The 59,520-nt window shown below is 43.4% G+C and overlaps 1 protein-coding gene across 1 annotated transcript; it reads right to left on the bottom strand.

The window, feature by feature from the left end:
• Nucleotides 1-40,593: 40,593 nt before the first annotated feature.
• On the bottom strand, nt 40,594-56,618 carry LACTBL1 (lactamase beta like 1; the record flags this gene model as incomplete). The annotated part of the gene is given in 8 exon segments (XM_082009375.1): nt 40,594-41,572; nt 44,436-44,541; nt 47,399-47,646; nt 49,282-49,435; nt 52,177-52,290; nt 53,266-53,410; nt 56,574-56,600; nt 56,604-56,618. Coding segments are annotated over 8 exon segments (1,788 nt in total).
• Between the last annotated feature and the right edge of the window lie 2,902 nt (nt 56,619-59,520).

The raw sequence follows: 59,520 nt of genomic DNA on the forward strand, positions 1-59,520 counted from the left end.
TTTTCAGATTCTCATTCTCTGCCAGTGAGGAGGTGCACAAGAAGCTGAGAGGGGGCACGGTCGGGACAGCTGACCCAGAGTGGCCAAAGAGATATTCCCTACCATACGACATCATGACCAGTACATAAACTGGAGTTAGCTGGGGGGTGGAAATCGCTGCTCGGGGACGGGCTATCGATCGCCGGGTGGTGAGCACTTGCTGTACTGGGCATCACTTGTTCTTACACATTCCTTTGTTGGTATTATTATTGTTGTTATCATTGTTTACTTCTCTCTTGCTGTCCTATTAAACTGTTTTTGTCTCAACCCACAATTTTTTCCCAAGTCTCTCCCCCATCCCACTGGGGGATGGAGGGAGTAAGTGAGTGGCTGCGTGGTGCTTAATTGCGGGCTGGGGCTAAATAACAACAGCATCTTAAAATTTTTAGACCTATTCCACATCTTAATTTCTAATATTTTCTTCTGCTGCTTCATAACATGAAGCTTTTTGTTAGGGTTATTGTGATGCACACCTTTGCAACTAATTTCAATACTCTGACTAAATATCCTTTTTTTGCTGGCTTGTGAGGCTAATGGATCTGTGGATTTTTTGTTGGAATGTACCTCAAAGGAATTCTGTAAGCTTTCAGTGTATGCAGTGTAAACGTAACCTGGTATTTGGATCTGTTAGACTAAGACCCAAGAATTATGAACAATTGTGGCAATATAGATATATTGACCTACTTTGTCATATACTATTGCATTGCTAGAGTCTGGAACATAGTCTTTCCTTGGACACACACAAAAAAGTCAGTAAGAATGATGTTTAATTAGACAAAATTTTAAAAAATAAACAGGGTGAAAATCAGATCTTGTTAGATTTGAAATAAACTGTTGCATGAATAAGTGAATGTCGTAATCTCTGTGTAACTGGAGATGTTGACCTTTGTGTGTATTTTCACAAATTCTGTGGGGAAGATGTTTTGAAGATGAGTGGATTTTTGGCAAAAACATGCAAGAAAAATCCTTAAAAAGATTTAAGCATAAAATTACCACATTTTTCTCAAAAAAATCACTAAACTGCACATTGTAGAAATCCTGTAGGCTCAGCTGGAAACATGACATTCCTTGAGCATGCCTTATATGCTGTTCTTTTTCAGCTATTGCTACTCTCTGTCCTTTTTGATATAGGAATCATAAGAATGGCTCTTCTGGGCTACATTGGATAATCAGCAGGAATAGAAGGCTCGTCCAATTTCTCATTTTTCTCTGGGTGCAGGCTGTGGGACACCAGAGGACATGCCTTGCTGCTGACCTTGCATCTTCCTGCCAATGGCTGGAAGGAGGAGGCCATCACCAGCACCCATCCTTCATGTCACCATCTAATTAAACCATGTAGGGTAGGGGGTTATACCCACTGGGTGGGGCATGCTAGCAAACCTATTGAGGGCAACAATACAGGGTCGTTGGAGGATAGACTACAGGAGACTGCGTAGAGCAATGGAAAGGGGTATTCGCATAAGAGGATATTCTCTCCCTCTCAGGCCAGCCTTTCTTGCTTTTCCCTGTGTGTAGTTGCCTTGAAACCTCTCTGCTGAACACCTGCACAGATATCTGTAACCAGATTGGGTACTTGGGTAAGGTACAAACTGAGCAAACCTAAACACAAGCATCTCCCTCCTCCTCTGGGATGGCAGTTCTCCTCCACATGTATTGCTAGACCTGTAGCTGCCTCCTGACAGGTCCAAGAGGTAGACCTAGCTGCAGTGATGCAAAAAACTCTGGAGACAAATGCCAGTAACTGAAAAATATGAGTCCACTAGCCCTGCTGCTGAGTGGTGGAACTGGATCTACTCCAGACATCTCTTGATATCCTCAGTGGCCGAGTGGCCTCCTTCTCTTCTGAGGGGTAAGAAGTCACAGAAATGGTGGCAGCTCACCTACTGCACTGCCATGTCCGTGTGGTGAGATTACTGTTAACCTCATGGTCTGAGCGGCTGCAGCAGGAAACATCTGCCTTCCTTGGTGTTATACCTCCTCATGGGCACCTAGTTCCGGATGGGGTTTTTAATTTCACCTTATTGGGGTGGATCAGGACAGAGAGGTATCAGGCTTTAACAGGTGCGTTCAGGTAGATCACAAACCATGTAGCAGATTTGGCAGTTCACAGCTATGCAATACCACCTCTTTCACTTGTATCTGGGTGGGAAATGGCATATCAAACTAGTGTTCTTGAACCCATGTTTAATGTTTTAACATCATGCAGGTCTGACATAGGCTGACCTCTTCCACAAGCTGATGCTTCATATTCACAGCTTTTTCTTTTACATTTCAGTGTTTGGGATCAGCCTTGGCAGTCTAACAAAAACTTGACAGAGGATGTGAGCCTTCTAATTGTCTCATATAGTCCTGGCTTCCTTGGAAGAAGGAGAGACACACCCTTACCTCAACCTCAGCAGTAGTGGGACCTTTGCTGCAACCCCCTAGGGCACATCTTATACTTTTACTCTCAGAGGATTTGAGCTACTAGCACTGATACTGTCGTTGTCTTCTTTCAGCTTTTACATTGGCATCTCCCTTCTTCCTGGGCAAGGGTGTTTTCTCCAGACATGTTCTGGAGTCTTCTTTCAGCCTTTCCAGTGCAGTGGTCCACTCTTCATCAAGATTCTTGATGTGCTGCACAGTCAGAAACTTTGAGGCTCCCCATGCTATGGACAGCCATTGTCATCCAGTCAATTATCTGATGATAGAAAAAGAGTGGTCAGCAGAGGGTGAGTGTTGTGGTTTAACCCAGCAGGTAGCTAAAACAGCCACACAGATATTTGCCTCCCCTCTCCTCCACCCCTGTGGTAGGATGTGGGAGAGAATTGGGAAAAAAAAAAGTAGAACTCACGGGTTGAGATAAAGACAGTTTAATAGAATGGGGAAGAAAATTTAAAAAGAAAAGATTACCATAATAATAACAATAAAAGAATATAAAAAACAGGTGTTGCATAGCACAATTGCTCACCACCCGCTGACTGATGCCCCATTAGTTCCCCAGCCATGGCACCTCCCCAGCCAACTCCCCCAGTTTATATACTAAGCATGGTGTCATATGGTATGGAATATCCCTTTCCAGCTTGGGTCAGCTGTTTCCTGTGCACCCCCAGCCTTCCCGCTGGCCAGCCAGAGCATGAGAAGCTGAACAGTCCTTGACTGCTCCGCAACAACTGAAAACATCCGTACATTATCAACATTACTTTCATCCCAAATCAGAACAGTGAGGTCCTTACTACCTTAGGGATGAAGGATGGCGGGAGAGAGCAAGTCCATGGCTGTAGTAGGCAAAGAACAACTTTAGCAGTGCAAGTGGAGGAGCCGTGCCTGGAGAGATGTCTCCCGAGACAGGCAACACTGCTGGGAATCTGGTAAACAAAAGCCGATGGCTGGGCTGGGACTGTGGGGCGGGCCTTGGAGGACAGTCTTTGTGCCCTCCCTGGGCACGGAGGGCATTGCTCAGCAGCAAGGCAGGGCACTCCGGCCTGAGCCTGACAGCATTTCCTTCTCTGGGCTGCTATTGTGGCTCGGGAGAGACATACACCTTCTGTTGTTTTTACCTTAACACCAGCCATTCTAAACAACAGAAGGGTGTTTAGGATTTCATAAACAATTAAAATATCTGCTTATCTGGGCCCAGGTTAAAGATTTTTCAGGACAATACAAAAGAGTGACAAACAGCCATTGAAATGTTATTCTAGCCCCTTTTCAACAACATTACCAGAGACAGAATTGCAGACATGCCAGAATGGGGTGCTGCGACCTCATTCAAAACATTGCCTCCAGCCACAGATGCTGCCTTGAACTTTGGATGAATTATTTCCCTTTTTTCCCCTAGACTAGATTTCTGGTTCTTTTCAATGAGACTGTAGCAAAAGCGGTTGCTCACACCAGACCCTACCAGTATCTGTTCAGTCCCCTCCGCTCCCCATCTCAGCTGGCCCAGGATTCTTTCTGAGAGCTCCTGGCATTTGATAATACTTAGCAATATATCATATAGAAGGTGTTTTATGATTAATGGTATTTGGAAAAATATCATATACCCTGAGAAGTTTTACACCTGTCTATTCACATGCCAGCAAGTGAAGATTTGCAGAGTGAGGTAATGTCTCTTATTAAACCAACAGAAACAACTGGAAAAAAGAGAAATGCTTTGGAGCATTCAACATAGTCTTCAAGTCTTAACCAGAAACTGCAAATTTCAAGCTAAGTTCTAGCTGAGAATAGCTGTGCTGAGTTTCACTTAATTTTTTTAATCAGTTCGAACTCCTTTTGGATGGTTGGTGAAAATGTGAGGTGTGATTTCTATTGTGGGGTAAAAAGTATTGCTAGAGCAAGGAGCAAGTAGCTAGTGGGAATCCAGAGTTCGTCTCTGAATTAGCTCCATGAAGACCTTGTGGACCGATAGCCTATCTGTCCTTTCACTTTCATCCCAAGTGAATTTTCCATGCTTTGAAATTGCAATGCAAGCCAGTCTCCCAAGGGAGGACAATCAGGAGACTTGCATTAAAAAAATGTGTTCTTGATTTGAACTAAAAGTAGATGCTACTGATGAAACCAGCTTTTCCTCCAAAATCTCTGAAAGGTCCAAGAGTTCTGATGAATTGGTTTTCCCCAGAAGGTGAACAAAAGTGCTAAGCCTTCATGCTCTCCTTCGACCACAGATCCAAATGAAGACAGCTGTTGCAGAATAGCAGATTTTTTTAGGGGACAATCCTTTTAAACTGAAGGTTGACCTAGAAAGAAAAGGCTGGCAGTGAAGAAACCTTAGTGTGGATCATCCAGCCAAGCTTCATCTACCACCAGCAAGGGTTGGATGCAAATTCTAGGAGCTGTGAATGCTGAGTTCGTCTGCCACCTGCACATCTGAATAAGGGAGATTAAACAACACATTTTTTTCTTCAGTGAACTTGTTTTCCCGAAGTCAGATTTGGACTCTGTCACTGAGCCTGCTGGAAAGAAGCTCCCATCCAAATGCTGGCTGACAGCATGTGATGGCATGCTCACCACATGCTCTTGAGGACCCCTCCAGCTACTAGCTCCTTCTGTGTTTTGCTACATCAAGACTGCAAATGGCACAGAGGTTTATGCATGGTCATTGTAGCTCAGAGAAGGCCTCTGAAACAGACTTTCCTAAGTCCTTAAAAAAAAAAAATCTGACTTTTGTCTAAGGTTATGATCTATTGTCCTACTCTGAAGTGGCTAATTGCCCAAGGCTGATTCCCTTCAAAAAGAAGAGCTCTGAATAAGAAGACCTGAAGAACTTCTCTGTCATTAAAACATGCTATTTTAACAGTCATGTCTCCACACACGATATGAGAAAATGAATGGAAACTAAAACCATTTTAGGCCTTTCCCAGTCTCTCGGAGACACAACTCCCTTCTACCTGATGCACATGGGATAGTTCTCTCCAGAGGGAAGTAGAGGCACGTCCTCTCCCTGGACTTCAGCTAAGCCAAGAGTTGATGAATGATTCTGTACTTTTCAGAGGAGCAAGCCTCAAAGATACTGTAAACTGGCGAGGAATAGAAAGGTGAAGATGTTTTGCCTTGGCCTATTGATATCTCTTCTGAAGGTCCCAGCTGGTGGATGCAGGCCCATGTTGAAAGGGAAAGCTGCTTGCCATGACTGCAGGTCACATTATGGGGTCAGGGCTCAAGACTCAGGACTGAGATGAGCCGTTTTATACTGCAGCGGTGTATCGTCAGTGTATAGTGCACAGAGCTTAACTGCGCTGGCTCTATGAGCAGACAGAAACTGAAGGTACGCTGACTTGGCCACCATTTGAAGAAGTTTCCTGGTACAAAGAGGGCAAGAAATGGGAGCTAACAGGGCAAGTTAAGGCACATTTCCTTTCTCTGGTAAGTCTGTGCCCTGGCTTACAGAGTCTGCACTTTATGGTCCTGCCTGCTTGTGACCTGCCTCAATCTTTCAGAAGAGGTTGCTCTTCAGGGAAGCAATGAGCTAGAGATCCTAGCAGCTGAGAGCTGGGCAGTCAAGGCATTCCCAGTCAGTGGGTAATGGGGCTTGAACATTTATACCAGGCCCTTTGAAAGAACTGGGAATCCCTGACACCAAGCTTCAGAGCTTCTGTGTCTTGGGGGCTGAGGCTGTTAAGCAACAAACAAAGCCTTGGAGCTAGTGCACTTCCAGACTCACACCTCTGCCAAACAGCTTGTGTGTCCTGAGATTTTCAGCTAGAGGGACTAGCAAATTAAAGCTACACCAAAGCCTGTGTTTCCCAGCAAAAATAACATTTAAAGAAAAGATTTGAACTTGAATACTGAAAAGTGACTGAGCACGGGCTGTGTAAAGTTCATAAAATGAGTGAGAACCACCATTAGGATGCAGCTGTGAGAAAGGAAAGTGAGATCCCATGTCAGATCTACCTTGTCTTTTGAAGCATAAGGGCTCTCCTTTCAGAAATGTCCTCTGTTGGGAGTGGTCTGTCCATTTCTGAAGACAAAGGCAGAACAAAAGTCAATGTTTTGAAGCTTTGGAAGCTTCAAAGTTGTTGTGGATTGCATTTTACCAAAGAATGCAAGTTGGTGATAGATAACTAAAAATCAGGTGAAGTCTGTCTCTGTCTTTGGAAAGGAAGATCAAACTGAAAGGGAAGTGTGGTCCCTTTGCATTACAGGCAACAATGAGATAAGTATAGACAGAAGCTACCACACACTGCAGGCCACAAAATACTGACCAGCGTCTCAGACTAAATATTTCCTGTGCAAAAGCCCAACAGTTTCAAAATGTAGTGTGTGAAGAGAAGGATCGTTGATATTTCAGTGTCATGTGTACATGCCATAGGCAGGTATGCACAATTCCCAAATGGCTTCAGATGTCTCTGAACCATGTCTCATTCTGCAGGAAAGACAGACCATCCCTGACAGCCCTTGACAAATTGGTGAGAGAGAATGCCTTCCCGAGGCTCCTGGAGTAATCAGTGTAATCATTAACACTAGACCAGGATACAGAGATGTGGCATCCTGGAGGCATCAGTGCTCCTGGCAGCCCTGCTGCACCCATTCTGGGCTCCAGAAGACTTCCTGGAGCTCACAGGAGCTCTGGGCTTGCTAGGAGATGCTTTATTGCTTATGAATCAAAGAACTAACTCCCTTTCCACACATTAGATGTTTTGTTGTACAAAGTCTAAGGAAAGACAGAGGAAGATGGGAAGACATAGTTAGACATTCTAATGACATTCTAATTCCCATCCATGCCTGATGGGAAGGGGGTTAAATGTTGAATTCTGTAACGCTTCAAAAAAATCTTGATAAGTACTGACTGGGGTGGTTCGAAGTAGCCATGTTAACCGTGAAACTGTCCAGTCCCTGCTTGAAAGTTTGAATTTAGCAGGGTTGTAAAATCTCAGAGCAATGAACTCAAGTTGGTAGTCTGCAGGTGACTGAAACCACCTCTGTGTAATTATATTTCATGACTAGGCATGTTTATAGCTATGTAATGCAAGGCATGCACGCACAGATCACAGTAATTCCAGACTGATATGCAAGTACAGATGGACAGTGTATGAACTAGTCAAATTAATAAAGCAAATACAATTTACAACTGTTAAAAATTAACAGTGTTGTCCTGTGCTTGGGATGTCCTGTGCATTCCTACTATCTCAGGATATTAGGAATATTTGCACCTCTATTTGCTTATGACACTGTCTAAAGTTTGTGGACTGGGTGGGATGGAGTTTTCTTTTGGGAGTTTTCTTTGCCATGGTAACTTGTGAGAACTCACAAACTCACAGTCTGGAGTATCATAGATCATAGCTCTTCATCTTAAACAAGGTCAACTTATATTAGTCTTTCTGTTTCCCATACACATTCACTCTTATATACACTTTTTATTATAAACACTTCTGTTAAATATATCTGGCCTGTATTGGACTACTGACACCATTGAACAGCTCAGTTGCTCAAATCACAAAATTTGAGTGCAACAGTGAGAAGTTTGGTGGATTCTCTTCCAACATGTCTGGATCTCACTTAAAGAAGTGGAGGTGATGGTGAAGGCTCAGCTGGTTTCTGGATAGTACTAGAAAAATATATCCCAAAAATCTGTCCCTTAGTGTGCAAGTACTGCCCTGCCATGATCACCAAACATCTGTGCTGGCCCCAGGACCTCCCCCATCTCCCTGTGGACTGGTCCTGTCTATAGCCTAGGTTCTGTATTAGGGCATCGTGCCCAGTGTGTTTGTGGCATGGTGAGTGCACATGGTGATAAAAAAGGACTGTTCTTTTATGTGGGATGCTGTATTGTTTCATCTGTTCAGCAAATCTGAAGGTTACTCCCCTTGAACTTTATAGATCCTGGAGCTCTGTCTGCATCAGAGGGCAGGGAAACTCACTTGGTCACATGTGATGAATGAGCTGAGACATCCCAGAAACTCAACTTTTCCGTTGGGTCTTGCTTCTGTTTATGATGAAGATGTCTCTCTGAGGCCAGTCTTCATCCAACCTGATTGCTCACAGAGTGAAATCCTGTTCAAAAGGAAAGGCAAGGCAAGGGGCTGGAAATTCAGAAAACAAGCCTTAGGTGACATCTATCATTGAAAGCTGCACTGAGTGGAGGGACTGAGGTTTCACTTTATTGGGAACTCACTACAAATATCTAATAATTTTAGACACAGGGAAGACTCTGAGGACAGAGAAAGCATTCAAATTTTTAACTTATGCACTGTAGATAGAATTAGGATCTATCTCCCACGTATGCACTCTCCATCCTGCAGCTGATCAGCAGCATGTTCATAGTGGATCAACAGTTATGCTTGCCCATCCTCTTGTATTACTGATCTTTGCATACGTAGCTTGCACACTAATGGATTGACCAGAAAGACAGAGGCAAGAAAAGATTTCAGCAGAGGGTCCCACACAGGGACGGGAAAGAGAGGAAGGGGCTACTTCGACAGTAGGTATTACTGGCTTCATCTAAGCTCATTCTGAGCTGGGTAGGAATTTAGTATGCTTTACTTAGGGAAATTCCATTTTGTAACTAGTGTAATAGAAAAGTTTTAGAAGATTATCCAAATTTTATCTTCTGTTCCTAGGTAGGCTAAAATTTAGGTATATGAAAAATATTTATGTTTTCCTACCATTGCAAAGACATAGGCGGGTAGACCATGAGTTACATCACAAGCGTAAATGTCCATCTCAGTGACAAATTTATTAAGGTGCCTGTCAGTATTGCTTGAGAAAGAACTAGAGGAACTGGCTAGAAACAAGCACTCATACTTATGTTCTTTTTAATAGCTTTTCAAACCTTTCTTCTGCATTAGAGTAGGCTAAGAGATGCCAGGCTGAGAACTAGGAGATGAGAACCCGAATAACTAGTATTAAATGGTTTGTCAGAAGTTCACTCATTTTCTTAAAAATATCCTAGTAGTCATTATATATGGTAATGGGCATGCTGATATCACAGGGTTGGGGTTAAAGAGGAAAATATACCACTTTCAATATTTACAGTATATTTTACTTACTTGTCTTCTTGAATCAGTGCCTCATTTGGACTAGTCTTCATGCATGGATGAGCATTATTTTTGGTTGAAAAGTTTGTCTATAGCCATAGCTTACCTGTTAATAGTCTAACAATTATGTTAAGCCCAAGAAGCACAAATAAATTGTTTATTAGAACCCTTTCGAATAAAGACTGAGGAGAACTTTCCCTGTTTCTTTGTTGTTGTTGGTTCTTTGCTTTGTTTTTGTATGACAAGGGAAGAAATGAACATTCAAATTTCCTTCTGTAACTTTGGATTTACTAATGCATCCTTCTATAAAGATCTGTCTTGAGGGTGTTTGCACCTCTCTTCCAGGAGATGGCAGAAGAGCCCTGATGATGGCAAATAAGTCATCACAAGCTGTAATTTTGCTGGGTGACTGATGTTTAAGCAGTGGGAAAAATCAGGGAGCTGCTGAGGTACAATATAAATGATCAAAACCTTAACAGATTTACAGCCAAGGCTCTTCATGCTGTCTCTGAATTTATGTCCTTATTATATGCATATAGTGATGTGTTATGGCTTGATTTCATGTCATATGTCCCTCTGGCTGAAGAAAAGTGAAGTCTGTTATTCATCAGCTGGGAGCAAAGGAGGTTGTAAAGGGCTAGGCTGTCTGTCAGGAAGATCTTGGGTCAGGCGTGATGGCATGACAGTGTCAGTTTTTACGTTAGAACTCAGACTGCAGGACTGAATTCCTCAAACTGAGATCACAATAATCACATTTTACAAATCTGTGGGTGGGAGATGGCAGAAACTGGGAGCCACAGTGCCACACAGTTCAGACAAAGCTCCTACACCTAATTGCATGTGAAATGGGACTGTGTACATCAAGAACAGGATTTCCAGGTAGAAGCACTGGCACAAAATGCATTGGACTGGCTGAAACCAAGTCAGAGCTGCTCCAGCTCCAGACTGACACTGGCTGCAATGTTGCAACGTGTTGCTGAGGTGCCTTGCAGATGTCAAGCTGCCTGGTCACCCACCAAGCAACAGTGGCAGTGCATCATGTAAGATGCACCCAGCCCATAGAGGTGTGGGGGGACCAGACATGACACAGCCAACAAACCAAAGAGTGTTTTGGCCAGCATAAAGGGCATGGACCACACCCTAGCGGTTTCATATCTGGAGTGCTTTTGTGTTGTGCAGGGACCTAGGTCCCTCTCTGTCCTGAGCCAGATGTCCCACCTCCTGGTAATGCACCCTCATCAGCAAGCTATAGGCTGTTTTCCAGCAAGTTGCTCTTGATCTAGCAGACTGAACAGTGTCTCTTTAGCTCCATGAGTATTCAACTACTTCATCAGAATCTGAATACCTTTTACAGACAGGAGAGGAAAAGCCTTATGGTAAGATATCTTAGATCTGCTGTTCAAGGTTTTTCATGTAGGGGAGCAAAGATCAATTCTGAGCAACTTAATTGTCTTCTGCTCTTAGCTACCTATCAGCTTTTGAAACCTAGAGTTTAAAAAGTAAGCTAGGACTGATATTACAGATCTTACAGACATTACAGATCTACCCAACAAAACTAAGGAAACTAAATACTTACAGCATGCTTTAGACAAGCACAGAGTTCATAAAACAGCAATTGCCTTAACTCTGCCCTCTAATGATACCATGATGGAGGAAGAGTAAAACCAATCTTCTCTGTGTTTTAAAAACCACTTTATCTGAAAATACAAAATCTGCAGTCATAGCAGTAGTTGTTCTGTGGTTTCTTCGTACAAGAGAGTTAACATTTAATTAAGGTTACTTAGTCATGCTGCTTTTTTTTTTTTGTTATTTTTGTTTTGCTTTGTTTAGTCTGTGAGGTCTTTGCATTTATAGCTGCACTCCTTACTCAGCTTGTAGTATAAATTTGATTAATTTGAGAGTTTTCCAGAACATCAAAGGCAACAGGCACATATTGAATGATACAAAAATCTTCTTTTTTTTAAGGTATATAAATAGCTGCCCTTTCATTTTAACAAAGACCTTCTATTTCATTTTTCATAGATAAGTGTAACACTATTGCAAATAAAGATCATGTGTGAAAAAATCTCACTTACTGGATCAAGAATCTAAACTATTTAACTGTTTCCAAAATGACTGTTGAAACTGAATTAATACTTAAAAAGAACATTAATCTGTCTATGACCCTGAAATGCTGTAGTGAAGGATTTTTGTTGTTACACATTAGCTCTGCCCAGGACAAACTAACACACAAAACTAAAAGAAAAAAGAGATTTCAGTATTTTCAAGCTGCATTTTGCATGACGCAGGAACAATTGAATCTGGCTTTTGCTTGAAATATTCCTGCTAGAACCTGATTAGCAGCCACAAGCACCAAGTTCAAAACTTCACAGCCACTGGATTGATCTCAGCTAAGAAGGACCTTAAATTAAAAGGAATTTAAAATAAACTGGTGTTCACCTGGATCAGCCTCCCTACTGAGAAACAATAAACCAAAGAGCTCAGTGAAGAGTGTCTTTTGAGCGGGGGACAAGGACAACAGAAAGATAATTTGCTTAATATATAAAAAATAACAGTTGTCTTTTAAAAGTAACACTGCTTGGCTATTTTCTCTGGCATTTTGATGATGCAGCCCCTAGTCCCTCAGGCTGCTGTCCCCCTCAGTCACCCTTTGCTGACAGCTGGGAACCGCAGCACCAGGGACTTTCGTCCAGATCCTCAGGGGCAGAAGGCACCATCCCAGCTGTGTGGACCTGTCCATGTCACTGCATGCTGGCTCATGAAGCTTGCTGCATGCCTTCTCTGTAGCTGGATCTGTTCTCATCAGCAACGCAGGCAGCAAAGAAAACTCCCAATGACTCCAACGAGAAAGCATCTTTTTCTGTCCTTGCTTGCTTTGACTATTGCCTAAGGCCCATGCTTTACATATCATCTCCGCTTCAATATGTCTTCTGTGTTCTTGCAGACTTCCTGTATATACATATAGACCCTTTTAAAACATGTTTTGATTAATTTCTGCTTTTTTTTTTTCTGGCTGCTCTCCCAGGCGCTGTAGACTTCCTCTGCAAACAGCTCAGAGGGGAGCAGAAGGGGGTGCTCAGACACTAAAACAGAGATGTATTTTCTGCTGTCAGATCTTTCCATTGTGATCTCAGCTCTACTAAAGGGATAGAGTAGGTCAGACCTTTCTGCCTCTTGCTGTCACTGATCACTTGGGTTTTCTGGTTAGGAAGATAAATTTCTAGATTTTATTTTTGCCTGGTATTAGCTTAAAAGCATTCCCATCTTCCTGGAGTAAGAGATCAAATCTGTGGCCAGTGGGGGGTCATGCCATGGGATGCTCTGAAGCTCAGTGTAATTCATCCTGGAGCAGAAAATTGGTCTCTCTTCAGGAGGAGATAAAAGTTTGCATGTTAAAACTTGAAGGTGACGGAACTAAGATGATGATGTTGTGTAAGGGGAGTATGTAGAGGTCAGAAAAATGTTGAACAGCACTAAACAATTAGCATCCTGGAATGGCATTTACTCTCTCTCTTTCTTCTGCAGAAATTGTCTCTGCTAGAAATGCGGTTAATGGTCTTCTCTCCACAGCAGGGATCTTGGATACAACCTGTCTTTCACCAGTTTGAGGACCACAGTAATACAGGAAATAACCCCACTATGTTAAAAAGTAATTTTACCATAATACAGAATTCTTAATCACAGGATCACAGAATAACTAAGGTTGGAAAAGACCTTTCAGATCATCAAGTCCAGCCATCAACCCAATACCACCATGCCCACTAAACCATGTCCTGAAGTGCCACCTCCACACAGTTTTTGAACACTTCCAGTGATGGTGACTCCACCACCTCCCTGGGCAGCCTGTTCCAATCTCTCTTGGTAGAGAAATTTTTCCTAATATCTAGTCTAACCCATCCGGTGCAACTTGAGGCCATTTTCTCTCATCCTATCACTGGTTACCTGGGAGAAGAGACCAACACCCACTTCACCACAACCCCCTTTCAGGTAGTTGTAGAGAGCAATAAGGTCTCCCCTCAGCCTCCTCTTCTCCAGACTCAACAATCCCAGTTCCCTCAGCTGTTCCTCATCTGACTTGTTCTCCACACCCTTCACCAGCTTCATCACCCTTCTCTGGACATGATCCAGCACCTCAACATCCTTCTTGTAGTGAGGGACCCAAAAGTGAACACAGGGTTGGAGGTGCAGCCGCACCAGTGCAGAGTACAGGGGCACAATCACTGCCCTACTCCTGCCGGCCACACTATTGCTGATAGAGGCCAGGACGCTGTTGGCCTTCTTGGCCACCTGGGCACACTGCTGGCTCATGTTCAGCCGGCTGTCAACCAGCACCCCGAGGTCCTTTTCTGCCAGGCAGCTCTTCAGCCACTCCTCCCCAAGCCTGTAGCATTGCATGGGGTTGTTGTGACCCAAGTGCAGGACGCGGCACTTGACCTTATTAAACCTCATACAGTTGACCTCCGCCCATCGATCCAGCCTATCCAGATCCCTCTGCTGAGCTCAGTGTTGTCTGCAAACTTACCAAGGGAGCACTCAATTCCCTCATCGATATCATTGATAAAGACAATAAACAAGACCGGCCCCAAAACTGAGCCCTGGGGAACACCGCTTGTGACCAGCCATCAGCTGGATTTAACTCCCTTCACCACAACTCTCTGAGCTTGGCCATCCAGCCGGTTTTTTACCCAACAAAGAATACACCTGCCTAAAGCCACGAGCTGCCAGTTTCTCCAGGAGAATGCTGTGGGAGATGCTGTCAAAGGCTTTACTAAAGTCCAGGTAGACAACATCCACAGCCTTTCCCTCATCCACTAGGTGGGTCACCTGGTCATAGAAGGAGATCAGGTTGGTCAAGTAGGACCTGCCTTTCATGAACCATGTCACTATTTTTTGAAGGAATGACTAAAGCATCTGAAGTATTCCGTAAGATCTTTGTCCTAGTTCATTTGGAATTAGTTATTCTGAAAAACCCGTAGAATAAAAATGGTTCCCTTTTTTCTGTGTGTATGTGTACGCATGTACACTAGTTTTGCCATAGTGGTCCCTCTGTGGAGAGAAGCTGTTATTCAAGTGATCAGAAGCCTGGGAACTGCACACTTATCATCACCATTACCATTACCATGAAAGTGACTTTCAGAAATTTAATACTTAACTTGGCTGAGCACTTTGGGATTCAAAATATAATGTGTTCCACTGAATAGTTTTGATTATTCACTGATTATTGAAATAATTGATTTTTATTTTTATTAGGCAATTCTCAGATAAAAGAAAGATTGACACAAGGAAAAAAAATCGCCTAGCAAGATTGCTAGCTTGTTCTTGTAATATACATGAGATGCGCAAATATAAGCAGTGGATCATGGATAGAGTGGTTGTGGATAGATCAGCAAGGAGACTTTGATGTGCAAACTCTTATGCTGTCGGGGACACCATAATGCAAAATGAGATCATAGCCCCCTGTGCAATGTATAGGTGAGCGTGGCAACTGCAAATGGGGTAAGAGAAAATCATCTCAGTTCCGCAGTAAATAGCAGTGAGAAGAATAATACTACCCAATCTGCTTTCCTTTTATGGTTTTGCACTGATTGCTCCAGGTGCTCTTCATGGGTAGACAAGTGAGAGCAGCATTATTCATTCTACTATCTATCCCCCAAAGTTTTTTTTTTAAAGTAATTAAAATAAAAAATTAATCTATTAAATTAATCTATTTTAATATATAAAAATATTAATCTATTTTTAATTTTTATTGAGACCACTTAAAACTTAATGATCTTGAAAACAACAAATTTTGTTGCTGCTCTGTCTTTGAGAAAATGATAATTTTTTTTTAGTCCACTGTGGATTTTTCATTATTTCCCATCAAAATAATGCAAAATATAAACAGTGCCTTTTTTCCCTTAAGGGATTATGCATCTGCTTTTCAGTAGACTTTTGCCAAAAGAATCTTGTCACCTGCTGAAAGTAAAACAAATGAAAAGAAACCTTTTTGTAGTTAGAGGTCACTTCTCATCAAGAAAGCAGATGTAAAGAAAAGATTTCAAAGCATGTCCTGCAAGAACGATGAAATAATGATCCACCAAACTCAAATGGAAGTTAAGTCTTCCTGTGATGTAGTTAATGAAATATACTTTCCTCATGGATCCCACTCACCTTCTTCAGTAGTTATGTGTTATCAATAAAGACCTTTTCCTCCACATTTCCAGCCTAAATGTGCTGCATCCAGGCTCTCTGGTGCAAAGTTACCACATCTCAGCTGCTGATCTCTCCCCGGCTTGTTCACAGCCAGACCCAGACCTCAGGCAAGCACAGACATAAACCTGCTGCCCCGCTCCAGAGGTCTCTGCTCCGCGAGCCTCCAGCCAGCTACGCACGGAGCAGGGGAGACGCTAAGACTCTGCATCAATGCCGAGCAGGGAGCACTGAGCAGAGACCCTGACTACAGAGCTCATTCTGTTTTCTACAGCTGCAGCAGAAGATTCCCCTTCAGCATCAGGTCTCCCTTTGGAGTCCTGCATTAGTGAGCAAAACAAAACCCTGATCGCTGGCATAACCTGTGGCATGGATTAGATCCACTTGGTTTCTGCTGTTGGTGGTAGGCAGTGAGCTGAGAAATTCTGGGTCAGGCATTATTGTTTGATTCCTCAAATTTTTATAAAGGTGATTGTAAATGGAGTATTGGATTCAACTGGCTAATCATCTTCCAGAAGACAGAACATGATACTTATACTTCACCTCACATGTGAATATCTGCGGATCACTTTACATGATGGGAGCAACAAGTCTGCAAAATAAATATGCAGAAAAGCAAACAGCACTGTCTGCCTCTTTTTGCACAGATGGCATCTTCATTACAAAATTGGAGGTGACTTCTGTTTTTTGGTTTTTGTCTTTTCTTTTCCCAGCTAGGTGATGAACATTAACAATTCTATTATTCCTAATGGAGATTTATTCTGAAATAGTTAGTCAATGCTCACTGCTGACTGCAACTCTTGGAAAACCTTTCATGTCTGCCTCTTGGCAAGATTATACAGGCTGGGATCTGACAAACCCAGTACCTACACAGAATCACACCTGTTTTAGATCAGCAAGGTTGTGTTTTTGTTCTACTAAACTTACAAACTGAAATTTCACCTGTGCTTCTATCTACTGAGATAATGAATATCATTAAATTTTCCCAACAGGTCCCTGAGATGACGTCCTGAAAGGAGATCTTGGGTAAAAAAAAAAAAAAAAAAGCCAAGAAATATTGGAAATTTAACTGTTTTCATTCTTTTTATTTCACTTAAGGTAGCAAATCAAAGGGAAATTGGGAAGAGCATCTCAGGGAGTCTTTGCTCAGACCTGTGGTGAGGCTTGCAGAAAATTGTTTGAGAGGACAGCATTATTATTTAAATCTCTGTGATGGCATTGTTTAAGTAGCAGAACTATTAAACCAGCTACAGAGTAGAAGGAGGCAGGGGAATGTGCATTTTTTGTGAAGAAGGGTGACATGAGATGGAGATGGGAAAGGAAAGGCAACCATCATGGGCTTCATGCTTCAAGCACCTGCTGCCACAGTGCTTCTCGCAGGGCCCTGAGCCCTTCTGAAAGAGGACTCTTAAATAATTAAATTTGAAATCTGATTACTGGAAAACTAGCAAAGAATAAGTAGACTCTTACTCTGCACTTAGGCATTCTCGTTGGGTGGCATTTTTTTGTATAGCAGATGTATGTAATGCTTGTCAGTTGATATGCTATGTATAGACGGAATATTCCAACAAAAGATTGCATTAAAACTGTATTAAAACAGGGTTCAGACTGAACGAACAAGCCAGTTGGGGAAGGTTAAAGACCACCACAGGGATGTTGTTGTTGTTGCATGTGTGATAAATTCAAGAAATTCAAGTGAATACTAGACATAAAAATAATCCACCCATAGCTAGGAAAGATGTTAAAGCACTTCAGACTGCCCTAAATCTTGCCAAAAGTGATCAGAAGCATTTTTGTGGCTCTGTTGCCAATTCATGATATCTTTAAAAACTAACCCACATGTTCTGCGATATTTTCTGCCTAAGAAAGTAACTCAGCTGTGAAAGAAGCCTTATCTGGTTGTGTAGATTGTGTACTTCCCACTTATCCATATTTGAATGTCTTTCAAGTGTAGCCTTAACAATTATTTGAGTCCACTGTGCTTGTTTTGAGAAAATTATCTCATCATGGAGTAATTACAACATCCTTGTAAGACTAATTGGAGAAAGACACGCTCAGAGAGGAGTTATGAATGGTTCACTGTCAAACTAGGGTGTTGTATCAAGTGTGATTCTGCAAGAGTCTGTGTGAGCCAGCACTCAATATTTCCACTTAAGACCTTGTATTGAATAGATTTTGTGTACATTTGCAGATGAAACCAAACTGTGAAGGATGGCTCAAACAGGGAGACATTTCAGAGTAAGAGTGGTCTTTCCTGGCATCCTGGAGATGTAGTTCTTTATTTTTTAATTAATACTGTTGAACACAGTACATACCATGTAGCTTCAGCAGGAGTACTTGGCTCCATGTGACCACATGGGAACTGTTGTCCCAAACGTGGGTTCTTCCACCCAGTGTGCAGAGAGACGAAAAACACACAGAGCCGAGATATTTGCTTTTATTCCAAATCTGCGCAGGGTTGGGTGCTAGGTGGTAGGTCCACAAAGCCAGCACACCTCAGTTAACACACAGAAAATATTTAGACACTTCGAGCAATAGTTATCAGTATTTTTTTCAAGTTGGCTCCGTCACCCTTGTTCCCCTCGGTTCTCACCAGCCTCGCCTCCACTTGAAGTCACAATGTCCATCTTTCTTCCTGGGCATGCTGAGTGAGGAGGGGGCTTTTGTGAGGAGGGGACTTTCCCCGCCCAGGGGCAGGTTTCTAATATGTTAATTATATATTAATTAGATGTTAATTAGGATAGTTCATTCAAGGTTGAGTAGCTGTGTTTCTTTTGTGATTATCTTGTTCCTTCCCTCCAGGTTGTACCTTGTTAACTGCTCACAGAGATTAAACAATACCCCCAGCTTAATTTCTTGCATGCCTTCAACAGAACTACTGGCCATGGAGCAGCTTTGCAAAAATCTGGGAGTTATTATGGATTACAAATTTGATGTGCGATGTGAAACTGAAAAACAAAAAAAAACAACAACAAAAAACACCCAAGGCAAATAGCATAACCAAGGGCTGCAGAGGAAATAGCATCTCCTTGGCCATGGGGAGGAAGGAGGACAGTTCAGTGACAGGTGAACAGGCAGGCCAGGCTGGGCTCCTGTCCAGTGAGCACTTACTGAAGGCATGTGCCTTCACCCAAGCAATGCTAGGTGTCCCTGGCTAGGAAAACCTCAGCCCACAGAGCTGGTGGTGATGTACTAACTCTGTGCAAGGCTTTTCCAGACTTTAAGATCACCTGCTGGTGTAAGGAATCTTTCTTGGGAGATGATGAAGAACAAGGCAGGAACCACAACCTGGTGCACCAATGTTGGAAGCAAGGCATTTTCATGGCCTGCTCATGCTGAGGTGGACACCTTCCATGCCAGAGGAGGGTTGGCTGTTATGAATCGCTGACCCAAGTGGCTACTTTTGAGTATCAGATTAGGCATCTGGATGCCAGAGAGTGGTGACATTTAATGCCTTTCCTTGGCATTTCCCACCAGCAGTTCAGGATCTCATTTTGAAACACCTCTGTCTCTTCACATATTGGGCAGGTGATGTGTCCTGACTCAGCCTTCCATGGCAGGACTGGTACCTGTAGTTTGGCTTTGGTCATTTACACACTTCTGTAGCTAAAAAATCCCAGCTACCCTTCTTGTGGACAAAACTGAGGCTCTTCAAGGGCCCCCCAGACATCATCACAAGACTGGCTGCGTGCATTTTGGCAGCCCAGCCACACTTCAAGTGGTTGCACACACATACTGCTTTTGCACTGAGTGTTCTTATGTGGCATTTCCCCAAAGTTCTCTTTAGCACACCTCTCAATGTGGGTTGGTGCTTGTGAAACATGAATTTGGACTTACACAGGCTTTGCCAAGTATTGCTCAGTGTTGCCAGTTGGACTAGGAGACAATTATATGACAGAGGCAATTACATGAATTAGAGTGAAAACCATCCTGTCTGGGCTGCCCATGGCCCAGGCTAACCTGCCAGACACTCCTCTTGGATCAACATCAACATCAACAGAACCTCTGGTTCTTGAGAGGCATGGAGAAAGGTTACCAAGATGGTCAGGCCTGAGATACAGGGCCTATGAGGAGAGGTGATATGGGATGGGCTGTGTTAGCCAGGTGAAAAGGAGGCTGAGAGGCATCAAACTGGAGGTACAGCTTGAAGGCAATTACACAGGGGGACAGAGCCAAATGTTTTTTAGTGGTGCCTGACAACACAAAAGGAGCAACAGCCACAAGGTGTGTTTTAAAACGTTCAGGCTAGACGTTGGGGGAAAAGTGATTCCTCAGGAGGATCATAGAATCATAGAATCTTTGGGTTGGAAGATGACCCATTCAAAGGTCATCTAGTCCAACCCCCCTGCAATGAACAGGGACATCTTCACTCAGCCCACTGTGTCTGAGTGGAGACCAGCTGGGAAAACTAAAGAGAAAGAAGGAAATTCAGAGGCAGTGGAAGCGGGGACAGGTATCCTGGGATGAATACAGGGATGCTGCCCACTTGTATAAGGATGACATCAGGAGAGACAAGGTACAACTGGAGCTGAACTTGGCAAGGTCCATTAGGTACTTTAGCCAGAAAAGGAAGGTCAAAGAAAGAATACCCCCGTGATGAGCAAGTCTGGGCAGACTGGTTAGAATGGATGGTCTTGAACCTGATCTTCTCTTACAGTAGGAGGGACTTTGTTCCTCCAGTCCCTGTCTTGCATTCCGTCCCCTCGGGAGTTGTGGGAGGAGACACTGACAGTGAAGACTGAGGCAAAGAAGTCATTGAGTCAGCCTTCTCCTTACCCATTGTTGCCAGACTTGCTCATCTTTCTTTTTTCATATTTTTATGCTTTCTTTGACCTTCCTTTTCTGGCTAACATACCTATAGATACCCTTATTGTTCTTTGCATCACTTGCCAAGTTCAGCTCCAGCTGCACCTTGGCCTTCCTGACCCCATCCCTACAAAACTGGGCACCATCCCTGTACTCTTCCTAGGATACCTGTTCCTGCTTCCACTGCCTGTGCATTTCCTTCTTGCCCTTTTGTTTTCCCAGCAGGTCTCAACTCAGCCATGCCAGTCTCTTTCCTTCCTTTCCTGATGTCTTGCTGGATGGTGCAGCCTTGGTACAGGTCACCAGAGAGGTGCAGTTGGCCAGGACTTTGTCTAATCAGGTTTTTAATTTCTCCAAGGATTGGAAACTCTACAACCACAGGTTACCCAGTGCCAATGTTTGATCAACTTCACATTAAGAAATACTTTATGTTGAAGTGGAACTTTCTGTATTTAAGTTTGTGCTCATTGCCTCTTTGCTTGTCACTGGTATGACTGAAAAGAGTCTGGCTTCATCTTCTGAATTTCCTGCCATCTGATTTTTATGTTCATTAATGAGACTTCCCCTGAACCTTCTTTTTTTTTAGGCTAAAGAATCCCAGCTCTCTCAGAGCTCCTTGCAAGCATACTGCATGCAAAGTGCTTACTGCATATATTCTTATTGTCAAAGCATGGGACAGGTCTTGCAGGACCTGACATGCACAAAGTTTTTTCACCCTTGCAGGCCCTGAGTATGACAGTATAGATACCAGGTCCTCTGCAGCACTTGGCCTGGACTCACTGCAAACACAGGAGGATGGAGTCTGGTGCTCTTAGAAACAAGCAGAGGCAAGATGGAATATTCCTAGTTTATATTTTACCTGATTGAAATGTTCAATGAGAAAGGAAATGCTGGGTCTTATTTTTAAGTGCAGAAAGTGTCTATAGAAGAGGATTTAATTGGCTGAGATTCTATAATTGTAAGCTGCAAAGCAATCATGCACAGATGTGGTTGTTGTGGGTTGACCTTGGTTGGACACCAGGTGCCACCAAGCCGCTCTATCACTCCTCTCCTCAGCAGGACAGGGGGGAGAAATTAGGATGGAAAAAAAAAAAACACACACATCGGTCAAGATAAAGGCAGTTTAATGAGCAGAAAGCAAAGGCCGTGTGCAGAAGCAAAAGAAAACAAAATATTTACTTTCTACTTCCCATCAGCAGGCGATATTTAGACACTTCCCAGAAAGCAGGGCTTCAGTAGGCATAGCTGTCCTGGTTTCAGCTGCGCTAGAGTTAGTTTTCTTCATAGAAGCTAGTGTGAGGCTATGTTTTAGATCTGGGATGAAATAATGTTGATGATGTAGTGATGTTTTGGGTAGTTGTTAAGCAGTCAAGGACTGTCCGTCTTTTCATGCTGGCCAGCCAGTGAGAAGGCTGGGCGTGCATGGGAAGCTGGGAGGGGACACAGCCAAGACAGCTGACCCAGGCTGGCCAAAGAGATATTCTATACCATATGATGTCATGCTCGTTATATAAAGATGCAGCGAAGAAGGAAAGGGTGGAGGGATGTTTGGAGTGACGGTGTCTATCTTCCCAAGAAGCTGTTATACGTGATGAAGCCCTGCTTTCCTGGAGATGGCTGAGCACCTGCCTGCCCATGGGAAATAGTGAATGGATTCCTTGGTTTGCTCTGCTTGCATGCACAGCTTTTGCTTTACTTATTAAACTATCTTTATCTCAAACCATGAGTTTTCTCACTTTTACTCTTCCGAGTCTTTCCCCTGTGTTGTGTTAAGAGGCAGATGCCCAAAATCAGCATTAGTAGTCTGGTCGCGCCCAACCCCTTTCGTTGGACTCTCACGGGTCCGGATGCACTACGAACATCACACGACCTGCTCAGCCGGACACCTCCTGAACTCGTACAGCCACACTCAGAGGTACGGTCGCCTCCAGGGACAAGACACACACGGCTGAGTCAATCAATAGTGCGATTTATTGAAGCGACAGATGCACAAGTTCTTTGGATTGCCGGTGATAAATTCACTGTCTGCAAGCAAGTGCACTAAATCGATTACGGTCGGGTTACACACGTGTAGGGTGATGAAACAACTCTAGAGATTCCTAAAATTCCTGCGGATCCACTCAGGATAGCCGAGTGTTCGAATCTTACCCAAAAGGCGTCCCAATGGGGGGAAGAGAGGGTCAGCCCGTCGGCGGATCCTAAAAGTCAGGAGTGATGCTGTCTTCCTGACATACAGCTCTTTTCACACTATTTTATAGTGTTTTACTTTGCAGGTGGAGCTTGAGTGACTCTAGTCATACATACCTTTATCAGGATTGGTTCAAAGTTGTCTTGCTTTGTGTTTAAAGGTACAGACTAGGAAAAATTCAGTGCACACGCTCATTGAAGGGTGGTCGCACCTTGGGAGGTGGGTAATTTTGAGAGGGGTGTGTGTTTTAGTATTATAATGTTATTATAATAAACAAAGTCCACTCTGAGTACAGCATTTCATCAAAGTTGACAGGTCACTGACCCAGGGCATCGCATGTGCAGCTTATTAATGTACACACTGTGTACCTTTAAATTCCTTTGTTCACAGAGCGTGGCCGCGACGTCTCCACTCCGCTCCACCCTCCATGCAATTTCTCCCAGAGTCAACACACCAAGTTCCCCTGATGCTGCCAACGTCTGGGGTTGCCCAGGGAATTGCCATGGTACAGACTCATTGTACAGTAGCTACGTTCCACCCTGTTTCAATGCTGTTCTTAGAGTGTAAATTTCCAAATTGCCCCTCAGTGATTACTCTAAACCCCTGTCCCACCATGGGGGAGTGAGCGAGCGGCTGCGTGGTGCTTAGTTGCTGGATGGGGTTAAACCAGGACAGTAGCAGTTGTTCAGCAACACAAACATCAGAAAACAAATGCCCCCACTCCTCCTCCTTTCTCTTAGCTTTTATCGCTGAGCTGATGTCATATGGCATGGAATATCCCTTTGGCCAGTTTGGGTCAGCTGTCCTGGCTGTGTCGCCTCCCAAGATCTTACCTACCCCCAGCCTACTGGTGGGGGGGAAATGTTGGAGAGACAGTCTTGATGCTGTGCGAGCACTGCCCAACAGCAGCCAACACCGTTCAAGCTATCAGTACGAAGCACAGCACTGTGAGGGCTGTTATGGGGAAAACTAACTCCATCTCAGCCAAACCAAATTACGGTGGTGTACAAAGATTTGAGTAGTGTATAATCTTTTCTGTTTTATTCAGTGATAGGGAACTGTTTGGAAAACAGGAGTGTTCTTAGAAAAACCTACTTTCAGGTTTGTTTTTAAGAAGAAGCAAGGATTGGGTGGAATCCTGTGACTGAGTTCAGATTCAGAGCTGTACAAAACTGGTACAGCTCAATAGACTTAACTGCATGAATATTTGGAGAATACATCCAGATAGCTTAGAACAAAACCAAGAATCAGGATGAATCCTCAAATGCTCATTCACAGCAGAGAGAAGCACTGTGTACTCTGGGGACCACTTTTTGACTGTGCCCACAAAACTATCACTAATATTGAAACAGCAGCACATGATATTTCCCAGAAACCTGTAGTGACAGGAGCAAGCTTTCTGGATTCCCGTCTCTGTGACCTTTGCTACCTTTAGTATATGTGCTCAGGAAGAACACAGTGCTTGCAAGTCTGCAGTTTTTACTGGGAATGTCTGTGCAAAATCCCAGACCTGTAGCACTGCAGGGATTAATGGGGACAGTGCTCCAAATCCAGCTCTCTGCATAGTGATTTGTGTTACGTTCTGTCATCCTGCTTGGAAGCTGCTGCCACTCTGGTAATTCCTAGAGAAATCTGGACCCACAAGTGGTCTGATGTAAATATAACGGTCAGAAGGTCTCGCAATACCATCCCTCTCCCACAAGTCCTAATCCTGTGAGTTGAAATTCCTTGATGTCGTACATAATGTCCCCCATAGCTCCCAGCCTGTGTTGGGAACACAGGCTCTAAAGCGGAACAGCACTCTCTTAGTAGTTTTGGCCTTTGAACAATGTTTTATGTGTTTTCCCAAAAGATGGATCTGCAAGTCACAGTCACCATGATCTGTTCCAGATTCAGGTTCTTTAAAGCTCTTGTTCAGTGAAAGTTGGGCTGAAATTTTAATCTAATCCTTTGTGTGGTTACACAAGACACATCTTTCCAGAGCAGTGGAGCACACCATTCAGAAGTATTAATCCTAATTTTGAGGCCAGGAGGAATGTGGGGGACAGATAGCATGTGGGTTCTTGACTATCTACTGTGATATGCCACAGAAGATCAGAAAAGTGATCTTTCCTTGGGAGAATGAAGGGCACTTGTAGACCGCTGGGGCTTTCATATCCTCAGAAGCATCAGTTCAGAGCAGAGTTGGGCCATGGTGGGTCACTGCACACATTGAAGAATGCATAAGGTATATTAACATCTCTGATATCTCCAAATCTTCTTTGCCAAGTGTTCTCAAAAATTCCGTGAATACAACCTCACAAACCCCTGTGCCAAACCTCACTGACCTCCGTGCCAGACAAAAAGAAACATAACTAACCCCATCTTTCAGGCACGGGGAAATAAGAAATGTCATGTGGAAAAGCTAGTGGGTAAAACATTAAGGTAATGTAGGGTACTACTACAAAAACAAGTCAGAATAGGCAAGGGAAGATAGGTACATGCCCATGTATACGTTATAGCCACTGATATGCCAAGCAGTTAACCCACAGGTTGCCGATAAACCACAGCAGGCCACATATAGCTCCCTGAGTTGACAGGCACACTTGTCAGTCTTTCCTTGCAAAGTGTAGCATCAGCTTTCAAGGCTGATTGGTTGGGATCAGTTATACTGTCTACTCAAGTTGCCTGGGAAAAGGGAAATCTCTCTGCAAACTCCCAGCCTCCTTGTGTCTGACTCCAACACTTCCCCATTCATCTCAGAGGAGCCTTTCTTTATGGCCTCCAGCCAGTTTAACAGCTAATAGTGTATGCTTTACACCTTTTTCCTTCTGCCCTGACCTTGAGGTTTATGGCTGGAGTTTATGGAGTTAGGAGTTTCTTTGGTGCAGGCTTATGTTCCGGCAAAGACTTACCTTTCCCCTTACATTGCACACACGAGTTGAGTCTCCTTGACAGAGATGAAGTGCTGCTGACTTGAGGACCTCTGAAGATGTTGGGTCATGTGGGGATTTCTTCCTCTTTCCATAAGGAACTTCTTACTGGGGCAAAAATATGAGCCTGAGTGGGAACCCAAATGATCTAACTTTTTTCAAAGCAGAAGCACGTCTTTTTCTCAGTGATTTTTCCTGTTGGGCTGAAAAGCTCTTAAACCCATTAAGTAATGCTTTCTGTGTTGTTTTGATTTCTAGCACAGGTAGGGAGAGCACCATATCTTGCTGGTTCCCTGTCCAGGAGACCAGATGAGGGAAGACCACAGTGGAACAAATTCCTGCTCACCTAAAATGCATGAAGGGACTGGATACAGGACTGTGGGACACCACAGAGGGCTTGTAGTCCACAGCATGTGTACCACAGCGTGCCATAGGCAGGACTATGTTCCACTTCCTTGCCCATTTGTGCATAAAGACAGGAGGGATTAAGCTTGGAGATGCTTTTCTTGCTTACCTGCAGCCTAAGTGGTAGTTCCTATAGTGAGTTTACAAGGATCTCTGAAGTTGTGATCATGAGACAAGTGGAAAATTCTGAGAATTCCATCCGTAACATGCTGTTGTATTATCTCTGTAGTGAGTGATGTAAGCAAAACCAAACAGATATTTTTATCATATCAATTAAAAAAAAAACCCCAAACACCTTAATAGGCAATTTCTTTGTCTTCAAGAGACTATATTTACATCAATTTACATGAATTTACAGTTTTTTATATGCATTTACATCACATAAAAAATATTTTTTAAATAATCAATGCGATTGAAATCTCTTCCCATTTTAGTAAGTGTGGTTTCACTGCCTCAGTACTTACTCTTTTCTAATATTGCTAAAAAATCAGCACAGATGGCACATGAATTTCTCTTGTAATATATAAATAGGGAAGACATTACTGTAATTCCATGATATTTTTTTGCATGTGCAAAACACAAAAATTGAGCCTTGCCAGACATATAATCAAAGCACACCTCACAATAAAGCTAGCTCCTGTCACTTTTTTGGGGTTCCATGGGGAGCACACACTGCTTTTCCTCTCTCCTCCTCTTCTTCACTTGACTCCCACAGGACCTCTAACCTGACCGTGAATACTGTGGGCAGATATCTGCCTGGGCCTGAGGGACTCAGGAGATGTTTTGTGGGAAACCTCACTGTTGACAGCCTCTCTAACTCCCCAGATTTATGCTCATGACCTTTTGCCACCTAAATGGTCTCTATGATGATAACTGTGCCTATTGCAATGCCACTTCTACCTTGTGCCATTTTGTTGAGTTATATGGTTCAAATGTGCAATACCTCTAGAGCTGATGAGAAAAGTGAGATTGTTAAGGTTTGTTAGAGAAAAAACAACAACAACAACAAACTGGCTTGTGAATACCTTCCTAGGTGCTGAGCTGAGTTATAAATTTTTAGAAAGACATGAGTCAAAACTGTAAAAAACATTCTGTATGAAAGATAACTGACAGATGAAAATGTTGTACCTACTATCATCATGGACATGGTTCCAAATGTGAGATGTCCCAAAGTGGGATGATTAACCCACAATGCTGTTGTATTTATGGAGACTGCAGAGCCACTTCACCAGAAACCTGAACTGTAGAAATTTCCCAGTATTTCAGGTACAAACTGGGGTAACAAATCTGTTCTATTATTGAGGAATCTTGCATTTTGCCTGCTCATTTTTTAATTAAAAAATTTTAGGAAAATGTCTTCCTTTGCCAGAAATGTCAAAATCTACCCTATATCATCAGTGAATAATAGAAAAAAATAGCCAAGAGCTAGTAAAATTGCTTCAGATACAATCAAAATAAATTGTTTTTTATTAAACCCTTTCATATAAAATTCATCTAATAAAACTGACTATTCTGCCATGAGCCCAGTGCAGTTCCATTCCAGTTACTGCCTGACTGGCATTTCACACATCACCTGAATTTCAAGGAGAAAAGGATGGAGAAGCAAGTACCTGATAAAGCATAAACCTATCTATTAGGGAAGAAACTGTTTTTCTGTCAGTGTCAGGAGAAAGCTCTTCCTTCTGCTGCAGCTTTGTATTCCAGCCTGCACTGATGACCTTGATTCCCAGCACAAAGGCGTGAGCATAGTGAGACCTCTTTCAATGCTGCCTGAAATATGGAGTTAGACCTTCAGCCAAAAACAACTGAAAGGCCTCCAACCACTAACCCCAGATGTGTCTACCATTTTTTTTAACTAAAGAGGCTGAACCTGGATCGCAGAAGGGAAAACACATGGGCAGTGTTTGTTCTGCTTCCAGGAAGGTTGGTGAGATCGTGTCCTGAGCATTGCCAAAATGCTGTGTACCTAAGTGGGTATCAGCCAGTAATTTTTCATATCGGCGTGAGATGCGTAGTGTTGATCACATGTACTCTATGACTCTCCTTTCCACAGGAAGAAATACTTATGTAGTGTGAATAAATTCTCCAAAGCCAAAAAACAGATTAGTAGAAGAGCTGAACAGAGGATCTCAGTCCTTATCTACCTGTACCACATCTACGTTTGTCATGAAAATTCAAGTTTCAATGTTTTAGAAATGCTCATACTGTTTGTTTCTGTTCTAAGTATTGGGCTGATCTAACCTGGCCACTGGGCTGACAGAAATTTCTGTGGACGATGGACCTCCCACTCACAGCAAAGGAGTGTCCCCTAGACTAGATCAGGGTAGCTGAGGCTTTGTCAATCCAAATCTTGGATAGAAGACCTCAAAGGGTGGAAATCCTTCATCTCTTTGGTGACCTGTCCAAGGGCTGCAGAAATATCTGGGGAGAGAGCTTTTCCCAAGGTACAATTTGTGGCTGTTGTCCCTTGTTGTACTGTCTGTTACCACTTAGTTTTCCTCAGTCCTCTGCATAATTGTCCTCCAAGTAGCCATAGCTGCTAGTAAATCAGTCCTTCAGCCCTCTCTTCATCTGACTTACCCAGCTCAGATCCCACCACTTCTGCTTATGGCTCCTATGATCCAGGCATGATCATGCTGGCCACCCTCCATTGAATTCTCCAGTTTTTCAGCATCTTGGGGTCTTCCTGGAAAGTTGGGAAGAAGCCAGGGAAAATACATGGTAAAGCAATGAATTAGAGCTGAGAAATTATGGCCCTGTTTACCTGGGAGACTTCACCCAAGTGCCCTTCAACTCTGAGCAGGAGACTCAATCCATGGCCTACCTTGTGGCCTTGATCTCTTCTCACACAAGAACCCAGCTGCTCTGCACTAGGCATAATTAATGCTTAGGGCCTTACAGGCATGGATTTCTTATTTCTCTGAAACAAAATATACAGGAGGCCTATAGTCCCTTTCAAAAACCATCTGATATTGTTCAAACAAGTCAAAACAGTAGTGCTTCTATTAAGCTGGCTGGACATCTTTATATGGCACCTCTGGACATTTTGATGCGTTACTGCTTCCACTAAGCTTCCTTTGTTGATTGGAATGGGGCCTATTCTGGTTCATTTATTACAATGTGCATTTTTTAAAGCTGAATTGCTTATTGTGCACTGGATTTTCTTTTGCTCAGTAGTTTCCTGGGATCCTGAGTTGTTAATTGTCAGGAAAAAGGTCTTTGTAAAACTAGAACTGCTGGCCCAATGAATTCCCTGATGTAACACTTCAGTACTTTGCTATGCAAAGATTACAAAATAATCAGACAAGGCTAAACCAGAGCGTTATGAGCGTTTCCTCACAGAAACTGAAATAGGAAGCAATTTCTCTAGGGAAAAGCTGCAAACAGCTGTGAATTGCAGGGAAGCAGGTTTTCAACATACATAGGAATCCTTCCTACATATCAGCCCTGCATTGCTAGGTCATGCAAGATCACCCTGCCATTCTCTGCTGTGGCTGGGACAACTTTACATCCCAGAGTCACTAACTGCTGTATGACAAAAGCAATGTTTTGTCTCTCTAGATGTTCTCAATGTCTACACCAAGGCTGGGCAGAGAAGTCCTTCTAAGAAGCAGCTAATATTACCCCAGCAGCTCAGGAATTTGTATGGTCTCTTGCCTTGAAAAGAACATCTTAGAGAGGGGGTACAGTCCTCAACAATTTCTGAGGACAGGATGGAAATGGGAAAGAGGCAGAGAAGAGATTAGTCTTCAACCTCTTGGGCGAACAGAGTCTGTGGGACTGAGTGAAGATTTTGCACAGGGATTGTACTATATGATTGTGCTATTGAGGCATTTAAAAGGTTGTTATTGACTTCCAGAGGTCACCAAAAAGTTTCTGATTGCACTGATGGACCAACATAAGCAACAGAATCTAAAAAGAGTATTCTCTGCAAGCTTTCCCCAAATCTAATCACTTTTTTTAAATTTTTTAATCAACCCCCCCCCTCAGCAGAGCAACTAGCAATGACTGAAAGAGAAACTAGCAATGTCAGAAGAGAGAACTGTCATGGCCATGAGCACTTAGCACACATCAAGTCTTCCCTGCAAGATCTTTACTGTCCTCACAGGCAGCCCTGTATGCTCACCACGCCAGACTCTGCTTCTCTACACTGCTTTCACTGCCATCCCTTTCTTCCCTGTCTTTTCTTAGCTTCTTGTACAAATATTTATCTCTTCTTCTTTCTACTCCCTTTCAACCTCAGGTACTCTTAGGTTGGTGGAAAACTCAATGATACATTTTTAATTAGATGAAAAAAAAGATGGTGCAAGTATGTTAATTTTAAGCACTGCTTTGACTGTTCTGAGTGGGTTCCAAGGGGCATCCTTGCAGGTGGTACATAGTGTAAAACCAACACGTCAGCACGTAGTGACTCTAGTTACATAAAAGCAATTGTCTGATGTGTCTTGCCCTTGTGTGAGGTGTGGTGATTTTACCCATGACTAACTTGAGCATTTTTTTTATGCACGGGGGAGCACTAGGTGGTTTCCAGGACATGTAGGGTGGACTGACTTCCGTTACTGCTCATGTTCCAGCCTACTGGAGCAACAGATTAAATGCCAGCCACACATGAGCAGGAGCACACTGTGGTGCCCTAGATACCCCAGAAGCCTGTGAATCTCCACCACAGGTGTTCATCCATATTTATTCTCTTCCCAGTTCTTCAGTGTCATGTGCACTTTGCGAGCATGCTTGTGCTCTGCTTAGCCTTGAACTCACAACACAAATAAGTTCCTGACTGTTGCCAACAGCACCACAGCTTCCACTGCAGAAGATCACTCTTGGGAAATCACCCAGATATCTTGAAAATACCTCACTCTTTGCCTCAGAAGTGAAGGTTTCAGGACAATAAAGATGTTACCTGTGCTTCCTCCCTTCAAGCACATACAAGAAAAGGCCGAGGACAATAATCCTGCTGCTGAAGCCACTGCCTCCTGGAAGAATTAAATCACCCTCCATATATAGATCAAGCAATGGTGGCTGCAAAACTCTAAGAAGCTTGCCATCCTGGGAGCTATACAGAAGACTGTGAACACACTTTGTGGGAATCTCCCATTTTTGGATGCATCGCCATGGCAAAAAGTGACCATTACCCAAATGAAGTCCGTCCCCTCCTGACTCATACAGATCGGTCAGGAAACCACTCAGGATAGATACAGGACTTTCTGTGTCATCAGGTGGCACTGGGATGCGGTCAAACTGTGCGTTGACATCTTCCAGGTTGGACAAGAGAAAGGGAAGCTAGAGGCTCCTTTTATTCTCTCTCCTTTTATTTTCCCATGTTTGTTCCTCTCCTTGATTCCTCCTTTTCCACATCTCCCCTAAATATGCCATAGTAAGTCTTGTGCAATCCTCAAATGGTCTTCCCTTGTGTCCCATGCCCCCAGCCAGTAACCCCCCTCAGTCTGTAAGGTGATCCAGCGAGAGCATGCCATTTTTTGTCCCAGCTTTCCTGGCATGCACCCAGGATCACATACACATGTGGACAGTGTTAAGTTATGTGATAAAAGGTTTTTCTGCACACTCACAAGGAAGGAGCACAGAGGTGCAATGGCAGGCGAGGGAACCAGAATAATACCCCTGAGGTGAGCTTATCTCTTACAACAAGCACAGTGCCAACAGACTTCCAGGGATGATGAGACTGAACCCAAAACAACTGCAGTCAAACATGCTGGCCTAGAAGAATCTGCATTGCACACTATCACAGTGAAGAGCTTACCAGCTATTACAGAAGAAAGTATGGCAGCTTAGGGGCTGTTTCTCACACAAGTTGTGATAAACAGACCATTTCTTATTCTGGAATTGGCCTATTGTCAGCAAGAGATTGTTTCACCCACAGTTTGGTTGAATGCAGAGTGCACTATGTTTCAATTGCCTGTTTGGGAGCACGTTGTTTCTATGTTTCAGATATTCTGTTTAAGCAACTGCTTTTGTTACATCTTCATCAGTATATTCAATAATTAGCTAAATGTTATTGGAAGTTGTGACTGGGCTTTTTTATTCCAAGCAGCATCTCAGAATCCCTTTATATTCAGCTCCCTTTTGTGCTCATTTCATCCTCCTGCTGACTTCTCTCTTCCCATGTTTTTCCACAACCTTTCGTTAGCAGGATGCTATTGCATCAGGCCATCTAATCCGGGGTGCTCAGGTGGAAAGGAAATTAAATGAAATGTGCTTGCCCATCTCTATCAGAAATATCACTCCTTAGAGGAATAACTTGTGCGCTAAATCAAAGCAGACAAAGCAGCTTCCAAGAAGAGTTGGCATCAAACCATGAGTCTGATAATTGGGTTCTGAAAAAGGAATGGCTATCAGGGGAGGCCTGGCATCTGCCTGAGAGCAATAATTACCAGAAGACAAGTGGGTAGGATGAAGGCATTCCCCTCCTTATTTCCCTTCTGCTTTCCTGCTGTGGCACTATGCAGTGTAGAACCTGTGGTGAAGAGGACAGCATGGGAATGAGGGAGAAGTGCAGAAATCAGGAGAGATGGACCATTCCAAAAAAGACTGCCAAGCTGTGAATCGAAGCAAAGGGAAGGATGCGTGATACCTCTGTGAGAGGCTGCATGGCACAGGTCAGTCTGGACTTGCAAGCTCCATTCAATTTCCTTCCAAGCACCTAGTAAAAGCAGTTTGTCATGAGCAACAGGCAGGAAGACTATCCTGATATGGAAGTCTTTCTCTCTTTCATATTGATCTTTGTGTTTTGATTTGAGCTGAATGACCAGAGCTCTCAGTGGCCAAATGCTCTGAAGATATGTGACTTTGAGTATGTAGTGGGCTTCCAGTGGGATGTGAAAAGAGGAGCTTGCACACTGTCAGGACACACATCTATGAGTTTCCCAAGTGTCCACGATAAATAATTTACTCTTAATTACAGGTCAAGCACACCATTTCAAGTGTTGGCTGGTGAATGCACCATATACTTGAACTCTTAGTGCATTCTTGCAATTCCTGTTTATATGTCTGCCAAAGGGCCTTGAATCCTCCTGAAAATACATTTATTCTTTTTTTTTTTTTTTTTTCAACATGACTGATGCTAGAGACTGTAGTGTTACTGTATTTCAGCCTGGCAATGCCAGCACTGTCTGTGCAATACTTCTACCTTTACCATTAAAATTATGCCTGCTTATTAGCCATGAGGGGGTTGGACTGGGTGTGCCAGTGTACAGAAAGTTGAGAAAAAGTGCTTTCCAGGACAAAGTGTGGATAAAGTGAGCTTGGAGGATATGCTCCACTTCAGGCTCTGAGAAGAAAGGGTTGGAAGGTGACTACTCTATGTGCTGGAGTAACCAGGAGACACACAAGCTTGAGAAGTGAGTGCTAGGGATAAATGAGACATAGCTGCAAAAGATAACGGGAGAAAAGTCATCCCTATGTGCAGAGATGGCAGCTGTGAAGAGAAGCTAAAACAACTACACTGAGCCTGAAAAGGAGGGAGAAATCTGACAGGAAGTTGAGGTCAATGAGCAGACAAATAACTGGAAAGTTGAGTAAGCTGTTTATTCCCAGCTGGGACACATTAGGCGGTCACTGGGTAAAAAAACGAATCACCTGAGCTAGGGACTTTCTAGTCCCTTTCTGTACTGATGATTCTTCATCTTCTGGCTGGTAGCAATCTACCTGCCTGGCTACCAGGGCCAATTCAGCATTGACCAGGACAGGCAAAAATGTCAGTCTTTGTGAACAGGGAACTGATCTGAGAGAAGTGCACTCAGGCTCCTTGGACTCATTGCTGTAATGTGAAAAAGACATCTTGTTTCAAAGGAAAACTGTCCCATTGGCACCTCAGTGCAGAAATGAAGTTACAGAGAGATGCTGACAGAGAGTTGTTCAGGCTGAGAACGAGAGTTTTAAAACCCCTCCTGGGGGATGCATAATTTGGACATGGGCTTCAGGACATGAGACAGCATTTCAGCTTTGCTGCTCTGAACATTGCAGTAACTCCATCCCTTTTAGGATTGGATCCTTTGTTTTTCCGTACTGTAATCCTCATACAAAACAAAACATACATTTTTCTGATGACTGATTTTTTTTTTCTTTTTAGGGGAAACTGTGGTAGTAATCATGAAACCCTTTCTCCTAAGAAGTGTCAAATAATAACTCAGTGAACTCCATGAACTCAGTTTTGCCAACTAGAGTTGGTTACAAAGATTACAAGACCGGCCAAATAATCATAATCTCTGAGCTCTGACGATATGTAAGAAGCAACAGCCACATTGTATAGGGAAATTCAGGTTGGACATCAGGAAAAGTTTCATCTGAAAAAGGTAGTGCAGTTGGGGTTCAGGTAACAAACCAGCAGGGAATCTTTGTCCTTGGTGGTTTTCAGGACAAAGCCATAGCCAACCTGACCCAATGTCATAAGCCAGCAGTGTGCCCAGGTGGCCAAGGCGGCAAACAGCATCCTGGCTTGTATGGAATAGTGTGGACAGCAGGACTAGGGAAGTGATTGACTCCCTGGACTTGGCACTGGTGAGGCCGCACCTCAGATACTGTGTTCAGTTTTGGGCCCTTCCCATCAGTCTCAGTCCAGCTGTTTCATCTCCATGTCGCAGGAAAACTCAGTGAGAGACCACATGCCTGCAGGCCTTTCTCCAGCACAACTATCTCTCCCATGATTTTGTGCCTCTGCAAGCATTTTCTCTTCATTCTGCAACACTCCACATATGTTCTGCACCCTGAAGATGGTCTAATCATTTCTGACATCTAAAGACCATGTGGTAATTAGACAAAATGGTAGCTGGTTTTTAATGACAATATCCTAATTCTGAGATTTTAACCAAGGGCTACCTCAACCACCATATTCAACACATACACATTTTTTATCTCCTTTCTCCTCAAAATTGCTACCTATGCTAGCTTTCACTTCTGAAACTTTGGGGATCATCATTATAACTACCTACACAACTATGGTGTTTGGGCAGACACACAGTCTGGGAGCTGTAAGCCATTACAGCTTCTTCCAATTCTGTCAGTCATTACCAGGAGAAAGCAAACTGCACACTTCAAATACCAAAAACTCTGTCTCATGCTTAACAACTGAAAAACATATAATAGGCTACCCACTATGGGGGTCGAGTGCCCCCCAGAGGTCACAGAATATATACCTGGGAATCGTGCCTGCTACAAAAGTTATGAATAACAATGCCCCATTTTATGAAAATAGGCATGTTGTAGCCTGTTAAGAGAATAATATGGAAATGCCTGGCTCATATTACCTAGAAGCATTGACTGTCAGGCTCATAGTGATCCAAAACACTTTCCCTCAGTTCCCTGAGGATACCCAAACCATGACAAAACCTACTGAGCTCAAATCTAGGCAGCTCTTCACTGCTTTCAGAGGACTAGGGCTCAGCTCTTGCCGTACTGCGACGTTCAGATTGTGGCGACAGATGGAAAAGTACCACTGGAAGCAAAAAGCAGAGCCTTTCTTGGTCTCCTCATTCTTTTTTCCCTTTTACTTCAGACTGAAGATCCTGAGACCTACTTTTCTTTACACCTATATTGAGACCTGATGTTAGCATCAGGACAGCAGATCTCTTTTTTCTTTCTAGGGAATGTGGAGTCCTTTGTCTTGCTCCCTCCCCCTCCAGGCTGTCCAGTCCCTGCTGGCTGAGAGCCTTTTGTGGTCAATTCGTTACACCTTTCAGTCATTATATTCCACAATACAAAAACCAAGCCAAGTGCCTGATTAAATAGCATCAGACGGTTTGAGCTGCACTTCAGCACGGCCCACTGGAGCAATCCCTCACCTAACAGCACGCAGCTTTTTTGCCTAGAGTCCCTGGCAGTCCAGAGGGACACTGTTAACAGTGTTTCTCAGCCAGTCCTCTCTGCTTCTGAGCTCTGCTTTTGTTTAATGCTTTGTCTCGCTCTCATTTCCTGATCCTCTTGTCTACATGTGTCATAGTAGTGATGTTCATTACGTGCTGGCTGGTGTTTCAGGCAGAGAGGCTGCTGTGGGCCTCTGGTGTCCACTGGGTGGACCTGGTGCACATGGTCTTCCAGGGTGTCCACATCCTGCTAAGGATCTTCATCTTGAGTTTTGATATCAATCCTACCATCTACAGCCTCCTCTCCTCTCATTTCAATAGCTACTGCCAAGATTTGGTCTACTGCTGAGCTGGGTGTGCAGTGTCCCACTCCCCTAGGACTGACTGCAAGGCCAGGACACCACTACACAATGCTTTTCACTTGAATGCAGTGTTTGTGTTATGACACTGGACTTTGGATACTGGCTATGTCTCTTATTGATATTGGGAAGAGTGTGTCCTCCACAGCTGCAAGATCAGAGATTGTTTCACTTCTCTGGAAACAGTGTTGGAAATTTTCTGCATCTATTGTGACTGCTGATCTGCAGCTCTGTAAAACATGTCATGAGGTGTCAGACTCTTCATAAAGGCAGAATTGAATAGACAAGCAAGGATTAAACTTGCAAACATGCTTCTAGCCTTTGCATTTTGAAGCATATATTACCTTATCTAAGTGGAAATTGCACCTAATAGCAACATATATTGAATCCTCCCTGCTAACTGTGAAGTAATTAATTAAACTTTTGTTGGTATTCACTTCATGGGTGAAAAGGAGACAGACACTGGCTTTGACCTAGCAGCTCTCTTAATCTCTTCTCTCTCTTAAAGGGTGGATACTGACATTTCTTTTTAAACAGCTCCTGCAGAACTGAAAAGTCAAAAAGCTTGTGTTTCACATTGCAGGGGCTTAACACATCTCTTTGTGACAAGAACATCAATACATTTCTGAGGAGGAAAACAGGAATTAGTGTTTAATAAACTTTCAGACTCTGACACCAAAGCCCAGTCCTTGCTAACGTGACTTCATTCTTTTTTTCTGAGTCCTGCTCTGGTGGTTGGTGCAGACAGATAGGCACATCATCTTACTGCCATTATCAAAACAGAAAAGCTCTGCAAAGGTGCTGTCCAGTAAACAACTAGGCCACATTGCTCTGGTTGAGGAGAAGTGTAAGTATGAAGAAATGAAGCATGTAAGGATAAATTGCTGTTTTCAAAATGTAGCTTGAAGCTTGAAACTTTATATCATCCTCACTTGAGCTAATATTTCTGAAGGCAGTGTTCTTCTACAAGGGAAGAAGTTGTCTTAACTAATGTTATGTTAGCATGGAACCACAATAAACACCACCATGTTCTGCTTTGGGCCTGCTAATCAGTGAACTTCAGGTCTTTCAGGGCAATGTTGATGCAACAAGTTGAGAACTTACCCTTACCTGGCAGGCAGATTATGGAATTGTTTTACTTCTAACCGAAGAGTTGCTTGTGATAGCAAGGGTTGGGTCCTTCTCAATCAGCTGGAGGCTGGGGATTCATATAGTGTGATTCATCAACTTATTCTAAATATGTGCTTTAAGATGAGATGAATCCAATTCCACTCTACTGACTATAGTCATTAAATCTGACTGAGTAGAAAGGATTTAAAGGGCCTAGCTCAGATGTAGCTGTTTATATTTTGCCAAATTAATCTCATTCTTAGTGGACCAGACAGAGCCTAAAAGGCTCTTGTAGACTAAATACAGTTTTCAGGGACACTATTACAAAATTATGTTGTTTCACCAGTGCTCCTTAGAGCAGAATTTGATCTCCTGAACCAATAAGTAAGTTTTGTTCTTGTCTCTTTTTGAGGCTGGGAATGCTAATGAAGCACATTCTATTTGTTTGGTTTCCTGATGAGTAATTATAAAAACATTTTTAAGCACACTGTTTCTATAGGCGGCTCCAGACACATCTAGTCACCTTTAAAGACACACAATTCTGTGAAAAGTGAGCAGCTGGGTAGGTTTTTATGTTTGCTCTACCTATTGTTGGAGCCAGTCTCTGACACAGATGAAATAACATTCAGCAACAAGCAGTGACAAAAGCTTAAAAAATTACTCAAAATGGTAACAGATTCTGTATTAAGATGGGAAGTTTATGAAGAACTGTTAAAGGTGGTATAAAGCACCTGCTAATGTGAGACAGGTGACATCAGGTCACAGAAGCTGGTTCTGCTCTTCTTAGGACAGTTAGGCACGAAGTGACAGAAAGAAACTGGACATTTGTGTTTGTAGCATTGATTCAGCATTGTGACTCTGGCTGCTCTCCGTGGCTGACTGGGGTCCTCCAAAACTCCACCTTATCCTGCCTGCCACACACAGCCTCTCCCAAATCCTCTGCACAGCTGTGCCGAGGTCTTCTTTCTCTTCTCCATACCAGGTAAAGGTGTTCTCCTGCCCACACAAAGGGATGGTGTAAGAAGCTCTTGTTCACCTTCCCAGTGTGACCCAAAGTTTGGTGAGATGAGCTTTACTGCAGGTGTGTGTTCATGTTATGAATAGCAAAGAAAGAGCTATACTTTGCTATTATGGGAAAGAACAAGACAACCAAAAAGTGTCAGTGTACAGGTTTGAGGGTGACTCACTAGAAAAGGAAAGATTTGTTAGTGTCTGCATTACTGATGGAAAAGTAAAACATCTTAACCTCTCAATCAGACAGATGGAGACAGTCAAGTGTGGTGTTTCATCCTGACCAGTGAGTGACATAGGATATAAATCATGATTTTTCTTGGAAGCTTTTAAAGGTAGCTGATGGGTAAAAAATCACATCTTTTGTTCCAAAGCAAGCACAGCCCCAAACTGGCACTTAGACCTCACTCAAAAAGATCGAGGTTAGAATTCTCAAATATCTTGTGATCAGACATCTCTTGTGAGCTCAAAGCCCAGAGACCACTGTTGCGTCAGGCATGCCATGACAGAGTGCAGGCACCTCTACAGGAAATAAACCATAGTGCAACATATCTGTCTGCACACATACCTCTGGCCATGATCACACATGACAGCAGCAAGAACTTGCATAGAGTTTATTGCTGTTGCTATAGCCCAGATTAAATACTTGAACATACGAGGTTGTACAAGGTATGAGATGTAATCACCTACAAAGTCCAGAGGAAACCAGTACAACAGCAACCATGACTGCCTGTAAGGCAAGGTTTACATTATTTCATATGTTTACCAGGGAACTGGAATTGTCGGAAAAAAAGGCAGGGAACTGAGTTTGTGAATCACAGATCGCCTTCAGTGATGGTCTCTCTACTCAAAACTGAGGCTGAAGGACTATACACAGAGTGAAAACAGTGAGAGACAAACAAGAGAGAACAGAGGCAGGGAGATTTCTTTTCTCATCTTTTCTGAGACCTGTCCACTTTCAAGACTCTGTGTGGAGAAGCAGCAGAAGGATCCAATCTCATAGCAGTTATGGTATGGGACAACATGCACTTTGAAAAGTCTTCTGTTGTGCTAGTATGCCTACTCTTTTGCACTTCAGGATTTCCATACCCTGCAGCCAGACTATTCATTTCAAGGTTAGAGTTATCTTGCCCTGACTCTTTGCTTGCTTTTATTTCAGACTCCAGTTAGGGCTGCAATCACAATACTTGCCTAAACTTGAAGGGGCATTGCAGGAGCCAAGACTCCTCAGTCAGTGGTACTTGTCCTGTCTTGCACTTGTGCCAGATACTGTTCCCATCATAGTGATACGGTGTTGGCCATTAATGACATATCACCTGTCCTGCCTGTCTTGGCACTGAGTGGGCACAAGAAAGGAGAAGAAAATGCAACTGTGGCTTTGCAGATTGCTTGCAGGTGCACCTGTCCTAAATGTAATGCTCCCCAGAATAACACATTTTCCCTTAGCATCCTCCCTCATACCTGCATAAACACAATGGGTACATATCCATACCGACACCCTGCCCAAAACACACATAATCCCCATGCATTCCTGTACTTAAACACCACACTCACACACTTGCCTGTATACTGCAATAGTCACAAACCTAAGTCCAGCTGGAATATACCAGCATATGTTCATACGGCGCTGCTCAGAGGAGTAAGCTTCAGCTTATATATTTAAGTGCTACAATATCCTTTGTGTGACCACCACTTGTGCAGAAATCCATGGAGCTAAGACATAACCACATTACTATCTGCTCTTTTCACAGTTTCCTTCTTATGACCCAGGAAAGAAATGGACCCTCACTTCCCAGGTATCATAAGCAGAGCCTGGTATCAGGCTGGTGCCATTTTCTAGCTTTTGGCAAACCCAGATGAGGAATCTTGTTCATGGTAGGTGGGATCCTGAAGAGCCCTGAAAAAACCCTTGGACTGAAGAAGAGATATTTTCTGAGAGAGAGGAAATTCTCAGCCCTTTGGTGATATCTGTCAATAACCAGAATGGTCATCAAACAGATGATGTAAGTGTGGAGACTCAAGTGCTGGGCTTTTTTATGGGATCCAAACACCATCCACCCAGTACCTTCACATCTCTTTTTTTCTGCAGGCACCCCCAGTTCCTAGCTGGCCTGTCACACACTGCCAGGGACTGCAAGCCATTGAAGTAATTTTAGAAGTGGGACATGACATATTTGTTGGGCAAAAGAGTCATTTGCCATCTTTCCCTTTCAAATGGCATTCATAAAGCCACAGAGACAGGAGAGTCTGGTAAGACACAGATTTGGACCCACCTCCCAGAAGCAGTCAGAAAGGTAGAAGGGACATTTAGCTATAGAATACAGGTTTACGAAGTACACGCACCACATTGTATGTGTTCAGCCCTGGCGCATCAAAGCCAGGAGACAAACCCTTGCGATCGAATGGATAAAAGTTAAAGAGCTGCCCATTTTGGGTCTCCAGTGAGATGGAGGCAGAGCCCAGGTGCAGAACACATGGGAACTCCTTGTCAAAAACAACTTGGAAAACGCGATCTTCCAGATGGTGGAGCTTGATTGTCCGGTACTTTTCAGGAATCAGCTCTTCTACATGAGGCCCAAACTGCTGCATGATCAGCACCCCACCAGGTCCAACTTTGATCTCATAGAAAGTCAGATTGGAATAGGTATAGTAGCCGACATAAGGGCCTGGACTTGGAGGAGGAATCAAGCTTTTCTCAGCCTCTCTGAATGCCGTCTCCATGGCAGGAATAAGATACTCATATGTATGAGTCACAATATCTCCACCCTGAGGCCTAGGCCCTGCCATCAGCACTATGAAGCTCAGGCGGAGCTTGGGGATAAGGGAGAAGGTAGCTGAATAACCGTCAAGGTCTCCATCCTTCCTAATGACATCATATCCCAACTGCTCATTAATCTCCCAGGGCGTGCCAGTCTTGTTAGCAAAGTATTCAGTGGAGCACTTAAACAGAGGGGTCAGCATTGTCTTCACTGTGTCAGGCTCTAGGAGACGACGGTGGTAGGTGCCTAAGAAGACCATTGCCAGCTTGGCAAGGTCGGCAGCTGTGGAGTACATCTGGCCAGAAGGCCTGTACCAGCCAAGGTCATAGAGAGGGGCTGGCTGCTGCCTGCCATAGAAACCCACAGCCATCTGAGACCGGATTGGTGGTGTGATGTCGAAGCCAGTGTCCTCCATGCCCAAGCGGTCTAGGATGTTCTCTGAGATCCAGTGCTGGTATTGCCCCTCAGCTGCATGGTCAGCCAGTACATGCGCCATCAGTGAGAAGGCCAAATTGCTGTAGTGGCATCTGAAAAGAAAGAGGAATCAGCCTTACCTCACTGCTGCAGTGTGGGTATGACTATGCAAAAACAGTGGGTAGGTCTCTCTTTGGGGAAAAATGGTCATTTTATCAGATGACACGCTAAAGAGAGAGGAGAGATGAAAGAGGGACAGAGAAAAACTGAATGATGTTGCCTTGATTTGTTGTTAAGTCAAGAAAGAGAAATTTCTTATGGGAACATCAGCAGAGCTATTTAGCCATTATGTATAGAAATAGATGTGGATACGGAAAAATAAAAAAGAAACAACTTTATGCAAAAACCTATATATTTGTATATCCTGACTTACTGTTTATAATTGTTCATCAAAGAATATATCCATTTGTTTTAAGAGCAGAGCCGAGAGTTACAGGTGCTTACCTTAAAGGTCTCAAAATCCCAAGTAAGCCTTTTTGGAGATTTAACATGTTTTACAATCTCATAAGCACCTAAGCTACCTTAAGATGGTAAAAGCACTTTAAAAACACTTAAAAGTCTACAAAGCAGCATCCAGCTATGTTGAGTCATTGAAGACACCTGAGTGCTTGAGTCTTTAATATCCATAAAGTGATTTAAGTCTTTATGCTTCAACGAAGTTTAATGGCATGAAGACATGAATGGGCAACTTTTTTCCAAATACATTTTCAAAATTCGTGATGTTTTCAACCTTGTTTGGTTGCTTTTTTTTATTTTGTGAAACCACACATCTCACTGAGGTCTATTTAGATCATAAATTTGGTACCATTTCAATCATTTCCAGCCCATCTAGTTGAATAAAAGCATGATGAATATATATATTTGTACACCAAGAATAAATACATTCTGTATCTAAAGTTTTATATGTGAAATGGAGCTGAAGTTCAACATATCCAGAAAAACATGTTAAAATTTCTATATCAATGAATGGGAATTTTCTTTAGGAAGAACGATCTGTTAGCTGTGAAGTATACCCAGGAATGGGGAGACAGTTAAAACTATCAATGTGTTGGGGGTGGGTTGAGGGGTTGAGATACTATTAGTGGAAGTCTTTATGTATCTTAATGGTGAACATAATATAAATACGATATTACTCTTTGCTGGGTGAAAAACTGTCTGGATGGCTGGGCCCAGAGTTGTGGTGAAAGGAGTTAAATCCAGTTGGTGGCTGGTCACAAATGGTGTTCCCCAGGACTCAGTATTGGACCCAGTTCTGCTTAATGTCTTTATCAGTGATCTGTGCGAGGGGATCGAGTGCACCCTCAGTAAGTTTCCAGATGACACCAAGCTGGGCAGGAGTGTTGATCTGCTGGAGGGTAGGAGGGCTCTACAGAGAGGTCTGGACAGGCTGGATCAATGGGCTGAGGCCAACTGTGTGAGGTTCAACAAGGTTAAGTGCTGGGTCCTGCACTTGGGTCACAACAACCCCAGGCAACACTACAGGCTTGGGGAGGAGTGGCTGAAGAGCTGCCTGGCAGAAAAGGACCTTGGGGTGCTGGTTGACAGCCGGCTGAACATGAGCCAGCAGTGTGCCCAGGTGGCCAAGAAGGCCAACAGCATCCTGGCCTGCATCAGCACTAGTGTGGCCAGCAGGAGTAGGGAAGTGATCGTGCCCCTGTACTGGGCACTGGTGAGGCCGCACCTTGAATCCTGTGTTCAGTTTTGAGCCCCTCACTACAAGGACGCTGAGGTGCTGGAGCCTGTCCAGAGAAGAGTAACGAAGCTGGTGAGGGGTCTGGAGCACAAGTCTGATGAGGAGCGGCTGAGAGAACTGGGGTGGTTTAGTCTGGAGAAAAGGAGGCTGAGAGGAGACTTTATCGCTCACTACAACTGCCTGAAAGGAGGTTGTAGGTAGGTGTTGGTCTCTTTTCCCAAGTGACAAGCGATAAGACAAGATGAAATGGCCTCAAGTTGCACCAGGGGAAGTTTAGATTGGATATTAGGAAAAAATTATTTACTGAGAGAGTGGTCAAACATTGGAACAGACTGCCCAGGGAGGTGGTTGAGTCACCATCCCTGGAGGTATTTAAAAGATGTGTAGGTGTGGTGCTTAGGGACATAGTTTAGTGGTGAGCTTAGCAGTGTCAGGTTTACTGTTGGACTTAATGATCTTGAAGTTCTTTTCCAACCTAAATGATTCTATAATTCTAAAGAAGATGATGGTACTAAAATCTTAAAATCCTTTAGGGAACATTTATTGTAACCTTATACATGACATCGGACAGAATTAATACAAGGTTTTCATGATCAAGCCATTGAGTTTTCAAAGACTTTTCTAGGTTTGCAGACTTCAAGTTATGGTGGATCTTCAGCAACCCTAGGTAAAGTATTTCAAAATGTAATTCTATTCCCTAAAAATTTTGCAGACATTGAAAGTTTTTCTGAGTTAGCCTGAATCCTTTCCCTCACCTGTTGTCCACTGGATCCTGTGCATATTTTTGAGTGTTTGCAACTCAAGTAATAGATTTTTAACAGGTTATATAAATTTTAACAAACATTAATAGAACTTATAGATAATTTAGAGACATGCAGATGTCTAGACATGATTTTAAGCAAAATCTATGATGGTTGAAGCCAATTAAATTAGCATGTCTTTCTACTTTTGAAAATCTGCATCTTTCACAATTTAAGGCTCTTTGGACCTAACTACAGTAGTTTAATTTGCCTCATCTAGGCTTCTCACCCAGGGTCTATACACATTAAAAAAACCCCTGGCACCTCCAACAGTCACTCTTTGCAGTCTAAGACAGGTATATGGTAGATGTCTAAAGCTCCCTTTAGGAATGGTTGTCTTTTATCCATTGGCCATGGATGCTGCAGGTACATCAGTAGAGAACACAAACCTAGAACAAAAGCTCAAAAGTGAATATATCTGACCTGGTTCCAGGATCAGCGACCAAGACATCATCTTTCAAAAGAGCTAGAGCATCTTGCGTATTACCCTTCCACAGCAGGCTAGTAGATCGCAGCCTCCTGGGCAGACCTATGCCATGGAAAAGAGAAGTTAATAATTTGAGACAAATCTTGGTCCAGGAAACTCTGAGTCTGGTGAAGTCTGAGAAAAAGGCAAAAATCAATGGCAACATGGAAAAAAACAATGATGCAAACATGTGCTTTATAGACGTGGCAAATGTGCTGCAAGGACCTGTTCATACTTGACTGCAGGACACCGTATTGAAGTCATGGACCACTGAATCTGGGTAATGTTAGTCCTACCCCAGCACCAACTCTGGGTTGCTACATTTCACTAAAAATGCCTTGGTGAATGATTTAAAAAACCCTGTATCCCCAAATGATTTTGGAAGAGAAGGGCATATTGGGTGCTGGGGAAATCCATGTCCATAATTCCATGTGACTGTATTCCTTTGACTACAAAGGTGTGCAACAGGCCCTTTAAACAGGTTTTTGTTCTTTACACCTTGCTACATAAGGCTTGAACTTCTCTGAACCATTCCAGGCTTGGCCTAAAATATTTTTAAGGTTGTTGGTTTTTTTTTTCAGCTTTAGCAACATTTATTCAGGGATTCTGAATGTAGGAAAAGTGAAGTTCTTTTCACTTTTAATTTCACAACACTGAACACGGATTCCCTAAAAACTTTTGACCAGAACTTTTTAAAATGTCACAGCTCCTTTAAACAGGATCTACGGCTCACCAAGTCCAGAACTTGGATTACGTCTGGAATGAAATCCTCATTACAGCTGACAGCTGACTTTGATTTAGAGGTTAGGAGAAAATCAGGAAGGGTACCTGACAGAAAAATGACTCGCAATCGTCTGCTCAGTGCGCATGTGCTAACCATGGCAAAGCTGAATGAGGCCCTATTCTTCTGTAGCAGCAACACGTTTTTCTCAGTTGGCCTGACCCTGGGATTTGAATTGGAATGACAGCACTTTTTCTGCTTCTGGTCTGTGATTATTTGTGCAGCTTAATGACCAGATAAGAGATGCACTGAGCATCTTCCAGTAGAAAATGGGCTCCTCCATTTCCTACTTACCACAATGGCAGCAAAGAAAATGTTGCACCACTGGGAGAGCTCACCAGCAGCATGCCAGCAGTGGTGCAGAACCTTTCTTGAGGTTCATTAGAAATTATAAACCAGAGAATGTGTGAGCATAACAGAAAATCCACAGTCATTCATTTATACTTCATGAGCTGCTAATTGATGTGACAAGCATGCTGTTAATAATTTACAATAGCATCTCATACGTCATTCATATATATTTGAAAATCACAGTCTTAACAAGCTGGAACTTCCCTCTAGCAATGTACTCATCAAGTGTTGAGAAGAAAAATATTTGGAGTTACTTTTGTAATACGCAATTTAGAAAAGCACAGAAAATGAGGATATATTATAGATCAGTTTCCACTGGAAGATTTTAGATGAAAAACACTTCACAATATGTCATGCAGTGGCTTTGATCCTGAAGCTAAGCAGAACCTATTCCTTTTTGGTTTTTTGCCAGACAGGAAATGTAACATGTGACCTCAACATTCATTTGATTTTCAGTTGGGATTTTGAAACTGTGTTTCTCCTTCTACTAAATTGTCAGGGTCCAAGCTGATTGGTGTGCCCTGCTGGTATGGTCTGGGAAATTTGGGCCATATTCTAAAAAAAAGAGATAGGAACATAAAAGGAGCTAAGCAGAGGCACCATCCAGCATGGTGATGGAAGCAATGGAATGGCTGCATATTACAAGCAATTATGTTATGACCAGGTACATTTTGGACATATGCTTCCTAACAGTATTTCCAGGGCATACCTCACACCTCACTAAATGACAGGGAACTGGAGCAAGGCTGGGAGCTGCAGCCCCAGTGCACACTGCTCCTGCAAGGAGCAACCAGACCAGCTTCAGTTGCCCCTGAGAGTCAGAGGGGGCCAGGCAGAGTTGATGCCCCTCAGGACATCATCAGTCTGGCTAAAGCAAGACCCTGTCTGCAGGGAGAGGGGTTGGGCAGGGTTTGCACATGCCTTTCTTTCTGCCTCCTGCTGCCATTGTCCACTTTGAGTTGTTTGTCTGTTTGTTTCCAGATTTCAGTTACATCATTCCTCTTTGGGGAACCCTTATTTAGGTAGTGGCTCACTTCAGGTGATGCTGTACCCTGTCCTGAGTTACTGCAGTTTACCTACATGCTATTTTGATCTCAGGTCCTAATTTTAGGACATTTATTCCAATCTGGAATAATGCAGGTGCTACAGAGTTTAATCAATATGCTGCATAGATATCAGCATATCTATGTGAGCTCCTTCTACCTTAATGTAAGAGCTACCCAATTATGAAGGTAGCAGCAGATTAATAGTCTTCTGCCAGCAAGTCCAAAGCTATTAATAGCTCAGGAATCCCAGATCAGGAACCACACTGACCGCTAAATTTAGCTCAGTGATCGAGGTCTACCTGTTCAAAGCAAAGAGGTTTGGTGCCACTTTGACCCTCAACTCTACATCTCAGAAAAATGAGAGCACTCTGGGCTGGAGTACAAAAAACTGTTATGAAAGTGGAGCCTGATTTCAGGTCATGTTACTGTGTTGAAAGAAATATATATATATATATTCACCTTGCATGGGAAAAACAATTCCCCAGCCCATAGTGCAGCTTGGCCCCTTTCTTAGCATGTATCTTGGACAACAGTTTTGTTTTAGCGCTTCATGAAGCTGCTGACAACTTGTTTCCAAAGGCCTTGCCTGCCTTCTGGGAAGCGCAAAGGTGCAGGGTCCATACTGGGAAACAGCCTCAATAACAACCTTTTTTGTCCCTGGCGTAAGGTCTGTTCTCTCTGTGGTCTCTTTCAAGTGGCACAGTGGTGGGCAGAGGGCAAGCAGGTAGCAGTGTTGTCTCACCTGAGAGCTGGCTGGCCATTCTGCGTAAGGTAACAGGTGATGGCTTAAGTGGCATTGAGCCTTTTTCCAAAAAAGTCAGCCCATCTGCTGTGTATCTCTGTTCTGATTCCTTGAGCCTTCCCAGAGGGTTCTTAATAACAAAGTTCTGGGCGTAACGTTCCAGTGGGTCATCAAGAGATGTGACTTTTCCTTCCTCCCACATCTTGTACAACATAATGGTGGGGAAGATCTTAGAGACACTGGCAATTCTGTTAAGGAACAAACATTTATAGAAATTAAGCATTAAGAAGCCCACGAATCAAGAGGACAGATGGTCAGTACATGAGATCACCCAACTCACCCACTGCCTGTAGCTTTACTTGCAACACCTTTGCTAATTCAGAAGGGAATGGCTAAAATGGAGGTAAGACGTTTGGACTAATATCCTCAACTCTGGCCTTTATGGACTATAACATAACCTTCAGTAGTATCTCCTCTATAGTGCAGTGGGCTACAGAACTTTTTTAGTTCACTTAGTATTTATAAGATGACATATCCTGTAAATTACTGTTTAATAAATACCATAACAAGTTGCAAGTAGTTTATTGGAATTTTAAGGTTAAAATGCCATAAAGTTTTACATTTCATATTCAGACTTGATATTTGAGTGGCTTCAGAACAGAGTCAAATTTACAAAAGGTCTTTTGGAATGGGACTCCATTTCTACTCGATTGGTTTTTGGAAATGGGGCCATGATTAAGATGGGCAGCCAGGGGCATTTGTATTGTGCCTCTAGAGGTGAAATTCCTGGGCCGGTACAAGATAGCCTAGAGTGAAAGCATTTGCCAAGAATGTTTTCATTAATCAAGAACAAAAGTCAGATGTTTGAAGACAATCAGATACTGTCATAGTTCTGGCCATAAACAATGCCAACCAGCAATAAATTTTTGGGGGGAGTCTGTGGCACAATTGGTTAACATGTTTGGCTGTTAACCAAAAGGTTGGTGGGTCAAGCCCACCCAGAGATGGGTTGGTTCCCTTTTCCCTGCCAATGTCAGGGAGATTGGAACTAGATGCCTTTAAGGCCCCTTTCCAACCCAAACCATTCTATGATTCTGGAAGAAATAGCATGAGGTCATATATGCAGGGATTTTACCATGATACAGAGCAGGGAAAAAACAGGTAATCACAGCTGCTGAAACTTTCCAAAATTGTTTATTCTGAGAACAACAAGTGATAGTCAGAGTGCAGCCCATGTGTTTCATATATAGCACAGTTATAAATCACTGAAAATAGATCTTTAAAGGAAATAAACACTTCCTTTGTATTTGTTTTTGTTTTTTAACACACATTAAGAGCTTGATTCTGTCTTCATCTAAAAAATAATGGCCAATGTGGCTTTGACTTCACTGGGAGAATGAATAAGTATGCAGGTCTACTTTATGTGTTCAGTAGATACTCTTCCCAAACCCAATTTTTTGCTAAAATGAACATTTTTTTTTTTTTTAATCCTATGGCACTGTCTCCTCGCTGTTCAGAAAATCTGTGCTAGCTCTCAGTCTTCAGATATATGCCCTAGGCCTCCTCAAAGCATAGAGACATTCCTCTGTAAGAAGTAGTATGTTTTCAGGTCACTGCTATTCCAATTTAAAATATTGTCAGATCAAATTAAAAATAAAAAATCCAAAGCAAACTACTCAGTAAGCCACAAGCATATGATAATTTAGGGACCAGCTGAAGCACTGTCTCACAAAGTTTCACTGTAACCCAGAAGAGGTTTCTGCAGTACACCTGAGCCAGTAGAAGATGCGGTTTGTGACAGTGGCTCTATTCCCAGATATCAGGTCTCCATATATGTATCTGCTCCTTTTCTAGCTCTCATGCCCGTGATACAGCTCTCTCACCTGTAAATAGTGTACTCATTGGGCAGCACTGAGGATGGGTCCGAGCCATTCTTCTTCCCGAAATTGCCTGTCCAGAGCACAGTGTCATTGTAGATAACAATGGCAGACATGGCAGGGAGACCAGAGCTATGAATCTTTTGGCGCAGCATCGTATCTACCTGGAGAATGATGGGAAGTTATGAATTTCCAAATGAAGAGTTTTATATTGCATTCTAGTCTGTAACAGGCAGTGGAAGACCAGACCTCCTTTCTTCCAAGCACTTGCGAGTCATTTTTTCAAATATGTTTTGGCAAAAGAAAGTATTTTAACTGTACTGTTCCCTTGAATTGCTTATGCTGAATTATCCAGTATCTTTCTTTCAGTCTATATGTCCACCATGTGGAAGAATGTGGTGCTCATCCTTGTAATACCTATGATGCTTATATGATTAAAAACAAACATTAAAACATAATTATTGTAATTTCTTCCTTTTTAAATTGTACTGTGCACATCTGTTCTTCGCATTAGTATTTCAGGTTCAAAGATGTATGAGAAAAAGATCCAGACTTTTTAAATATCTCACAACACTTTTCATGCCATGAAACATGGTAGAGGTAGGACTCTTTTTTAAACTGCAATCTGAGAAACAGCACTGAGCAACTAGAGGGCTGTGATGGCTCTTTGCTCCCTGTTGTGCCAGGGTTGTGTAGACCTAATCAGCCAGCTGTGTTCCACCCACCTCCTGCAAGCAGAATGCATTGATCTTGTTCTTTTATGACTTTTCCAAAGCTATGTAATCGTCATGCATAAGCTATCTTTTGCACAGAAAGGCTAAGACATAAGAAATGCCTTCCCAAGTCCAGCATTTGAGAGAAGAAAGGCCAAGCCGAGTCATGTTCTCAGGACTTATTCACTGGATGGACTGGTGAGGCGCACTGACAGCCAGCAGTGGAAACATCCAATTTGTGCCAAGTCCTTCTGCAGTGGTTCTTTGCCCTCCCCTCCCCATGTGCCAGTGGCCCATCTAGTATGGTTAGGTACATCAGCATCTCTAGAGAACAGACTGGTCTCATGTCAACAAACATGGTCCTCCTTCAGAGTTTTCTCAGAGAGAGTCTGGCATGTAGACCTACCTGGACCTGCAGAAAGTTGACAGAAATGAAAGTTGACAGAGAGTCCTTGAATCCAGTACTGACCATTTGGATTTGGCTACTAGCAAGACTCTTTTGAGGAAAACATAAGCCTTTCTGATATGCAAAGTATTTACCCTTAGAAGATAAATGTTTCCTTAAGCCTCATGCATGAGTGAATGTCACTCTCCTGTTTCAAGCTGCCGTGGGCTAGGAAAAAGTCCTTCCCTGTATGCAATATAATCACATCTGGTACTATCCAGAGTCCTAGTTCCAGGGTCCCTGGCCTGGCACAGGATGGTAGTTTGTCTCAGGTAATGCAAGATCTTTACTGTGGGTTCAAGTGTCCACAGACTTGGGCAGAACGTAAGGGCATCTGAAGATACACTTTCGAGGTGCCAAGCCCCCTTCAAATATCTATGTTCTCCTATGCATCTAGTGTTCAGGTTCTCTGTGCTTTAACCCATCTGCAAAACAGGAATAGTTTCACCAGCGTACTTCAAAGAAGTTATGAAGTGCTTGGATACTTAATTTCTGAGGAGCACAAAGAAGGGAGGTTAGATGGCTTTCAATGGACACTCAATGTTCTGCACGTTCTCTCACCTCTCTGACTAATCCTAATTGAATAATAAAACACCTCTCTAACCCCAAAGAGAGCAGCAGAGACTTCATAAAAGTGAATGTGAAGTGATAGCAATTGAAATCCAGCATAGAAAAAGAGACATTGATGTAGGAAAACAATCCTAGCTTCACAGCACATACACACCACACAGATAGGCAGTGAGCTGGTCATTAGCACTCAGGAACAAAACGTTGGGGCTATGATGGATGTTCCTATGTAAACACTTGCTCAGTGCCCTATGGCAGAAAGAAAGGGAAATCAAGTATGAGGGGTTATTGGAGAAGTAACATTAAAAAAAACCCCAGAAAACACCATTTTATCACTGCACAAATCCCTGACCTTCTTGCAGCTCAAATACTGTCTAGAGTACTGATTTCCCACATCTCCACAAGAGTATGCTGAGAGCTGGAAAAGTTTCAAAGAAGGGTAGAAAGAATGATCAGAGCTGTGGCACAGCTGCTATTATGACTAATCAAACTACTGATGAAAAAGAGACAAATGAGAGAGTATATTATATGATACGGGTCTATAAAATCAGCAGTGTCCTGTCAGAGCATCGCTGTCTTTATGGTCCATAAAGTCAAGGCAATGCTGCAGTACTTCCTCATTGCAAATAGAGCCTACTAGAATTTCGGGCAGTGCTAAAACTTCAGAAACAGTATATCATACTGAGGAAAAGCAGGTTTCTCTCATTCAGGTGCAGGTCCCCTTCCTCTTCCCCTTCCCCTCCATTCCCTTGAGGTTATCTATGAGTAGTTTTTTAATTTTTAAATGGTGGCATGGGGAAAGGCAGCAAAGCAATAAAATAAGGAATTGGCAGTCATGGATGAATAGAAACTAGTTACATGAGTCACCTGCTTTCCAGGACATGAGGGCTGCCTAACAGACAAGATGCCAAGAGCCATCATTTTGTGCTGATGTATGCGCACCAGATCGTCTGATGGACGCATAAAAATGTTTCTTCATCATAGCTTACCATTTGGATAAGATAACTGCTTATTGACCTTTTCTGTATGTTCAGTGAAGGAGTTTTATATACCCATTTCTAGATTTACATGTTCTCCACCTCCTTGACTTCCCACCTCCTTCCCCAGAGATGCTCCCTTTTACACCTTCAGAAAAGTAGTCATGAGGTCTGCCTCCCTTTGTTCCCTTCTCCTCACAGACCTTCTCCAATGCATCCTTCAGAATGGGGATTGGGTGGTCTAGTGGTACTGGTTCAGGATAGCGAGGGCACATCTGCACAGCTTCTGATCTCACTTCCATCACAGACGGGCCTGGAAAACATTTCAAAGATAGCATATGTGACTTGAACAGACACACTAAGAAGCTTTAACCTCATCCAACAGTCAGCACTAGCTTTCTTGCTTGTGTTGTCCAGAGCTGAAGGACACTTCTGCATAGGCAAAGAGACAATCTTGAATTGTTTCTATCATCTCACATAAAATAGGACTTGAAAAGGGCACTGTGCTCTGTTATTGCTTATTGCAACATGGTATAGCACATCGGATGGACAGGAGCTGCAATAGGCTTTAACTGATTGTGACCTGGAAGATTAAGGAACTGGGACTACAAAAGACTCTGCAAGGTACCTGACAGTGGGTTTAGACCCCATGAAAGTGCCCTGCCCAATTCTAGGGGAAAGTCTGAGTTTGGGTTCAGGAGGACAGAGTTGTTCCATGCATATTGTAACCTCAGAAAATGGATGTAGAAGTGAGTTGTGAGTGTTTAGTTTTCTATAATCAAGATAAGGGAATTCTAGCGTCAACCAGGGGCTTGAGCTGTTTCAAAGATCTAAGATTAGGGGAATAGGAAAGGAAGCAAACCCATAAGCTGAAGCATGTGGTAAGGTGTAAAAAAGAACCTGCTGTTCTATGCTGGAGTGACTTTTACAACATGATTCTAAAGAAAAAGATAAAGAATGTAAAATAAATTGTCACCTTGATATATCAATTAATCTAGGTTAGCGCCAGATCACAGAATCACAGAATCACTAAGGTTGGAAAGGACCTTCAAGATCATCAAGTAGATGTAATAGAACTGCTCTGGATGCCAGCAGAGTTACGTGGTACTCCATCAATTGAATTTTCATCTCCTCCTCTATGTCCTTGCACCAGTTAGGAGGAGGTAAAATTGTGTGCTGTTTGGGGAAATGCTCTTTGGGAAAAAATGTCCACATAGGGAGAAAGGTGTTTATTGGTCTCACAAATTTCTGCACCAAACCATGGCCAAGCTTAAAGATGGCTACTCACTGGGCTCCACCTTGGGGAGTCTGTACTGCCACAGAAAGCAGCCCGTCATTGCAATAGACAACAGGAATAAGAAGATGACCAATACATGAATCCACTTCATCTCCATAACAGTGAACTTGAGGAGGCTCCGGCTGCTGGATGCCTGCTGTAAGCAGAAAAGATATTATCTCAGAGAGAGAAAAACTGCCTCTTATGCCTACCAGCTAGGTGACAGAGGCACACTACATTGGAGAATAAAGCTGCTGAAGTACTAATTCTAGTACTATTGCGGCACTGGAGCTGGGCATACTAGACCACATTGAAGTACCTGGAACCAGAGATGATGACTTGTCTTCCAGTGAGGTTTGCCATACAGTACTCTCCTTACCTTGTTGGCCTTATTCATTCTTGTAGAAAAAAACCATCCGCTCCTTTTACCTTTTCCGCTCCCTAAAGGTCAACCTCATCAGCCCAGGCTGGCAGGATTCTCTGTCACAGCTCTCGTTTCCTCCTTTCTCAACTGTAATGACTTATTCCTGGATATCTTTCCAACCCCTTTTTTCCAGAGCCCAGCACCTGTTCATGGCAGTCACCAGACAGATCATCTGAGCAGATCCAGCTTTTATAGTTGAATGATGGAATTTCTTGCCATGTACTACCCTTACCCTTCTATTTTGTTCCTGTAATTCCCATTATATCATGTACGACCTGTAAGCTTGGCATTTACAGATGCCATAGTTGTGAAGACTGGCTAATATTTTGGGTTTGTGCAGCTCTCACAACACAGGACACCATCCAGGTTGGTGGTACTACCATATAAATGTTGAAGAAAAACAAGAAACAGATGACAAATGATTAGGTGCCTAAGCATGAGCTGTGCTCTTTCACTGACTGTAGGAGGTCAACAGGGTGCTTTTGGAAGTTTGGTAATTAATGTTATAAAACATATGGCCTGTCATTTGCATCCAATATGGTCCACATTCCAAAGCTGTTTCAGGTTGTCTGGACTCACTTGCAGGATAGACAGACTGAAATACTCCCTTTAGATTTCCACATCACCCTTTTTCTCTTTTTTGCGATACAGGATAGTTTATGCAAAAGCTTCTGCAAGTCAACTGAGCCTTGTCACTCACAACAAGGGAATCTGCAAGGCCACTTCCAGACACGCACATGGCTCTGTGGCTCTGTAAGGATCCAACAGGGGAATCTAGCCCCTGCTGAAACTCTGGGTTGCAATTCCACTTTCTGTACACTAACAGAAATAAGTCACAATTTTTTCTGAAGCTCTTTAGCCTGTTCAGGCATTCCCACATAAATTTCTGAAGGCAGCTTACTTCAGGTTCTTCCATAACATAATTAAGATTTCAAGGATGGCTTAAGACCATACACGTGCTCCTGCCAGAGCATACATGCAGTCCGTATTCCAGCTATCAGACTAAGTGACATGTGTTCCTAAATAGGGGAATGCCATTTTGACACCAAAACCAGCTTGGTTTAGCTATACACAACCTCATACGGCGCCTTAGTAGGCAGGAGATCATATCCACATAAGGAAAATCCTGTGCATTGAGATCTCTTTAATCATCCCCACTTTGGCAGGCTTGAGTTTATGCTGAAGGATGTTGCCAAGACCTGCAACGAGATGCTGTCTTCCTGCAGCAAAGAGGGGGATAGGGCCCTCTTTGTCCTGCAGTAGTCATGGAGTGACTTTCTTGGATTTAGTCCTATCAAAATAAAAGTGATTCCCCACCAATCTGCAGTTTCTCTGATCATTTTTTTGCCTCTTTCCTTGCTTCACTGAGAAACCCTGATTCCTGGGTCCCTAAGAGCAAGGTGTAAGGAAAACATTTTCTGGTATATGCCTCATCTTGTGAACTCCAGACTCCCTAGACCACTAACCAAGGACACAAAGATACCAACACTGAACTCTCATCCTTTAGTCCAAACTCCCATTTACTTCTTTTGGACGATGAGTGCCCCGAATGCCTTGTTCATTCTCTGACCCATAATCTAGTGGCAATGCAATGAAACTGGCAATGCTATGAAACTAGTGGCATGGATCTCTCTCTTATTGATGGGGCACAAAATATGCAAAAGTGTGAAGAATATTCATCACCCTGAGGAGATGCTTCACCCTCTGTCAGACAAACAGATGGATAGATACCTACAAAGAGACTCCTCACACTTCCCACCACAGGTCTCATCTCTCTTTCAGCTGGATTTTCCCTCTCACGTACATTGCTCAGTGGCCGTCAGTTCTAACAGCATAAATACAGCAAGGCAGGGGAAGGGAGGGCTACCAAGCACTTAGACACATGCAAATGAATGCAAACACATGCAAGAACAAGTGCACACAGCTTCCCATGGGTAGTTTAGCTGTATGCTATGTTTTTTTCCCCTGAGCTTTGAAAAATTAAGATGCAGGGGGAAGAAATGGGGATTTCACATAGAGCACTCGGGTACACTGCCCCACCAAGCTCATCTAGGCAGACTACCACAGGCCCTGCGAGCTACTCAGTCAGAGGCACATGTTAACACTGGTTAGAGAGAACAAGAAAGAGCCCCAGACCTCTGCACATACCATTGCGAGAAGCTGTCTCAGTCCCAGAAGCTGTTGTCAGGCGTCCCAGCATGTGTGTACCATACCAAAACCACACCATCTGATCTCAGCTCCAGCAAGACAGGAGCAGAACGCCTTGCCATGCTCCTAAATGCAGCTGCTTATCATGGGCAGGTGCTGCTCAGTCACTCCAGCTGAAGTGGCCGTTTTTAGCTCCCCAACAGTCCCGCTCCAGGTTTTCCTGTCCATTCGACCCATTCAGACACTCCAGAAAGCACTGCAAATGTCCCCTGGGCAAGTAGATTAAATGACAGGGACAGAATGGCATTTGCTCTCAGGAAAGTGCCTGAGCATTGAGTGTTAATTCTTCCTAATGCTTCTCTATGTGTGTGAATCACAGCTGAAGCCATGAGGGCTTGCAATCTATTTATAGCTGCTTCATCTCCTCCTGACATCTGAACAGGAGGCGATTAACTTGAGATGGACAGCCCCTGTGTGCCTCCAGCCGCCATCCCTGGGCAGGCTTGGGAGGGGGTAGGCTGGGCTGTTTGCAGGAAGGGGAGGTGGGGGAGCTTAAGCCAGGAGCTCAGGCACTCTCTGGGCTTAATCCTGAACAGCCTCCTGGAGTTCCCCTGCAGTGATAGACAAAGGAGTCATTCCCAGCTAATAGGCTCACTAGACATAGACGGAGCTGTTATTTTCTTTCCCGTTAGCTGCTGGGACTCTGAAGGATGGTGGAAGGTTGTGTTTTGCATGAGGTGAGCCTTACCCGCAGCTGTAGCCCATCCATGGCTGCTCAGAAGTCTCTTCTCATCCCCTGTGCTACCTGTCTCCACAAACAAAAGGCTCATAAAAACCTGTGATGAAGAGAAACAAAAAGTTAGTGCAGGAAAAAAATTGAGTAAGGGTGAGGAGGGAAGCTCAGCCTAACAAAGGCCAGCTCAGATAAGCAGACCAGCAGGGAGGGACTGGTTTTGGATAGGGAGATAAACCACAGTGACCAAATGAGGTAAGTCCCTGGTGATACTTTCCCTCCATTCACCTCTGGTTTGGCAGCACCTTGTATTTACTGCAAGGGCTGGACCCAAGCTCTGGGACTTGCCAGGGCCCACAGCCATCCTTATTCCATGTCCCAAGCACAAACAACTGGAACTTTGAGAATTTCAGGGCTGACACTTTTCCATTGTGCCTGCTCTGCAGCGTTCTTTCAGCGTTCTCCCTTGCTTCTCAGCCTTGCTCCCCCTGCACAGCCAACAACACCCTCCTTAACCTTGGGAATCACACACAGAGCCAAGAAACTGTATGACAGATTTGGAAGTGCCAAGATAATGGCACAGCTGCCACCTGTCCCATAAAATCTCCCTCTTGTCTTGCTACCTGGCAGTGGCAATTCAATAGGCAACCACCCCATAAGAGCTCTTACCAGCCTTGCTGCTACCCTCTGTCCTCCAGTGCTGATGAATTTGGGGCTGTCCTGGAGCTGCAGATGTTAACAGAATCTGAAGCACTAATCCCAACAGTCAGCCTCTCTGAGCACAGATTAATCGCCCATGCCTCACCCCCTCCTCAAGCAGCGCAGCATCTGTCCAGGGATGCAGCCAAAAGGGAGCATTGCTGGCGATTTCATGGCTCAAATAATACAGCCGAGTGGAAGAATGGGGAACTGAGGAGGAGGGTATCCTTAGCATACTGTGAGCTGGAAATGTTAATAATGAACTGCCATTACCATGTAAAATACATTATAAATGCTCTCCAGAGAGGAGGGCATGGCCATGCCCCCAGTTATGCACCAAATCCAGGGTGATTATGCACCTCAGGGGTCCTGCCATCCTATTGCCTTCTTCAGATGTTCACAGATAAGGGTGTTCAATACCATCTCTTCATTTCAATATCTCCAGTAGTGGTGCAGGCTCTGACAGTGCTCAAAATATTCAAGTGGAGCCTATGATCCATGTGCCTATGCTCCAGAGTTGTACCCAAATTTTGGTGAACGGAGCTGCAGATGACCTCCTTACTAATTGGAGTAGATCAAGCTCTATCCCATCACAGTTTTGTTGATTCTCATTTCTGTGAACTCCTATTTCCTCCTGTATCTGTTAACAACCTTCCCAGGCTTTCCTTCACAGAGCAGCTTTTTAGGCTCCTCTACCCCCTCATCTGCAGACTGCCGGAAAGACCTGAACATGTCCCAGACTGCCCCAGTGGACAGTGATCTTCCCTCAAGCCAAAGAGAAGAAGTGCAAATGTAGGTTAACTCATGTTCTTTACATATTACACATTGTCATTCCATTCCTTCTTCATTTGCACTCCATTTTTGCAAAGTTCATAAAAAAAAAATTAGAGTTTTTCAGTCTCCAACTTGGTGTGATTTGCAACAATCCACTCATTATCCCCTATTTAGGACTCTAGATTATCCCCCTCTAGGACTCTAGAAGGTAGGGGAGCCCAAGAGAGTTGGTTAATATTCAAGCACCACTTCCTCAAGGCTCAAGGTAGGTGCTTTCCTTTATGTAAGAAACCAAATATAGGAGACAGGAGACCCCCATGGATGAGCAAGGAACTGTTGGAAAAACTTGTGTGAAAGAAAAGAGTTTACAGTAGGTGGAAAAAGGGACTGGTCACTTGGGAGGACTATAGGAATGTTGTCAGGATATGCAGGGATGAAACAAGGAAGGCCAAGGCCTTCTTGGAACTAAATCTGGTGAAGGAAGTAAGAGAGAACAAGAAGGGCTTCTTCAAGTATATCAGTGGTCAAAGGAAGACTAGAGAAAATGTGGTGAATGAAGTGAGAGCTCTGGTGACAGAGGAGGCAGAGGAGGCAGAGAAGGCAGAGTTACTGAATGCCTTTTTCACTTCAGTCTTTACTTTTGAGACTACTCCTCAGGAATCCCAGACCCTGGAGGTAAGTGAAAAAGCCTGGAGGGAGGAAGATTCTCTGCTGGTCAATGAGGTTTGGGTTAGAGATCATTTGGCTGAACTGAACACTCACAAATCCATGGGCCCTGATGACCTGAGAGTGCTGTGGGAGCTGGCTGATGTTGTTGCAACACCTCTCCATCATTTTTGAAATACCATGAAGAATGAGAGAGATGCCTGAGGACTGGAGGAAAGCCAATGTCACCCCAGTCTTCAAAAAGGTCAAGAAGGGAAAAAAAGGGCAAACCCAGGAAACTATAGACCGGTCAGCCTTACCTCCATCCCTGGGAAGGTGATGGAACAGCTCCTTCTGAAGGCCATCTCTAGCCATATGGATGAAAAGAAAGTTATCAGGAGTAGTCAGCATAGATTCAGCAAGGGGAGATTGTGCTTGGCCAATCTGATAGCCTTGTATGATGGAGTGACTAGCTGGGTAGATGAAGGGAGAGCAGTGGATGTCTTGACTTCAGTAAGGCTTTTGACACTGTCTCCCATAACATCCTCATAGGGAAGCTCAGGAAGTATGGGTTGGATGAGTGGACTGTGAGATGGATTGAGAACTGGCTAAGCAACAAAGCTCAAAGTGTTGTGGTCAGCAGTGCAGAGTCCGGTTGGAGGCCTGTAGCTAGTGGTGTTCCCCAGGGATCAGTACTGGGCCCAGTTTTGTTCAACATCTTCATCAATGACCCATCAATGACCTAGATGAGGGGTTGGAATGTACTCTCAGCAAGTTTGTTGATGATACAAAACTGGGAGGAGTGGCTGATGCACCAGGAGGCTGTGCTGCCATTCAACGGGAT

The sequence above is a fragment of the Phaethon aethereus genome (genome assembly GCF_964289735.1).
Source record: "Phaethon aethereus genome assembly, chromosome: 21".
Classification (NCBI taxonomy): Eukaryota; Metazoa; Chordata; class Aves; order Phaethontiformes; family Phaethontidae; genus Phaethon; species Phaethon aethereus.